Source organism: Panthera tigris, chromosome C2 (genome assembly GCF_018350195.1).
Source record: "Panthera tigris isolate Pti1 chromosome C2, P.tigris_Pti1_mat1.1, whole genome shotgun sequence".
Taxonomy (NCBI): Eukaryota; Metazoa; Chordata; class Mammalia; order Carnivora; family Felidae; genus Panthera; species Panthera tigris.
Genome location: NC_056668.1, coordinates 85081127 through 85153215, shown reverse-complemented (window position 1 = coordinate 85153215; position 72089 = coordinate 85081127).

Below are 72089 nucleotides of genomic sequence, written 5' to 3'. Positions count from 1 at the left end.
TTACCTGATCTTCATCTAACCACAGCTCCACCCCATTTTTTCCTCTACCTTTAAAGCAATACTGTCCAATAGAGTTAGAATGTATCCACATATGTAATTTTGTATTTTCTAGCAAAACATTAAAACACACAAATAAGGAGCGCCTGAGTGGCTCAGTCAGTTAAGCTTCTGACTTTGGCTTGGGTCATGATCTCGCAGTTGTGAGTTTGAGCCCCACATCAGGCTCTGTGCTGACAGCTCAGAGCTTAGAGCCTGCTTCAGATTCAGTGTCTCCCTCTCTCTTTGCCCTTCCCCTACCCATGTTTTGTCTCTCTTTCAAAAATAAATAAAGATTAAAAAAACACACAAAAAATTTAAAAAGAAATAATTAAAATTAATTTTAATAAAGTATTTTATTCAATCAAATATATCAATTAAAATGTTATTATGTTATTTTAACATGTAATCAATGTAAAATCTTAATGGGATATTTTATTTTATTGTTTGTTTTTCCAGTTTAATGTTTTTATTTAAATTCTAGTTAACATATAATGTAATAGTGATTCTTACATATAATACCCAATGTGCAAGACAACAAGTGCCCTCCTTAATACCCATCACCCATTTAGCTCGTCTCCCACCCACCTCCTCTCCAGCTCTTAGGTTGTTCTCTATAGTTTAGAGTCTCTTATGGTTTGCCTCCCTTTCTTTTTTTTTTCTTTTCCTTCCCCTATGTTCATCTGTTTTGTTTCTTAAACTTCACCTATGAGTGAAATCATATGGCATTTGTTTTTCTCTGAATGATTTTGTTTAGCATAATACATTCTAGTTCCATCCATGTCACTGCAAATGGCAAGATTTCATCATTTTTTATGGCCAAGTAATATTCCATTGTGCACGTGTGTGTGTGTGTGTGTGTGTGTGTGTGTGTGTGCGCGCGCACATGCACCACATCTTTATCCATTCATCAGTTGAAGGACATTTGGGCTCTGTCCATAATTTGGCTACTGTGGATAGTGCTGCTATAAACATCACGGTGCATGTACCCCTTCGAATCAGTATTTTTATATTCTTTGAGTAAATACCTAGTGGTGCAATTGCTGGGTCATAGGGTAGTTCTATTTTTAACTTTTTGAGGAACCTTCATACTGGTTTCCAGAGTGGCTTCACAGTTTGCATTCCCACTAACAGTGTAAGAGTGTTCCCCTTTCTCCACATCCTTGCCAACATCTGTTGTTTCATGTGTTGTTAATTTTATCCATTCTGACAGGTGTGAGGTGGTTATCTTATTATGGTTTTGACTTGTATTTCCTGGATGATCAGTACTGTTGAGCATCTTTCCGTGTGCCTATTGGCCATCTGGATGTTTTCTTTGGAAAAATATCTATTCCTTTCTTCTGCCCATTTCTTGACTGGATTATTTGTTTTTTTGGGTGTTGAGTTTGATAAGTTCTTTATCGATTTTGAATACTGACCCTTTATTTTATATTCATTTATTTTATATTGAAATATGGTACATATTTTATACTTATAAGACATTTCAATTTGGATTAGCCATATTTCAAGTGCTCAATAATCTTTCATGGTTAGTGACCTCTGTAGTGGACAGCACAGCTCTAAAGTGATCCTTCTACATTGTAAACTTGGTTATGTTACTTCCCTAGTCAAAATACCTTCATTACCTCTCTAACATTTGTTAGATAATGTCTGAACTCCATGGGAGGACATAAAATGAACTGATCGATCTCCTGGTTAGCACTATGGCCTCATCTCCCTGCTCTCAAATTCCAGCCACACTGAATACCTTGCCATTCCAGAGAACATTCCACCTAATGCCTCTAATGCCTTTAAGTCAGCTTCTCTCCCTGCTGGAATGGTCTTCCTTGATTGCCAACTGGCAAGAAACTACTAATCCTTCTGATGCCAACTCAGCACACTTCCTCTATGAAGTGTTTCCTGACTCCTCAGGTGGAAATAGAACTTTAACTCTGAACTTTGTACCTGCCTTAATGGTCATATTTTACTGAAATTGGTTCATGTCTGCCTTCACCAAACTAAAAGCTCCCCAAAAGCAGAGTTGTCTTTTCATGTTTGTATTATTAGTATCCACGCTGGGTGGCACCTAGAAGGTGTTAAATAAATGCTGATTGAATTAATGAATGAATACAAAAGTGAAAATCTCCAAGGTATTGGGTTTGGGTAGATAGAGGGGTTGTACCACCAAAAGAAAGAAGGATGTGACTATTAGGATGATAAGCTGATGAGAGAAGGAAACTTTGCTTTGGTAAAAAAATTGAGGAGTAGTAAATTGAGGAACAATATTAAGACCTCACCAAAATACTTTTAGCTTTAAAAATGTACTTGCCATTTTTAGTCTTGAATTAAGCACAGAACTATTTTTTTTATTTTTTTTCAAATTTTTATTTAAATTCTAGTTAGTGAACATATAGTGTAATATTAGTTTAAGGAGTAGAATTTAGTGATTCATCACTTATAAGAAGAGAAGTGTTTTAGAAGTTGAGGTATAACCTTATCCTCAGAGACTCTGTGATATATGAAAATTACACTAGGCTTCACAGTGCTCCATCTGACTGATGCTTCATCAACAATACAGAGAGGTATGCAGAATAAATAAGTTCATTTTAAAAATATACTTATGGCTGTTTTAGAAAGTGTAACAAACACAGGGAAGTGTAGGCAAAGAATAAAAGTCATGCTTAATCCCACTACCACTGTTAATAAATAATTTTTGCATTTACCTCTTGAAATATTTTTTGATTTAACTATTTTATTATAGTCAGTGTTGTAGCTTCATTTTTTCCTTTTTAAAATGATTTTGTAAGTATATTCTAATTTCTTTATGAATATTTTTTCTTTTTTAAAAATAATTTATTTATTTTTTAATTTACATCCAAGTTAGCATATAGTGCAACAATGATTTCAGGAGTAGATTCCTTAGTGCCCTTTCCCTATTTAGCCCATCCCCCTTCCCACAAACCCTCTGGCAACCCTCTGTTTGTTCTCTATATTTAAGAGTCTCTTATGTTTTGTCCCCCTCCCTGTTTTTATATTATTTTTGCTTCCCTTCCCTTATGCTCATCTGTTTTGTATCTTAAATTCCTCGTATGAGTGAAGTCATACGATATTTGTCTTTCTCTGACTGACTAATTTCACTTAGCATAATACTGTCTAGTTCCATCCACCTAGTTGCAAATGGCTAGATTTCATTCTTTTTTGATTGCTGAGTAATATTCCATTATATATATACACACACACACACACACACACACACACACACATACATAAACATATACATACACACAACATCTTCTTTATCCATTCATCTGTTGATGGACATTTGGGCTCTTTCCAACTTTGGCTATTGTCAATAGCATCGCTATAAACTTTGAGGTGCATGTGCCCCTTCAAAACAGCACACCTGTATCCCTTGAATAAATACCTAGTAGTGCAATTGCTGGGTCGTAGGGTAGTTCTGTTTTTAATTTTTTGAGGAACCTCCATACTGTTTCCAGAGTGGCTTCACCATTTTGCATTCCTACCAGCAGTGCAAAAGAGATCCTCTTTCTCAGCATCCTCGCCAACGTCTGATGTTGCCTGAGTTGTTAATATTAGCCATTCTGACAGGTGTGAGGTGGTATCTCATAGTGACTTTGATTTATATTTTCCTGATGATGAGTGATGTTGAGCATTTTTTCATGTATTGGTTGGCCATCTGTATGTGTTCTTTGGAGAAGTGTCTATTCATGACTTTTGCCCATTTCTTCACTGGATTATTTGTTTTTTGGGTGTTGAGTTTGGTAATCTTTATAGATTTTGGATACTAACCCTTTATCTGATATGTCATTTGCAGATATCTTCTCCCGTTCCATTGGTTGCCTCTTAGTTTTGCTGATTGTTTCCTTTGCTGTGCAGAAGGTTTTTATTTTGATGAGGTCCCAATAGTTCATTTTTGCTTTTGTTTTCCTTGCCTCCATAGATGTGTTGAGTAAGAAGTTGCCATGGCTGAGGTCAAAGAGGTTTTTGCCTGCTTTCTCCTCTAGGATTTTGATGGTTTCCTATCTTATGTTTAGATCTTTTATCCATTTTGAGTTTATTTTTGTGTATGGTGTAAGGAAGTGGTCCAGGTTCATTTTTCTGCATGTCGCTGTCCAGTTTTCCCAGCACCATTTGCTGAAGAGACTGTCTTTATTTCATTGGATATTCTTTCTGGCTTTGTTAAAGATTAGTTGGCCTTATGTTTGTGGGTCCATTTCTGGATTCTCTATTCTGTTCCATTGATCTGAGTGTCTGTTTTTGTCCCAGTACCATACTGTCTTGGTCATTACAGCTTTGTAATACAGCTTGAAGTCCAGGATTTTGATGCCTTCAGTTTTGGTTTTCTTTTTCAAGATTGCTTTGGCTAGTCAGAGTCTTTTCTGGTTCCATACAAATTTTAGGATTGTTTGTTCTAGCTCTGTGAAGAATGCTGATGTTATTTTGATACGGATTGCTCTATGAAGATTGTAATGACTGTACATTATTCAGTCCTATGGATGTACCATGACAAGTCATATTCCATATAAATTATACAACCTCATTAAAAAAATATAGACAAAAAGATCTAGGAGAGATTGTGAGAATACTTTCTGAAGAGAAAATTACATGTCAAGTTTATGTGCACAAATGCAGTGATGCTCCAGTTTCAAGTCAGATGGGATTACTAAATCCTGTTGTGTGGGTGTGACATATACAGCATCTGCTACATATACATCTTAATGCCACAGTGTGAAAGAGGTAAATGTTAGTGTGTTCAGGGGGCATCCAGAGATACCAGGAATAACTTTGAGGCCCAATCATTCCAGGTGGTTTTAGAAGAGGGCCATAGACTGAATATTTGAGCCTCCCCAGAATTTTTATGTTGAAACCTAATCCCCAATGTGATGGTATTTGGAGATGAGGCCTTTGGAAAGTGATTAGGTCATGATGGGGAGTCCTCACATATGGGATTAGAGCCCTTATGAAAGAGGCCTCTGCCCCAGAGAGTTCCTTAGCCCTTCCTCTATATGAGGATACATAGAAAAAAAACAACTGTTTATTAATCAGGGAGTAGGCTCTCAGCAGACACCAAATCTGGTGGCACCTTATCTTAGACTTTTAATCTCCAGTATTATGAGAAATAAATCTCTGTTGTTTATAAGCCACCCAACCTGTGGTATTTTGTTATAGGAGCCCAAAGGTGCTAACACAGGCAGTTTGTGTGGTTGGTGGGAGTAAAGTTATCTGGTCCATCAAGTAATTTATTAAAGAGCTCTTTCTTGATTAGATATGTGGTATCTCCCATGCACTTCCTTGAAGCAGTGTGGACAAAGGGAACTGCAGTCTGGCCTCAGGAAGGGTCTGTAGAGTTAGATACATGGCACTTAATTTTGATTGTTATTTCTTTACATACAAAACATTGGGGAAGTCCTGTTTGCCTCACTCCATTCATTTAAAATACACACACATATGCGTGCATGAGGACTATAATATGAGGGTCAATAATATGCCAAGGACTGTGAATTAAATGAAACGGTATTCTGGCTTTTGAGATTCTAAGAATTTGGGGAAAAAGATAAGTAAACATATAAATTGCAATGAAATATTGTGAGATATATATATATATATAAATAAAGTAACTCTGGGAAGGTAACTTTTGAACTGGATCTTATAGGTTGAGTGGGCACCTAGAAGATGAAGAAAGGGTAGGGATGTGCAGGTTATGCCCCAAATGCCTTCATTTGCCTCCCTAAATTTATTCACCACCTAGCTCTGCCTTGTTATGTACCCTAGGGGACTGTCCCTTAGCATCTATATGACCCAGAATCTGCTCTGGCTTCCTTTCGTATTCAACCAATTGGAGATAATAACAGGAGGTCAGAGGGTAAGAGCAGAAAGAGGTTGGAGGGTTTCTTCTTCTGTTCCCTCCTGGCTTTGCTGCATTGTTCTGCCAGTGGCTGGTCTCTGTACCTCTGTGTTTTGGGAAGATAGCAGGCAGCAGGTGGCAGTGCCAAGCACTGAGTGAACTGCAAAGAAACAGGATCAGGGAGACTAAAGAGTAGCAGCTATTGTGGTGGTTCCCACAAAAGATGAGGAAGGTCTTTGTTAAGGCAGTGGAGGTGGGCTGGAGACAAGAGGGTACATTTGAGAGACATTTCTGAGGTAGATACTATGAGATTTAGTGATCAGTTAACATAGGGAGTGAGAGAGGAGATGAATGTTACAAGGTTTACCATTTAGTGATACCAAAGTGGTTGATGATAGGAATATGAGGATGAGGTATAGAGGAGAAAGGGGAGAAGATAATAAGGAGATTGACCCAATTTAGGTCTTTGTTGCCAGAAGGACGTTGGGTTATGCCTACATAGTTCCTTGTATTTATTAAGGAATTTTATTTTATTTTATTTTATTTTATTTTATTTTATTTTATTTTATTTTATTTTATTTTATTTTATTTTATTTTTTTAATGTTTATTTTATTTTCTGAGAGAGAGAGAGAGAGAGAGAGAGACAGAGTGCGAGCAGGGAAGGGGCAGAGAGAGAGGGAGACACAGTACCTGAAGCAGACTCCAGGCCTTGAGCTGTCAGCACAGAGCCCAAAGTGGGGCCCAAATCCACGAACCATGAGATCATGACCAGAGCCCAAGTCAGATGCTTAACTGACTGAGCCAGCCAGGCACCCCTATTAAGGAATTTTCAATTGTTTTGATGAGTACTTGAAAAACTTTATGTGTCACACACTTATTACCATGGGGGTGATTATGAGATGGGAGCTTTTAGCCATGGAAGAGTTCACCTGTGACTCTCAAATAATTTGTTAATAATAGGATGAAGGAAACTTGGAGCTAGTGCTTTAAAAATGTTAAGTAAGTGAAAATATTTTTGGTTAATATGAAAGAGTGGAGAAGATTCCAGGCCTTGAGAATGAGTGTAAAAATAAGGAGGTTCTGTTGTCTTTTTCTTTTTAAATTTGGCATTATTCCTGCTAAAATTTATTTTCAAAGAGTAACTTTATCAACCATTATTGAAGTCAATTTCCTAGGCTACAGTGAGAAGGATGATTTTTCTGTCATTTATTACCCGGAGCCTGTCCTTCCAGTGCTGTGATTATTTCAAGGTGAAAGGTGAGAAGAAATGCTCCTTACCGTTTATTCAGCTGGGATGTCAGTATTGGTAATCTCACTCGCTATGGTATTTGAGCCTGTTGGCTCTGAAAGGATTTACTCTTTTGCACAAAGAGACAGAAGAACGGTGGTGTCAAAGATAAAAAGAAATGAGATTTAGAAAAAGTGGATTTCTGTGTCCACAAAATAGCTTTTTATTCAGGGAAGCTTTAATAGGAATTAGTGGTATTGTTTCACATAAAGGGTTCGATTAACGCAGTGTGATGAAAGGTAGATGTATTTATAGTTTAAAAATTTATACTTCTCTGTGACATCATTTGTTGAATTAAAAAATCAAGGATTAGTATGAGGCTATTTCTTGTACTATTATTAAAACACTTCCACTTTACATTTATAAACATACACATAGATCTCATTTAAATATTATATCTAGAAGGACGCTCTTATGTATATGAAGTAGCTGGGAAATCCAGCTACTGGGAATAGGTCAATCCAGACACTGGGAAACTAGAAGTAACTTCCTTTCTATAATTTCAGCCAAGGGCCAAATCTCCTTGTTCAACTACAACTTCTGAAAATAATGGCAGTAGACAAGCTTTGGGAGATCATTTCACATGTGCTGGAAAAGTTACAATGAATAAGAAGATACAATACCACCTGTCTAGGAGTTTACTGACTTAGAGTGAAGCAATGGCCTTAGAAATAGATTTTAATTTTAACTGCTTAGGATGTTAGAGATGAGATTTTAGAGATCCTTTCCAACCCATTTATTTTACAAATGAAAAAACTGAGGCCTGGAGATGTTAAATAACCTGTTAAAAGTCTCATAGTCCATGGCAAAGATGAGATAATTTACTTCAAGCCCAATGCATTTTCTGGTGACCCCATGTCTCACTTTAAGCACAACAGAGCAAAAGTGAGGAATATGGTGAGAAGAAGTATGCTAGCACTTTTTTTTTTGCCGCTAGAGCCTTTGGGCTTTTAATAGTTTATTATTATTATTATTATTATTATTATTATTATTATTATTATTTTAAAGAGAGAGAAAGATCATGAGCAAGGGAGAGGGGCAGAGGGAGAGAGAGAATCTTAAAGCAGGCTCCAAACCCAGCATGGAGCCTGATGTGGGGCTCAATCAACTGACTGACCCACCAAGGCGCCCCAAGCCTCTGAGCTTTTAAAAGTTAGTCCTCATATTTACTATTTTCTCATTGTGGAGTTTACTATTTCAGCATGGAAGTTACAGTCAGAATATCAGATGAGTGCGGTGATATGCTAGTCAGAAGCTTGGGTTTACTTTGTGGGATTTTGGGCAGTCACAGCTTCTCTGGGCTTACGTTCCTCAGCTAGCACCTGCTTTTTTATATCATTGGTATTATTCTGATAGACATGTATTGGCCACCCAACATCCATTTCTATCAAGTTAATTTTGAGATGGCAACCTGATTTCCTTTTTTGAATTTATTCTTCCCTCTTAGTGAGACTACTGTTCAAGGTGTCCTGCCTTTGTCTAGCCAAAAGGTAGACATATCTGTCATTCAAGCTATCTATCAGAGTCTCTCTCTGGGACTTTATTTCCTGAGAGGACCACAAAAAGGTGTAAGAACACATCTTATTTCTGGCTCATATTGATGGTGATTCCCTAAAGACACATCCATTAGTTCCTACTAGTTGGATGCCTGGGGTTGCCCTTGCTGTCATTTCTTCCCAGATGAACAGGATGTTTCTTCTCCAGCCTTCCTTTCATGTCACTGAATTACTCACAATCTTTCTATTTGTTTTCTTCCTAAGTTAGCTAGATTTAGTTTCTGTTGCTTACAACCTAGGTTGGTATACCCATAGACTTATATTGAGGCTAAAATAAAAAGTAAACCTTTAATAAGATAGATATTATTATTACATATGTATATTGATTCTATTAATCCTTTCATTCTTCAATGTTTTCTAAATTATATATTTAGAGGTCCTGACATGCAGTCTTTTTGGTGTTACATGTCTCAGTCGACTGGGTATATAGCACATGTGTTTGGAGCTTGGGAGTTTGGGGCCAAAAAGTAAGTACCCTTCTTCTTAATATTTAAGGTTCAGGAGCAGATATAATCTTAATTCTTCAGGAAGAAAAGAAATATAAAAACAAAATGTTCAAAAGGTCTCTCAGACTGCCACAAATAACTTGGGAAAACCTTGAAAGGTGAAGGCTAGATGTGCCTGTAAGTAAGGGCTCCTTTTTCTCATTTCAGACAATGTCAAGTCAGGGACCTGGAGCACAGATGGATTTGTTGCACTTCCCAGGTACTTCACATTTGTGCTGCTCATGTCCAAGGAAGATTGTCCCTTGTATTCCTCCCAGATTTCCACGTCATTACCTCTCTGAGAGAATGAAACATTAAATAAGAAATATTATTCAGCTGCAGGGCTGTTCAGAGTGATCCTTCCAAAATGATACTATGACTAGTTCAAGCTGATGAAGTTTGTGAGAAACACATTATATACACCATGATAATTTTGAAGGAGGAACTTTTGTGTAAATATACATAAGGTGGTGGTTTTCAAACTTTAGCATGCATCAGAACCTCCAAGGAGCTTATTAAAAATGCAGATTTGGGGGTCTCATTTCTGGAATTTTGGATTCATTTGGTCTAGGGTAAAGTCCAAGAATCTGTATTTCTAATAATGCTGCTAATGTGGGGACCATGCTTGAGAATGTTGATCTAGGGTAATAATTTAAAAAATTAATATGGTTATCACTTGCATTTTGGATTACATGACTTTCAAGGTAGGAAGGGGATTAAATTGGGTTGTAACTGCAGGAATGCAAAGTAAAAGAAAGAATTAATCATCAACTATTACCAAAACAGTTTTCGAGCATGCAAGATAGCAGACTCGAAAGTGAGACCTGGTTGACAAAAGGATTTTGTAAACTCCTTTAATATCCTCCTTCAATATAAGAGACAAGCCAATGAACCTGATGTATGAGTTGTTTTATTTTGCTTTTTTGATCCTAGTGTTTTAAATATGGAAGGTCTTGGTAAAGAGGAAAGAAAAAAATGGAAAAACTGGTCTTTTTCACTCTCCTGGACTAGGGGTTGAAAAGCTAACTATGATATATGTGTCTCTAGGCTGAAGTGTCATGGAGAGAGGTCATGGATGTAGGGACTCATGCCCTAGTTCCCATTGCAGTCTGGAAGGAGATAACCTCAGCATCCTGGGTGCAGCTATGTCAAAGTTACTGTGATGGCTCAATGTAGTTGGATGGAGACAGGATCTGAGTTTGGGTGTCTTGAGTCTCCCTTAGATCCCATGTAGTGTGGAGACAATCCAGAAGTTTAGTTGTGCCCTATGGAGGGATAGGGAAGGTAGCTGCAGGTGCTGATGGTGGACTTATCCAAAGAGTCTTTTCTTGTGATGGGGACAAAGTCCACAGCCAATGGCTCAAGTGTGGACACCTGGATGAGAAGCAAACTGGGAAAGACCATAGGGAAGACTATAGCCCTAGTGAGAGCTGGGGTGGTGCCCAGTTCAGCAAGGGGTGCCCAGTGTCCAGTGAGAATATTGCTCTGGCCAAGAGAACAGCTGTAGCCCTCAGCAGCAGCAGCAGATGCCCAGGTATGATATTGGTCCTTTTTAACCAGTCAGCAATCCATGGAGCAGCCAGATTAGGCACTCTGCTGTAGAGATTAACACTGGCTCAAAGAATAACTTGTGCATAAGAGAATTTCATTTCCTTTCCAATGCTCTCAGTCCACCTTTCTCTCTCACACACTTATATGCTTTCTTAAATAGGAACGGGAGTTCTCAGAACTTTGAAACACTGAGATTTACTTGAGTCCTTTAAGCAGAGACTGAGTTAAATTATTGGTTTTAACTGAGGTTATCAGATAGGACTAATGTTTTCTCCACCCTGCCTCCCCCATCTGCTACTACACAGTTACAGAGAAATAAAAGATGCTTTCTTTGTATAGCTGAAGGTGTAATTTTAGCCTGTGTAAAACTCAAGAGTATTAGGCATTGTTGCATATGGAGATTCAAAGAACATCTGCAGAATTTTCTTTCTCTTAGGTCTGTTTTATCCTATGTTGACTGTATTTTCAGGCAGGATTTGACAAGTGGTGGTAAAGAAGGTCACCAGCAGTTCATTCTTAGTGATATCCTAGAATTCTGGTCAACCCTCCCAAAAGGACTGTGGCCCTGCAGGGTCGTATGCTGTCTTTTATGGCAGGAGGGGTGGGACTAGGTAATCAACATCCTCATCTGGTGAGAGAGGAGCCTGTTCTGGAAGGAAAAAAATGCTGGACTAACACATGTAAGAAATGTTGTCTAGAACTTAATTGTGGCAGTAGGCCCTGTTGTGATCATGATTCCGCCTGATTCCTAGGAGGAAATAGGCTAATGACAAATTATGAAAGTGCCCCAGTGTCATTTGCATATATGCTCTTGAAATTTGAAATACATGAGAAGCTTATTAAAAGAGTTTGAGGAACCAGGATCTTCCCCACCTATGTGACATTACATAATTTTGAGTGCAAAGGAAAAATCACCTGTGTTAGGAAAATGGTTGGGATAGGATGCCATTAGCTCAGTTTGAGAGACTGTTAGGTCCTCTGCCCCTTTCTTCACTTGGTTAACTAATTTATCTTTTATGACTTACCTAAGGCAACACTTCCTCCAAGAAGTCCTCTCAGTGCTGGCGTAAGTGCCTTTCCATGGCTCCCGTAATATTCCTATGAGTGTCACCATATAATTTATTGTATAAACTGGGACACATTTGAGGTTGAAATTATTAATACTAATTTTAAAATTATGCTAAAATAATAGACGTAAACTTGAATTGTCTCAGGCAATAGGACAGGAATAAATTAGAAATGTCTCAGGCAATGGGATGTGTGGTCCTCCTATCAGTGGATGCCCTGTGATAGTAATTGCTTACTTGTCTGTCTTCTGAGCTAGCTGGTGAGCCATTTGATGATGGAGGTTATTTCTTATCCCAAATGCTCACACACAGTGCTTGATAAATGCCTTTTAACGTTGAACAAAGAAGCTCCCCAAATCCTTAAGAGCTGGCAGATTTACTTAGTCTCCCTAGATCTAGAGTGTTAGTACATTTGATCATTTTCTTTCCCTGTTTGTTCTTGAATGTTGGCACAGATCCTTATATTTTAAAGGTCTTCTTTTTGTATCTCTACAATGCAGATGAGGCCAATTTCATGATTCTACTTTGTGAGGTTTGAACCACCAGCAAAAGAGAATCAGACTGTTTCTACTAGTGTTTGGATCCAGTTACTAAACCCTTCCTTTAGCTTTATTTGAAAATTCTTGTTTCATACATATCACACCATAAACCAACAGCCTAAACATAGTAATAGCTTAATTTAGTTTGCTTTTTTATGGTAGGTTTGTATATAAATGCATTTCAAAATATAATCTTCTAAACTCGCAGATATTCATAATCATTTAGAAATGATAAAAAAAGTTGTCAAATACTTGTAATTATAGAAATTGTCACTCAAATTACAGGAAGCTTAGAAAAGCTTTATTGCTATTTAGTTTTGTTTGAATGCTCCTGAGTATGCTATTGAGAGCTTTGATAAATCAGGAGGACTGAAAATGGAAATGGTCATCGTGTTTAAGCTATGTTAAACTTAAATCCATTTAATTAACTATTTTCACAAACATGGTGTTCTTTTGTAAGAAACATTAAAAAAATCATTTTCTTCTGTGTTTTCCTTTATAAAACAAAGCAAAAAAATATCCCTGCATGCTTTTGTATTTCTTATTTTTTGGTTTTCTTCCAATGCATGTATATAATTATATGTTCGTGTTGTCATGGTGATACAGGGCTAGAATTGTTGGTTGTAATCACTTCCTAAGCCTGAAACCCGCTGTCCAGCCAGCTAAGTCAGCAGTGTAATGGTAGATGGTCAATGTGTTTTTTTTTGCTGTGAATTAATGTGTTGTTAGGATATTTTTTATGAGGTATAATTGCCATGTAACATCATATTAGTTTTAAGTGTAGAGCATAATGATTTGCTATTTATATACACTGTGATATGATCACCACAATACATCCCATTACCGTTCATCACCATATAGAGTTACAATTTTTTTTTCTTGTGATGAGAGCTTTTAAAATTTGCTATTATGGCAAGTTTCAAATAGGCCACACATTATTGACTGTGGTCACCAGCCTGTACATTAAATCCTCATGACTTATTTATTTTATAACTGGAAGTTTTGTACATCTTGACTTCCTTCACCCATTTTGTCCACCACCCCTCTGGCAACCAATAATCTCTTCTCTCCATGAGTTTTCTTTATATATATATATATATATATATATATATATATATATATATATTCCACATATTAGTGAAATCAAAGGGTATTTGTCTGTCTGACTTATTTCACTTAGCATAATACCATCAGGGTCCATTTATGTTGTCACAAATGGCAAGATTTCATTCTTTTTTATGGCTGAGTAGTATTCCATTGTGTGTACATGCACACACACACACACACGTGTATTTATATATACATACATATACCACATCTTTATCCATTCATCCATTGATGGACACTTAGGTTGTTTCCTTGGGTATTGTAAATAATATGGCAATGAACGTAGGGGTGCATATACATTTTTGAATTAGTGTTACCATTTTCTTTGGCTAGATACCCAGAGTTGTAATTGCTGGGTCATAGGATATTTCTATTTTTAATTTTTTGAGGAAACTCCATACTACTTTCCATAGTGGCTGCATCAATTTATATTACTACTAATAGTGCACATAGCTTCTCTTTTCTCCACATCACCACCATTTGTTATTTCTTGTTTTGTTTTTTTGTTTTTGTTTTTGTTTTTTTTGATCCCAGGCATTCTGACAGGTGAGAGGTGATATGTCACTGTGGTTTTGATTTGCATTTCCCTGATGATTAGTTGTGTTGACCATATTTTCATGTGCAAGTTGGTCATAGGTTTGTCTTCTTTGGGAAAATGTCTACCCAGACCTTCTGCCTATTTTTAAATTAGATTTTTTTTCTGCTCTTGAGCTGTAGGAGTTTAAAAAAATTTTTTTTAACATTTATTTATTTTTGAGACAGAGAGAGACAGAGCATGAACGGGGGAGGGTCAGAGAGAGGGAGACACAGAATCCGAAACAGGCTCCAGGCTCTGAGCTGTCAGCACAGAGCCCGACGCGGGGCTCGAATTCAAGGACTGTGAGATCATGACCTGAGCCGAAGTCGGACACTCAACCGACTGAGCCACCCAGACACCCTTGAGGTGTTGAGTTTTTAAGTTCTTTATATATTTTGGATAGTAGCCCTCTACCAAATATGTCATTTGCAAATATCTTCTTCCCTCCAGTAGGTTATCTTTCAGTTTTGTTGGTTGTTTTCTTTGCTGTGTAGAAGCTTTTTATTTTGACGCAGTCCCAATAGTTTATTTTTGCTTTTGTTTCCCTTGCCTCAGGAGACATATTTAGCAAAATGTTGCTATGGTTGATGGCAGAGAAATTATTGCTGGTGCTTTCTTCTAGGATTTGTATGGTTTCATGTTTGACATTTAGGCCTTTGATCCATTTTGAGTTTATTTTTGTGTATGGTGTAAGAAAGTGGTCCATTTTCATTCTTTGCATGTATCGGTCCAGTTTTCCCAACACCATTTGTTGAAGAGACTGCTTTCTATCATGCATATTCTTGCCTCCTTTGTTGATGATTAATTGATCATATAAAGTGTGGCTTTATTTCCGGGTTTTCTATTCTGTTCCATTGAGCTATGTGTCTGTTTTTGTGCCAGTACAACACAGTTTTGATTACCAGAGCTTTGTAATATAGCTTGAAATCTGGGATTGCGATACCTCCAGTTTTGTCCTTTTCCCCCCAATATTGCTTTAGCTATTTGGGGTCTTTTGTGGTTCCATACTAATTTTAGGATTGTTGGTTCTAGTTCTGTGACAAATGCTTTTGGTATTTTGATAGGCATTGCATTAAATCTGTAGATTGCTTTGGGTAACATAGACATTTTAACAATATTTATTTTTCCAATCCATGAGCATGGAATGTCTTTCCATTTGTCTGTGTCATCTTCAATTTCTTTCATCAGTGTTTTATAGTTTTCTGAGTACAGGTCTTTTACCTCTTTGGTTAAGTTTATTCCTAGATATTTTATTACTTTGGGTGCAATTGTAAATAGGATTATTTTCTTAATTTCTGTTTCTGCTGCTTCACTATTAGTGTATAGAAATGCAACATTTTTTTTTGTACATTGATTTTGTATCCTTTGACCTTACTGAATTCATTTATCAATTCTAATAGTGTTTTGGTGGGGTATTTGGGGTTTTTTACATATAGTATCATGTCATTGGCAAGTAATGAAAGTTTTACTTCATCCTTTCCAAAGATTTCCTTTTCTGTTCTGATTTCTGTGCTAGGACTTCCAGTACTAAGTTGAATAAAAAGTCATGAGAGTGAACATCCTTGTCTTTTTCTTGATCTTTGGGGAAAAGCTGTCAGTTTTTCCCCATTGAATATGATGTTCTCTATGAATTTTTCATGTAAGGTCTTTATTATGTTGAGGTATGTTCTCTCTAAACCCACGTTGTTGAAGGTTTTTATCATGAATGGATGTTGTACTTTGTCAAATGCTTTTCCTGCATCAATTAAAATGATCTAATGGTTTTTATCCTTTCTCTTAATGATGTGTTGTATCATGTTGATTGATTTGCAAATATTGAACCACTCTTGCATCCCAGGAATAAATCTCACTTGAACATAGAGAATGATTTTTTAAATGTATTGTTAGACTTGGTTTGCTAATATTTTGTTGAGGATTTTTGCATCTATGTTCATCAGAGACAGTGGCCTGTGGTTCTCTTTTTTTGTAGAGTCTTTATCAGGTTTTGGTGTCAAGGTCATGCTGTTCTCATAGAATGAATTTGGAAATTTCCCTTCCTCTTCTATTTTTGGAATAGTTCAAGAATAGGTGTCAACTCTTCTTTAAATGTTTGATAGAATTAGCCTGTGAAGCCATCTGGTCCTGGACCTTTGTTGGGAGTTTGTTTACTAATTCAGTTTCATTGCTGGTAATTGGTCTGTTCAAATTTGCTATTTCTTCCTGCTTCTGTTATATGTTTCTAGGAATTCATACATTTCTTGTATGTTGTCCAATTTGTTGGCATGTAATTTTTCATAATATTCTCTTACAATTCTTTGTATTTCTGTGATGTTGGTTGTTAATTTCTCCTCTTTAATTTCTGATTTTATTTGAATCCTTTCTCTCTTTATCTCTCCTCCTCCCTCCTTTTTTTTTTTTTTTTTTTTTTGATGAGTCTGGCTAGAAGTTTATCAATTTTGTTGATCTTTTCAAAGAAGTAGCTCCTGGTTTCATTGATCTGTTCTGGTTTTTTTTTTTTAATTTTAATGTTTTAATTTTTTTAGTTTCTATATCATTTATTTCTGTTCTAATCTTTATTATTTTCTTTATTCTGTTGCTTTGGAGTTTTGTCTGTTCTTCTTCTTCTGGCTTCTTTAGGTGTAAGGGTAGGTTTTAATTTGAGATTTTTCTTGCTTTTGAGGTAGACCTGTATTGCTATAAACTTCCCTCTTAGAACCACTTTTTCTGTATCCCAGAGTTTTTGGACCATGGTGTTTTTCATTCTCATTTGTTTCCATGTAATTTTTGATTCCTTGCTTGATTTCCTGGTTGAGCCGTTCATTATTTAGTAGCACTATTTAACCTCCAGTCTTTCCAGATTTTGTCTTGTGGTTGATTTCTAGTTTGATAGTGTTGTGGTTAGAAAAGATGCATGATATGATGTCGATCTTTTTAAATTTGTTGAGGCTTGTTTGTGGCCTAATATGTGATCTATTCTGGAGAATGTTTTGTGTGCACTTGTAAAGAATGTGTGTCCTGCTGTTTTAGGATGGAATGTTCTGAGTATATCTGTTAAATCTCTGTGATCCAATGTGTCATTCAAAGACACTGTTTCCTTCTTGATTTTTTGTTTGGATGGTTTGTCTACTGATATAAGTGTGCTGTTAAACTTCACTACTATTATTATATTAGTATAGATTACTTCCTTTATGTTTGTTATTGACGGTTTTATGTATTTAGGTGATCCCATGTTGAATGCACAAATATTTACAATTCTCATATCTTCCTGTTGGATTTTCCCCTTATTACTATATAGTATCCTTCCTTATCTCTTGTTACAGTCTGCTTTAAAGCCATATATATATATATATATATATATATATATATATATAAACTGTCGCTACCCTGGCTTTCTTTCCCATCCATTTGCATGATAAATATTTTTCCATCCTCTCACTTTCAATCTGCATGAGTCTCTAGGTCTGAAATGAGTCTTTTGTAGTCATTATATAGATTTTTTTATCCACTTTATCTCCCTGTGTCTTTTGAGTGGAGCATTTAGTGCATTTGCATTCAACAGAATTATTGATAGGTATGTATTTATTGTCATTTTGTTATTTGTTTTGTAGTTGTTTTTGTAGCTTTTCTCTGTTCCTTCTCTTGCTCTCTTCTCTCATGGTTTGCTGGCTTTTAGTGACATAGGTGAATTCCTTTCTCTTTATTTTTTGCATACCTATTACTAGTTTTTGATTTGTGGTTATCATTAGTTTTATAAATAACATCTTCTGCATATAGGAATCTATATTAAGTTGATGGTCACTTATGTTTGAGCCCATTCTTTACTCCTCTCCCCACCACATTTTAGGTAAATGGTGTCATATTTTATAGTCTTTTATTTGGTGAGTCCTTTGACTGATTTTTAGGGAGGTATTTTATTGGTTTTGTGCTTTCCACTTTTCTTACCTTTATAATGTTTCCTTTCCACTCAAAGAGTCCCCCTTAACATTTCTTGCAGGGCTGGTTTAATAGGCATGAATTTCTTTAACTTTTGTTTGTCTGGGAAACTCTGTCTCTCCTTCTATCCTGAATGATAGCCTTGCTGGATGGAATATTCTTGGCTGTGTTTTTTCTTTTTCTTTTTTCTTTCAGCACCTTGAATATATCATGCTACTCCCTTCGGTCCTGCAAAATTTCTGCTCAAAAACCCTCTGATAGCCTTATTGGGGTTTACTTTGTATGTAACTACCTTCTTTTCTCTTGCTGCTTTAAAGATTCTCCCTTTATCACTACTTTTTTCCCATTTGAATTACTGTATGTATTTGTATGGACTGCTTTGGGTTGATTTTGTTGGGGGATCTCTGTGCCTCTTGAATCTGGATATCTGTTTCCTTCTCCAGATTAGGGAAGTTGTTTTTTTTTAATTTTTAAAGTTTATTTATTTTGAGAGAGAGACAGAGAGAGTGAGTAGGGAAGGGGCAGAGAGAGGGAGAGAGAGAATCCCAAGCAGGCTCTGTGCTGTCAGTGCAGAGTCCAACACGGGGCTTGAACTCATGAATTATCATGACCTGAGCTGAAACCAAGTCAGACACTTAACCAATTGAGCCACCCAGGCGCCCCAGGAAAGTTTTAAGCTATGTTTCTTCAAGTAAATTTTCTGCCCCCTTTTCTCTTCTTCTGAGATCCCTGTAATGTGAATGTTATTACTCTTGATGGAGTCACTGAGTTTCCTAAGTCCATTCTCATTTTGCATAATTTTTTTTTCCTCTCACCTGCCCAACTTGTTTGCATTCCATTACTCCATCCTCCAGGTCACTAATTCATTCTTCTGCTTCTTCTAGCCTGCCTTTTAATTCATCTAGTATATTTTTAATTTCATATATTGTATGATTCATCTCTGATTAGTTCTTTTTAATCTCTTTGTTAATGGTCTCACTGAGGTCTTCCACTCTTTTCTTAAGTGCACTGAGTATCTTTATTATCATTACTTTAAATTGTCTACCAGGCATATTACATATCTCTGTTTTGCTTAGGTCTTTTGCTGTGATTTTGCCCTGTTCTTTCATTTGGGACATATTTTTCTGTTTCTTCATTTGGTCTGACTCTCTGTGTCTGTTTATGTGTGTCAGGAAAGTCAGCAACATCTCCTGCTTTTGGAAGTAATGGCTTTATGAAGACATCCTCCAGTGTCCTGCAATGTAGGGTTTTTTGTTCACCAGAACCTGGCGCTTCAGGGGTGTCTCCTATATGTATTGTGTATGTCCTGCTGTTGAGTCTTGGCTGCTTTTTCTTCCAATGTAGTCTTCTGCAGTGGCTCTTTTCCTGTTGTGGGAAGTGTTTAGTCCCTGTGGCATCAGTGGACCAGTCTAGTGTTGCCTTGCGGTTGAGTTTAGTCTGATCAGGTATTTGCCAGAGATGCAGTCTCACTAAACTGCAAGGTGCTTTTCCTGAGAAGCTTTTGTTGGTGGGTGAAGGCTGAATCAGACCAGTTGTTTGCCCCTAGCCCACTGTTGGGATCACTCTGGCTGATGTGTGTGGTTATCTTCCCCTCACCTGAGGGAGGACAAGTGACTTTGGAGTAGTGCTTCCCTGTTGGGGCTGCTTGCCTACTTCCAGGCTTGTGGTCCCAGTTTGAATGGGCTCTGGTCAACAACATATTGGAGGAGCTGGGGTGCACAGTGTTGACATGGTTTGCACACTAAGGTTGTGGTCTGGCACCCACTGCTACTGCTGCCAGTACAGGGGCCCAGCAAAGTGTGTGGTTCAGGAGTCACAGTATTGGCAAGGTTTGCTGATATTCTGAGGGAGAGGCAAGCATGACTAAAAGGGTGGATACCCCAGAGCCCAGGAGGTGGGTTTGGTATAAGCAAGTTAGGTAGTGAATGTCAGCCATGCCCCACCCCCCGCTGATTTCTGCATGGCTGTATGTTTATGCTGGGGTGGGGCAGGGGAGGGAAATGGCACCTGTCAGCTCCCTTGTTTCTGGAGGGGGTCTCCCAGGGATCCCTGCCCCTGAGGACATGTTCTGAGATTTGTAAATAAATCTCCCTCATGTATGCCACAAGCTTTTTTCAAAGAGCTGCTTCTATGATGTATCTGTGCAGGCTATTTGTTGTGCTATGTCTTTAAGGGTGGAGACTCACCTTCCTATTGCTCTCTAGGCTCTCCCAGAACCTAGCTTGATTTTTAAACCTAGACTTTAAGTCCTACTGGTTGTAAGAACTCACAAAGTTTGGCCCCTCTAGTTTTCAAAGCCAAATATTATGGGGAGTCGTCTTCCCTGTGTGAGTTCCCCAGTGTGATAATCTATTTTTCTTCCCTTCCCACACCTACAGCTCCCTTCCTCCTGCCACAATCCATGGGTCTATTTAGCTCCCTACAGTGTCTCCACCCTTTATACCCTCTTGATGTGGCCTCTTCTCTACCTTTAGTTGTGGAGTTTGTTCTGCCAGTCTTCAGGTTATTTTTCTGGTTATTTACACTGATGTGAGTGTTAGCTACTTCTATTCCTGGGACATGGTGAGCTTAGGGTTCTCTTACTGTGTCATCTTCCCTTTAGCTGTCTTTCCTCTCTGATCTTTATTTTTTCCATTCTTCTGCTAACTTTGGGCTTTGTTTATTCTCTTTCTACTTCGTTTAGGTGTAAAGTTAAATTGTTTATTTGAGATTTTTCTTATTTTTTGAGGTAGGTCTGATCACTGTGTACTTCCCTCTTAGAACTGCTTTTGCTACATCCCATTGCTTTTGGTGTGTTGTATTTCCATTTTCATTTCTCTCAAGATACTTTTGACTTTTCCTTGGATTTCTGTGTTGACTCATTTGTTGTTCATTAGTACAGTTGGTTGTTTAATCTTCATGTATTTGTGACTTTTCTAGTTTTTCTCCAGATTTTTGGTTTCATACATTGTGGTTAGAAAAGATGCTTGATACAGGGTGCCTCAGTGGCTCAGTCAGTTGAGTGTCCAACTTCAGCTCATGATCTCATGGCTTATGAGTTCAAGCCCCACGTCAGGCTCTGTGCTGACAGCTCAAAGCCTGGAGCCTGCTTCAGATTCTGTGTTTCCCTCTCTCTCTCTGCCCCTCCCCTGCTTGCACTCTTTCTCTTTCCCTCTCAAAAATAAATAAACATCAAAAATTTTTTTTAAAATGGGGTGCCTGAGTGGTTCAGTTGGTTAAGCATCTGACTTTAGCTCAGGTCATGGTCTCACAGTTCATGGGTTCAAGCCCCTCATCGGGCTCTGTGCTGACAGCTTAGAGCCTGGAGCCTGCTTTAGATTCTGTATCTCCCTCTCTCTTTGCCCCTCCCTGCTCATGTTCTGTCTCTTTCAAAAATAAATAAACATTAAACTTTTTAAAAATTAAAAAAAAAAGATACTTGGTATGATTTCAGTTTTCTTAAATTTATTAAGACTTGTTTTATGGCCTAACAAGTGATCTATCCTGGAGAATATTCTATGTGCACTTGAGAATATTGTGTATTCTGCTGCTTTTGGATGGAATGTACTGTATATATATCTATTAAGTCCATCTAGTCTAATAGGTCATTTAAGGCCAATGTTTCCTTATTGATTTTCCATCTGAATGATGTATCCATTGATATGAGTGCAGTATTAGTATTAATACTTGGTATTGTATTTCTGTCAGTTTCTCTCTTTACAACTGTTAATATTTGCTTTATGTAATTAGGTGTATATATGTTGGGTACATAAATATTTACAAATTTTCTGTCTTCTGATAATATCTTCCTTCATCATTATGTAATGCTTACCTTTGTATTTTATCATAGACTTTGTTTTAAAGTATATTTTGTCTGATGTAAGTATAGCTAACCCAGGTAAATTTTAGTTTCCATTTGCATGAAACATATTTTGCCATCCCTTTACTTTCAGTCTGTGTGTGTCCTTATATCTGAAATGAATTTCATGTAGGCAGCATATAGATGGGTCTTATTATTTTAATCTATTCAGCCATTTTATGTAGTTTGATTGGGTATAGACCATTTACATTGAAATTAATTGTTGATAGGTATGTGTTCATTGCCATTTTGTTAATTGTTTTCTGACAAGTAGTTTCTTTCTGTTTTCTTCTCTTACTCTATTCCCTTGTGGTTTGATGCCTTTTTTCATGTAATGCTTAGATTGCTTTCTCATTATTCTTAATGCATCTTGTGTAGGCTTTTGCTTTACTGTAACTACCAGGATAACATATAACAATTTAAAAACATAACCATCTGTTTTAAGATGATAGCAATTTAAGTTTGAATACATTCTAAAACTCTACCTTTTTACTCCCTCCTTCAAAATTTTTATGTTTCTGATATATTTCACATCTTTTTCTTTTGTATATCTCTTAGCTAATTATAGTAGCTATAGTTATTTTTACTACTTTTGTCTTTTAACCTATATACTAGCTTTATAAGTGATTAATCCATTGCCTTTCCTACATATTTACCTTTACCAGTGAGATTTTTACTTTCATATGTTTTCTCATTACTGATTAGTGCCCCTTCCTTTCAGCTTAAAAAATTCCCTTTAACATTTCCTCTAAGGCCAGTTTATTAGTAATGGATTTCTTTAGTTTTTGCTTGTCTGAAAAAATTCTTGTTTCTCCTTCAATTCTGAATGATAACCTTGCCAGATAGAGTATTCTTGGTTGGAAGTTTTTTCCTTTCAGAACTTTGGATATATCATGCCACCCTTTCTGGCTTGTCAAGTTTTTACTGAACATTCTGCTCATGGTCTTATGGGAGTTTCCTTGTATGTAATAAGTTGTTTTTCTCTTGCTTCTTTTCTTTTAAGATTCTCTTTAACATTTTAATTATAATGTACCTTGGTATGGATCTTTTCTGGTTCCTCTTATTTAGAACTCTCTGGCCTTCCTAGATCTGGATGTCTGTTTCTTTCCCCATATTAGGGAAGTTTTCAGCCAGTATTCTTCAAGTAAGTTTTCTGCCCTTTTCTCTCTCTTTTCTCCTTCTGAGACCCCAATAATGCAACTGTTATTCTGCTTAATGTAGTCCCATTGGTCCCTTAAGCTATCTTCACTTTTCAAAATATTTTCTTTTTGCTGCTCTGTTTGGGCGAGTTCCACTGCCCTGTTTTTCAGATCATTGATCCTTTCTTCTGCTTCATCTAGTCTGCTATTGAATCACTCTAGTGTATTTTTCAGTTCAGTTATTATGTTCTTTAACTCTGTGACTTCTATTTGGTACTTTCTTATATTCTCTATCTTTTTGTTGAAGTATGCCCTATGTTCATCTATTCTTCTTCTGCATTCAGTGAGCATCTTTTATAACCATTATTTGAACTCTTTATCAGGTAAATTACTTAGCTTCATTTCATTAAAGTTTTACTGAGTTTTTATCTTGTTCTTTCATTTGAAACATATTTCTGTTTCCTTATTTTGCTTGACCCTGTGTTTGTTTCTATGTATTAGGTGAAAGAGCTGCCCCTCCTAGTCTTAAAGTTCTGTCCTTGTATAAGAGATGGATCCAATCATTCAGCTTTGCCATAGTTCACCTTTGTGATTGTCCAAGCAGCCTGATTTTATTCTTTATAGGTCCCAGTAATCAAAGGTGTGTCAAGACCTTTCAGTGTCTCAGTCAGCACCTAGGTTCAGGCTGCTTGAAAGCCTGATTCTCAGGCAGTAGCTTTTAAAGTGTGCAAATGTATACTGCATTTGTCAACCTTGCTAGCCTCTTGTCCAGGCAATATGATGGTGTCCACATGTGACAGTTGTGAAAACTGGAGCTCCCTATGAGTGTATAAACCCATTTCTGGGAGGTACTGACAAACTGTAGTGGGCCGAGGAAGAGCATAAAAGTGGCTTCTCCCAGCCTATGTTTAATGAATGTACCTCTGTATCTTCTAGATGTGTGGCAAATCTGAAGCCTGCCCCTCAGACTGAAGTTCCGTGACTAGAAAATAGGTCTTTTTCACAGGAAGACTGGGAGTTTGTTTCAGTCTGCGGTCCTCAGTGACTTAGGCGTGGTAGCCTACCAAGAATGGTCTCTTCAATTGTTTTAATCTTGTGGTGCTTAGAAACACAAGCCCCCTGCTCCCTGGGCCATCAGAACTAGGTGATTAAGAGTTGTCTTCTGGGGCACCTGGGTGGCTTAGTTGGTTAAGTGCCAGACTTCAGCTCAGGTCATGATCTCACGGTTTGTGGGTTCGTGATCCCCATCAGGCTGTGCTGACAGCTAAGAGCCTGGAGCCTGCTTCAGATTCTGTGTCTCCCTCTCTCTCTGCCCCTCCCCTGCTTGCGCTCTGTCTCTCTCTCTCTCTCTCAAAAATAAATAAAATTTAAAAAATTAAAAAAAAAGTTGTCTTCTGTGTAGACTGTGTATGCCTACCAGCTATAGTGGGGTAGAAGGAGAGCACAAGGCTGGGGTACACCTGCTGGCTATAGCAGGACACTGGGAGAGCTGTAGCATGTGCTCTGGCTGTAGCTTTTGTGAGGCAGCATAAAAGTGCAGGGTTAGGGCATATCCACCAGCTTTATCAAGGTATTGTTAGGAATGATTTTATACATTCATGATTTGATAAATTTTATTATTTCCTCTTCGTAATTTTAAACTTTTAATTCCAGTACAATTAACATATAGTGTTATATTAGTTTCAGGTGTACAATATAGTGATTCAACAATGCTATACATTACTCATGTTCATCATGATAAATGTACTCTTCATCCCCTTTTCCTATTTTGTACATCCCCCCTCCCACCTCCTCTCTGGTAAACATGAGTTTACCAGACTCTATACTTAAGAGTCTGTTTTTTGGTTTGTCTCTTTTTTTCTTTGCTCATTCATTTTATTTCTTAAATTCCACATATGAGTGAAATCACATGGTATTTATCTTTCTCTGACTGGCTTATTTCACTTAGCATTATACCCTCTAGATCCATCCATGTTTTTGTAAATGACAAGATTTCATTCTTTTTTATAGCTTAATAATATTCCATTGTACAAATATACCACATCTTTATCCATTCATATACTAGTGGACACTTGGGCTGTTTCCATAATTTGGCTATCATAAATAATGCTGCAATAAATGTAGGGGTGTGTATATCTTTTCAAATTAGTATTTTCATATTCTTTGGGTAAATACCTCATAGTGGAATTACTGGATCATATGGTAATTCTATTTTTAATTTTTTGAGGAACTTCCTTACTGTTTTCCATGTGTCTGTGCCAGTTTGCATTCCCACCTTGTTAGGATATTCTTTTTTTCTTAAAATTTTCAAATGTTTATTTATTTTTGAGGGAGGGAGTGAGGGAGGGAGGGAGGGAGAGAGAGAGAGAGAGAGAGAGAGAGAGAGAGAGAGAGATAGTGTGAGCAGGGGAGGGACAGAGAGAGAGGGAGACACAGAATCTGAAGCAGGTTCCAGGCTCTGAGCTGTCAGCACAGAGCCCAACGTGGGGCTCAAACTCACGAGCTATGAGGTCATGGACTGGCTGAAGTCGGATGCTTAATCTACCCAGCCACCCAGGCACCCCTGTATAGTCTTAAAAATATTTCTTTAACTGCCAGAATTCAATCTAAAATACCAATTTGTATTATAGAATTTAAAAATTTAGTCCTTCAGGTTCTTATGTTTCAATTTCATGGTGATCATCATGGTTTTCAAAATCATATTGTCAGATTGTACCTTTCTTCCCAGCTCACCTGTTTTTTTCCCTCCTAAGCATATAGTTTCTGCCAAAAGGGAATATTTTTTAAACTTATAAAAATAAAACATGGGCATTTAAAATGTTTTAAATATATATAAATATGTTAAATATAAGCTTTCTACGTCTTAACCCTCCCAACTTAATACTTGATGATAGATACCTTTAATAGCTGTGAATTTCGTTCCAGCTTTTTTCTTTTTACCATAAACTGGGTTATACTTTATATAGTTTGTAACTTTTTTTCCACTCAATATTTTACTGACATCTTGTAATGTCAGTGCATATTGATCTACTTTACAATTTTTAACATCTGTATAGCATTTTAGTATATGTATAGTATATCTTTATAAGTACCTTAGTACCTGATTTTTATACAATTTCCTGGTTTTCCAATAAAGGATTATAATATCATAGATGAGAATTGGGTTAATGTCTTTTTGGACTTTCATGTGTGTTTTTGTGGGAAACATTCTTAATTATCTTTACCTCCCAGCTCTCTCATACCAATCCATCTCAATATACCTTAGTGGGCTGAAGAGACATGTTCACATAGAACCTCAGAATGTGACCTTTTTTTAATTTTAATTTTTAATGTTTATTTATTTTTGAGGTGGGGGGGAGGGACAGAGAGAGAGGGAGACACAGAATCTGAAGCAGGCTCCAGGCTCTGAGCTGTTACCACAGAGTCCAATGTGGGGCTTGAATTCATGAACTGTGAGATCATGACCTGAGCCAAGGTCAGATGCTCAACTGACTGAGCCATCCAGGCACTCCTTATTTTTTTTTAAATTAAGATGTTCTTTTTTAAAGATTATTTATTTTGAGAGAGAGAGAGTGTGTGTATGTGTGTGTATGCATGTGAATAGGCAAGAGGCAGAGAGAGAATCCCAAGGAGGTTCTGCACTGTCAGCAAGGAGTCTGGCAGGGCTTGAACTCCTGAATTGTGAGACCATGACCTGAGCCAAAATCAAGAGTGGGACGGACGCTTAACCAACTGAACCACCCAGGTGCCCTATGACCTTATTTTGAATAAGGGTATTTACAGACATAATTAAATAAGGATTTCAAGATGAGATCACCCTGGATTTAGGGTGGACCAATGACTGTTGTCCTTATAAAAGAATGGAAAAGGAGACTGATACAAGGAGAGACACAGAGGAGAGAAGGCCATGTAAAGACAGAGACAGAGATTAGAGTGATATGTTTACAATCCGAGAAACTCCAAGAATTGCTGGTAGTCACCAAAAGCTCGGAAAGAGACACAGAACAGATTTTCCCTCAGGGCTTTCAGAAGGAACCACCCCTGTTGATGTCAGGTTCCAGCACCATGAGAGAATATATTCGTATTGTTTAAACTACCAAGTTTATAGTAGTTTGTTACAGCAACCCTAGGAAACTACTACAGTGCACCCATCACTTTAAATTTTCCAGTAGTTCTCCTGGAAAAAGTCTGATCTTTCTCACTGAGTCCTAAGGCCAGTGTACCCCACCTCCCACACCAGCGTCTTTTGTGCCCTTAACCTACATGGTTTGTGTACTGCTGCCTCCTCAAGCTATTTCAGTAATCTTTCCCGAAAATGTGAAGATTATTTGTGTTTTTTCAATGTATTCTTTCTTGCAGACAACTCCCAGTCAGCTATAAGCCCTCCTTGACTCCCACCTGTAAAGTAATCTTTATATTGACTGAACTTTGCACCTTTTTTGAAGCCCTTATGCCTTTCTACTACCTAAGATAAATGTATGTATACTTAGCATTCTTACTAGATTATAACTCTTCCAGGACTCTATCTATGTCTTATCCATTTCCCTATCCTATGCAGGACCTGTTGTGGACTAAATGTTTGTATGTTGAAGCCCCAACCCCCAAGGTAATGCTATTTGGAGGTGAGGCTTTTAGCAGGTAATTAAGCTTAGATGAGATCATAAAGGTGGGGCCATGATAGGTTTAGTGCTCTGTTAAGAAAAGGAAGAACCATGAGAGTTCTCTTTCTCTCCATGTACACACACTGAAGAAAAGCCATTGGAACATATACACCAAGAAGGAGGCTGTTTACAAGCCAGGAGGAGAGCCTTAACCAACAAGTGAATCAGCCAGCAGCTTGATTTTGGACTTCCTTGCTTCCAGATTCTGAGAAATAAATGTCTATTGTTTAAGTCACCAGGTTAGAGTATTTTATTGTAACAGCTAGAGCATACTCAGACAGGGCCTGATTTAATGTCTGGAACATTGAAGATGGTTAATACATAATCGTTTTTGTTGAATATATACCTAACCAACTGCCTGACTAAATGAATCATTATGATACTTCCATGTAGTGTCAATATTTTCTGAAAATGTCTCTCAGTAATAGTTGTAGTATTTAAAAGTCTTTAACTTCTTTTTTAATATAAAAGATTCTAAATTGTAACTATAATACAGAAAAGCGCATAAAGATATGCAGTTCCATGAATGATTAAAAATCAAGCACCTATGTAAACTGCCACCCAGGCCAAGAAATAGAACATCTCAGCACTCTAGAAGTAAACCGAGTTGCTTGCTAATTATAGCTTTTTCCTCACCCTGGAAGTAACCACTATTCTGATTTTGTGAAAATTATTTATATGTTTTCATTAGAATTTTTTGATTATGTATGTCTTTTATTATGCATGTTATTGAACTTTGTATAAATGAAATAATTCTGTATTATTTTGTATCTGGCTTCTTTGTCCAACATTATGTTTGTGAGATTCACCAATGTGGTTGAATGTAGGTGCATTGTATTCTGTCATGACTATACCATTGTTTATTTTTCCATTCAACTATCAGTGGAAATTTGGGTTAGTTCTTTGTTTCTAGTTTCAGTTTACAATGAACAAATATGCTGTGAACATCCTTGTGCATATGTCCTGGTGTATGTATTTTCCTTCAGGGAACATTCCTCAAATAGAAACGTTGAATAAACATCTTCATCCTCAGCCAAAAAACCTAAACTATCTTCTAAATTATTTGAGTTTATACTCCCACTATAAGTATATGAGAATTACTTTTGCTCTATATTCTCACCAAGATTTGATATTATCAAACTTCTAAATTGTAGCCAATCTGGTGGATGTTACATAAGGTACGTTGTGGTTTAAATTTGTATTTTTCTGATCACTAATGAGATTGAGTATGTTTTCATATATTTATTGAATATTTGGAAACCTTCTTTTGTAAACAGGTATTTTTCTTCATTATCTATTTGTTGTATGTCTTACTGACTTATAGGATTCTGTGTGTGTGTGTGTGTGTGTGTGTGTGTGTATGTATGTGTATACAAATTTGTTTGTATATATATATATATACAAACAAATATATATGTATGTGTGAATATATATATATATATATATATATATATATATATATATATGGTCATATGTTGTCCTTTGACATATTTATTTTTTTAAAAAGGTTGAAACCCCTTTAAATCATACTTTTGATTTCCTAATTTTCAACATACAAGAGTCAAACAAAACTATATAAGTAAACTTAAGTTAAAAAAAACCCATAGTGCTATAAAAATGATGGAGTGAGGAGCTTAGCAAATTCCCTCTCCAAAAAAAAAAATCAATAAATCTTGATAAAAATGTCAAAAACAACCATATAAATAAACAGAAATTCACGAAAGGCATACACAAAAGTTGAGAAGTTTATTCCAGAACAACTACTGACCATTACATAAGAAAAGTAGGAGCTTTTGGCACTTTAAATGGGGCTGCTCTTGGCTCTACCTCTCTCCCCAGTTAAAGTGCCTGGTAGAGCATGGTAGCTCTACCAGGATGTGACATACTGTGAGAAACAGCAGCTTTGCTGATGGAAGAGGCTGACTTGATTTAGTACAGTATACACAGAAACCTCATGATACTAGGCATTATCAGAAATAGTCATCTCAGTGACAAATGAACAGGAAAGGCAAACATTACAGATTACCTGAGGTTGTGATCCTAGTTTGGGCAAGCAACAGATTAACAGACTATCCAGAAATTTATCAGTGACATTCAGAGAATGAGGCAGCCATGTTTGGCTTTAATACACCACCATATAGTCTTGGTATAATAGAAGCCTATGGGTAGGAGCAAGCCTGTGTACTCAACAAAAACTAGAAATGACCTTAGTTATCCATATATCTCTACCTGAATATGATGTCTTATGCATGTACAGAGGAGAAATAGGTGGCTCTGTGGAAAGTAAAAGCTAAGAAGACTTGTAAATTGTGAACTTGAATGCATCCCTAAGTTAAAGCACAGATGCACTGGCAAAAGGTAGAAGCCTTACTGGCTCAGAGTGTTTGAACATAACCTTTGACCAGTCATTGGCTAACTACTAAATTATGTTTATTCAGGGCACCTTTTAGGAAGTCAGGCTTAAATATGGAAACAAAACTTAAAAAAAACTGAGTAGAGACATAAGTGACCCTATACTATAGAGAAGACAAAAGTAGTCCAGGAGAGTCACAAAACAGAAACAAAACCCAGCAAGACCAACAACAACTCACGGGAGAAGGGATAAGAATCCAGAGTTGCTATAATGTATTGTCTAAAATATTTAGTTTTTCAAAGAAATATTATGATATGCAAAGAAACAGAAGAGTGTGATCTACTTTTTAAAGGAAAGTATAATAATACTCATGCTTTCAATATTCACACTTCTAATAACTCATCAAACAGAGAATCTCACTAAAAACACAGACATGACCAAAAAGAACTAGACAGGAATTATGTCATTGAAAAGTAAAGTAACTGAAATGAAAAATTTACTAAAGGGGAATGAACATAATGTCTGAGCTGGCAGAAAAAGGGAGGAAGAAAACTTGAAGATATATCAATGAAAAATTTCCAATATAAAGAACTGAAAGAAAGGAATCAAGAAAGATGAGCAGAATATCTGAGATTTGTGGGATTAAGCATATGTGTAATGGAAGTCCCAGAAAGAGGAGAGAGATAAAGGAGAAGAAAAATATTTGAAGAAATAATAGACAAATTCTTTCCAAATTTGAACAACAAAAAAAGAATTTACCTATCTTGGAAATTCAGTGAAACCCCCTAATAGGATAAACAGAATGATTGTCACACCTAGAAATCACAGCCAAGCTGTTGAAAGTCAAAGAGAAAGAAAAAAGTGTTGAAATCAATAAGAGAAAAATCATGTACAGGAAAACAACAATATGATTAACAGCTGACTTCTCAGAAACAATGGAGGCAAGACGACAGTGGGATGACAAATTTAAAATGCTGGGGGAAAAATTGTCAACTAAGAATTCTATATTCAGCCAAAAATCCTTTCAAAAATAAAGTGGAAATACAAACATTCCCAGAAAAACAGAGAATTCACTGCTGGAAGACCTGCCTTATTAGAAATACTAAAGGAAGTCCTTTGGGCTGAAAGAAGATGACATCAGATAGTAATTTTAAAAGCTATGACTAATATGCCTAGGGCTTCAATGGAAAAAGTAGACCATATGCAAGAAGAGATGGATAATATAAGCAGAGAGTTGGAAATTTTAAGAAGGAACCAAAAAGATACTATAGAGATCAAAAACACTGTAACAGAATTGAAGAATAACTTTAATAGGTTCATTAGTAGACTGGGCATGGCTGAGGAAAGAATCTGTGGGCTTCAGGATATGGCAATAGATTCTTCCACAACTGAAAAGCAAAGAGAAAAGGGACTAAAAAAAACCCAAGAAAATATTCAAGAACTGTGCATAACTACGAAATGTGTAATATATATGTAATGGGAATACCAGAAGGAAGAAAAAGAGAGAAAAGAACAGAAGCAGTATTTGAAGTGATAATGACTGAGAATTTTCCCAAATTAATGTATGACACCAGGAAGCTCAGAGAACACTCGGCAGGATGAATACCAAAAGAAAATTATACCTAGAAATATATTCAAACTACAGGAAATCAAAGACTCCTGAAAGAAGCCAGAGAGGGGAATAAAATCTTACCTACATTAGAATTACATCTGATTTCTACTCAGAAACCATGGAAGCAAGAAGAAAGTGGAGTGAATATTTAAAGTGTTGAGAGAGAAAAATTACACAGCCAGAATTTTGTACCCTGCAAAATTATCCTTAAAAGTGAAGGAGAAATAGATTTTTTCAGACAAACAAAAATTGAGGGAATTTGTGCCCCCTAGTACTGACTTGAAAGAAATTTAAAAGAAGTTCTTCAGAGAGAAAGAAAATGATGTAGATAAGAAACTTGGCTCTACATAAAACAGAGCTTCAGAGAATGAAAAGCAAGATAAAATAAAAATAAAATTTTTTCTTGTTCTAAATTGATCTAACTGGTAATGGTTTGTCCAAAATAATAATAGCAACATTTCTATAGTGAGGTGGTTATTGTGTTCACCTGACAAAGTAATAGCAACAATATATTTGATTATGTATGCTTAAATAGATATGTTTATATGTGTGTGTGTGTGTTTATGAATGCTTATGTATAAGTGAGTGACAGCAATCATACAAGGCACAGGAAGGAAGAATTAGGAATATTTTGTTACTATAAAGTACTTACACTACTTGTGAAGTGGCATAGTGTTATTTGACATTGGATTTAGGTTAGTTGTAAATTTACACAGCAAGCTCTAAGGCAACCAACCACGAAAACAGTAAAACAAGAAGTCTAATTGATATATCAAGAAAGTAGAGAAATAGAATATAAATATAAATATAAATATTCAGTTAAAATCACAAAAGGCAGAAAAGTGTGGAAGACAAAAATAGGAACAAAGAACAAGGGCAACAAAAAAACTAACAAATATGGTAGTAGTAATCCAAGTACATTGATATCTACTTTAAACATCAAAGATCTAGATACACCATTTAAAAAACACAAATTGTCAGAATTGATTTAAAAATAAGAGCCAACAATAATGCCCCTTTAAATATAAAGACACATATAAAAGTGAAGGGATGGAGAATGATATACCATGCTAACAGTAATCAAAAGAGTAGGAGTAGGTATATTAATTTCAGACTGAGCAGAATTCAAAGCAAGAGAAGTTATCAAGGAAAAAGAATGGCACTACATAATGATAAGGATCAATACTCCAAGAAGACTTAACAGTCCTTAGTGCCTATGTACCCAAACACAGAATGTCTAAATATGTGAGGGAAAACTTGATAAACCTCAAGGAGAAAGAGATGAATCTGCTATCACTGTTGGAGATTTTATCTGTATCAGAAGTGGACAGATTCAGTAGGCAGAAAAGCAGTAAGGAAGTGGTTGAACTCAACAACACCATCATTCAATTGGATATAATGGACATCTATAGATTATCTCATCTAAGAACTGCAGAATACACATACTTCTCAAGCTTACATGGAACTTTCACCAAGATAGACCACATTCTGAGCTATAAAATACAGCCGAACAAATATAAAAGTATAGAAATCACACAGTGTTTGCTCTCAGATCACAATAGAATTAAACAAGAAATCCATAACAGAAAGATAGCTGGAAAATACCAAAATACTTGGAGGTTAAAGAACACACTTTTAAATAACACATGGGTCAAAGAAGAAATCTCAAGAGAAATTAAAAAGAAAAATTTGAACACACAACTTATCAGAATTTGTGGGATGCAGCAAAAACAGTGCTTAGAGAGAAATTTATAGCATTGGATACATATATTAGAAACGAAGAAAGATCTAAAATTAATCATCTAAACTTTCCTCTTAGGAAACTGGAAAAATAGAAAATTAAATACAAAATAAGCAGAAGAAAAGAAATAATAAGGTATTAAGGAAGAGATCAGTGAAATTGAAAACAGGAAATTAATAGAGAAAATCAAAGAAACTAAAAGCTGGGTCTTTGAAAAGGTCAGTAAAATTGATAGGCCTCTAGCGAGGCTGGCTAAGAAAGAAAGAAAAGACACAAATTACTAATATCAGAAATGAAAGAGGGGTCATCACTACAGATCCCACAGACACTAAAAAGATAATAAAAGAATTCTCTGAACAACTCTATACTCACAAATTTGATAAATTAATGGGTCAATTCCTTGAAAAACACAATTTGCCAAGACTCACACACAAGGATAAAGAGACAATATGACTAGGCCTATAGATATTAAAGAAATTGAATCAATAATTAATAACCTTCCAAAACAGAAAGCACCAGGCCCAGGTGGGTTGACTGGTGAATTCTACCAAACATTTAAGCATAAATCATGCCAGTTCTCTCCATTCTCTTTCAGAAGATAGAAGCATAGAGAGAATACTTGCCAACTTATTCTATAAGGTCAGCATTGTCCCAATACCAAAATCAGATAGTGATGTTGAAAGAAACAAAAAATTACAGGGTAATATCTTTGATGAATATGGATGCACAAAATGCTCAACAAAATATCAGCAAATCTAATTTAACAATGTATAAATAGAATTATATGCCACAACCAAGTGGGATTTTTTCCAGGTATGCAAGGCTGCTTCAATACTGGAAAAATCAGTGAATTTACTCCCTCACATCAATAGGCTGATGGTGAAAAAATTCACATGATCATATCAATGAATGTAGAAAAAGCATTTGACAAAATCCAACACCCATTAATGACAGAAACTCTCAGCAAACTAGGAGTAAAAGGAGACTTTTCAACTTGATAAAGGACATTTACAAAATATCTACAGTTAACATCATACTTAATAAGGGGAAACTTGAAACTTTTCACTTAGGGGAAAAGGCAAGGATGTCCCCTCTCACCATTGCTTTTGAACATCATACTCTTACTAGCTAAAATGACAAGGAAAGTAAACAAAACATATTCTGACTTAGAAGGAAGAACTAGCACTGTCATTATTTATAGATGACATTATCATCTAGGTAGAAAATCTGAAAGGGTCAACAAAAAAAAATTCCTGGAACTAGTAAGAATGAAGTAAGCTTGTAGGATACAAGGTTAATATAAAAAGTCGATGGCAAGATTTTATTCTTTTCTATGGCTGAGTAATATTCCATTGTATATCTATACCACACCTTCCTTATCCATTCATCAGTCAGTGGACACTTAGGCTGTTTCTGTAATTTGTGTATTATAGATAATGCTGCTATAAACATTGGGGTGCATGTATTCCTTTGAATTAGTATTTTTGTATCCTTTGGGTAAATACCTAGTGATGCAATTACTGGATCATAGAGTAGTTCTGTTTTTTACTTTTTGAGGGATCTCCATACTGTTTTCCAGAGTAGCTGCACCAGATACATTCCCACCAATGGTGCAAGAGGGTTTCCCTTTCTCCAAATTCTTGCCAGCACCAGTTGTTTCTTGTGTTGTTGATTTTAGCCATTCTGACAGGTGTGAAGTGATATCTCATTACAGTTTTGATTTGTATTTCCCTGATGATGAGTGATGTCAAGCATATTTTCATGTGTCTGTTGGCCATCTATATGTCTTCTTTGGAATAATGACTATTCATATCTTCTGTCCATTTTTAACTGGTTTGTTCATTTTTGGGGTGTTGGGTTTAGCTCCATGGTTGGGGCTAAAGAGTATTATACTAAGTCAAATAAGTCAGAGAAAGACAAATACCATATGATTTCACTCATATGAAAATTTAAAAACAAAATAAATGAGCTAAAGGAGAAAAAAGAAAGAGAAAGGCAAACCAAGAAACAGACTCTTAACTATAGAGAACAAACTGATGGTTATCAGACAGGAGGCAAGTAGGGGGATGGGTTAAATAGGTGCTGCGGAGTAATGAGGGCACTTGTGATGAATACCAGGTGTTGTATGGAGGTATTGAATCACTATATTGTACACCTGAAACTAATATTACACTGTATGTTATCTAACTGGAATTGAATAAAACTTTTTTTTTTTTAAATCAATTGCTTTCCTATATACCAGCAACAACCAAGTGAAATTTGAAATTAAAACCAAATTACCATCTGGGCACCTGACTGGCTCAGTTGGTTAAGCATCCAACTCTTGATTTCGGCTCAGGTCATAATCCTAGGGTTGTGGGATCAAGCCCCATGTTGGGCTCCATCCTGAGCATGGAACCTGCTTGGGATTCTCTCTCTCCCTCTGCTCCTCTCCTCCACTTGCATGCTCTTTTTCTCTTAAATTTTTTTTTACATTAGGATTCAAAGAAATAAAAGATGTAAATCTAATAAAATATGTACAAGATCTATCTGAGGAAAAGAATAAAAATTCTGATGCAAGAAATCAAGGAGATAAATAAATGGAGAGATATTCCATGTTCATGAATAGGGACACTCAATATTTTCAAGATTGGTTTTTTCCACTTTGTCTATAAATTCAGTGCAATCCCAATCAAATTCCCAGCAACTTATTTTGTGGATATCAAAAAACTTATTCCCAAGTTTATATGGAGAAGCAAAAGTCTCAGAATAGCCTACTTACTATTGAAGTAGAATAACAGAGTCAGAAAACTGGCACCACTTGACTTCAAGACTTACAATAAAATTACAGTAATTAAGACAGTATCCGTAGTTTTGGTGAAAGACAGATGAGTGGAACAGAAGAGAGAGTCCTCAAATAGTCCCACATAAATCTAGTCAATTGATATTTGACAGAGCAAAGGGAATACAATGGATTAGGGGTAGTCTTTTCGACAAATGGTGCTGGAAGAACTGACACAAATATACACACACACAACAAAAAAATTAATCTTGACACAGATCTTAGACTTTTTGCAAAAATCAATTCAAAATGGATCATAGACCTAAACTCCTAAACTATAAAACTCTTAGAAAATAATATAGGATAAAACCTTTATGACCTTGGGTATGCAATGATTTTTTAGTATAATACCAAAGGCAAGATCCATGAAATAAACAATTGATAACCGAGACTGCATTAAAATTAAAAACTCCTGCTCTGGAAAACACAATGTCAAGAGGATGAGAAGTCAAGCCACAGACGTGAAGAAAATATTTGCAAAAACATCTAATAAAGAACTTTTATTGGGGCACCTAGGTGGCTCGGTTGTGTCTGACTCTTGATCTCAGCTCAGATCATGATCTCACAATTTGTGAATTCGAGCTCTTCATTGGGCTCTGCACTGACAGTGTGGAGCCTGCTCGGATTCTCTCTCCCTTTCTGCCCCTCCACCACTTGCTCTCTCTCCCAAAATAAAATAAACTTTTATAAAAAGAACTTGTATCTAAAATATACACATAACACTTAAAACTCTACAATGGAAAAATGAACAACTCCATTAAAAATAGACAAAACACATAAATAGACACTTCACCAAAGAAGATATACAGATGGCAAGTAAGCATTTGAATAGATTTTCAGCATCATATATCATTAGGGAATTGCAAATTAAAGCAACAGTGAGCTACCACTATACACCTGTAAGAATGGACAAAATAAAAAAAAAAAAAAAAACATTGACAACACCAAATGCTGTTGAGTATGTTGAGCAACAGGAACTCTCACTTATTTCTAGTGGGAATTCAAAATGTTACAACTACTTTGAAAGATAGTTTTTTAGTTTCTTATAAAACTAAATATACTCTCACTATCTAGTTCAACAATCATGCTCCTTGGTATTTACCCAAATGAACTGGAAACTCATGTTCACATTAAAATCTACACAGACATATTTATAGCAGCTTTAATTCATATTTGCCAGCACTTGGAAGGAACTAAGATGTCCTTCAGTGGGTGAGTGGATAAATAAACTGCAGTACATCCAGATAATGGAATATTCTTCAACACTAGAAAGAAATGAGCTATGAAGACATGAAAAGACATGGGGAAATCTTCAATGCACATTACTAAATAGTCCAATCTGATAAGGTTACATATTGTATGATTCCAACTATATGGTATTCTGGAAAAGACAACACTATGGAAATAGTAATAAGCTTACTGGTTACCAGGGGTTGGAAGGAGGGTAGGGTACTTAGGCAGAATACAGAGGAGTTTTAGGGCAGTGAAACTATTTTGTATGATACTACAATGATGGATACATTTCATCACATGTTTGTCAGCATCATACAATATACAACACTAAAAGTGAACCCTAATGTTAGCTATGGACTTTGGGTGATAATGATGTGTCAAGGAAGATTCATTAACAGCAACAAATATCCCACTCCAGTGTGTGATGTTGATGGTGGGGAAGTTGTGCATGCGTGGGGGCAGGGAGTATATGGGAACTCTTTGTACTTTCTGCTTTGTACTTTTTGCTGTGAATTTAAAGCTGCTCTAAAAAATAAAGTTTATAAATTTCTAAAAAAAGCAACAGAGACAGTCAAGTGACACACCAGTAAAGATCTTTTTAACATAAGACAGCAAAAAAGAAGCAGAGAAACAAAATATACATGAAATATATAGGAAACACATAGCAAAACATCAGATATAAATCCAACCATATCAGTGATTACACTAAATATGGGCAGATTAAGTACTCCAACAAAAAAACAGAATATTAGACTGGATTAAAAAAAAAGAAACAAGATCCAACTATATACTATTTATAAGAGACATACTTTAGATTCAAAGTTACAAGTTCTTTGAAGTTAAATGCATGAAAGAAATATATATGCAAGCAGTAATCATAAGGGTGTTGGAGTGGCTATATAACTACCACACAAAATGGGCTTTAGAATAAAAATGACCAGAAGGCCATTTCATATAATAAAGGGTCAAGTTGTTAAAAAGGTATAACTATAAATATATATATACACCTAAAATAGAACCCTAAAACAAATGAAGCAAAAACTGACAGAATTGACAATAATAGCTGGAGCTTCAATGTCTTGCTCTGAACAACTGACAGAACAAATAGACTGAAAATCAAGAAGGAAATAGAAGATTCTAACAATAAGTTTATTAACCAACTTGACCAGATTGACATCTATAGAGCACTCTACCCAAAAAAAGCAGAATATACATTCTTTGAGAGCTATAGGGAACATTCTTCAAGATAGACCTTATACCAGTCTATGAAGTCTTGATATACTTTAAAATGATTAAAATTATACAAGATGTGTTCTTAACCATAAGGGAATTAAATTAAAAAACAAAAATTTAAGGAAATTTGGAAGATCCCCCAAGTTTTGAAATTTAAAATGTTGTAAAATAAATTATAAAATGTTTCTAAACAATCCATGGGTCAAATGAAAAAATCACAAGAGAAATCAGAAACTATTTTGAACTGAATGAAAAAAAACCCAACAATATATCAAAATTTATGGGATACAGCTAAAGTGGTGCTTAAAGGGCAATTTATGTCAGTGAAAGGCTTTATTAGCAAAGAAGAAAACATTTTAAATAGTAACATTAGATTTTACCTTAAGAAACTAGAAAAAAAGGATAACTAAAAACTAAGGAGAGGAGAAAGAAAGAAGTAAAAATGATTATAGCAGAAATCAATAATATTGAAGATGAAAACAATGGAGAAAATTCATTGTAAGCAAAAGTTGCTTTTTTGAAAAGAGCAATAAAATTGATAAACCTTTAGCTAGCATAACCCTCTCTTCCCTTTGCAAAAAGTTGAAAAGACCTAAATTACCAAAATCAGAAATGTAAGAGGAGACACCACTATTGACCTTGCAGATATTAAAAAACAATTTTATGCCAACAAATTAGACAATATAAATTAAATGGAAAAATTCCTTGAAAGAAGCAAATTACTAAAACTTACTATAAAAGAAAAGAAAATGTAAATGGACCTATAACAAATATAGAAATTAAATTTAAAATCTATCCACAGAGGAAAGCCCAGGTCTAAATAGCTTCATTGGTATATTCTATTCAATATTTAAGGAAGAAATTATATAAATCTTTCAGAAACTCTTCCAGAAAATAGAAACAGGAAACATTTCCCACCTCATTCTACAAGGCCAATAATACTCTGATTTCAAATCCAAAGATATCACAAGAAAACTATAGACTGATATCCTTAACAAATATAGGTTAATAAATCCCCAACAGTATACTAGCAAGCCACCTCCAGAAAACTATCAAAAAGATATATCCCATGACCAAGTGGAATTTATCCTAAGACTGCAAAATTTGCTTAACATGTGAAAATGAATAAATGTAACACACCATCTTAAGAGAATAAAGGAAAACAATCACATGGTCATTTCGACAGATGCAAAACAGGGCATTTGACAAATCAAAGACTCTTTATAATTAAAGCTCTTAACAAACTAGGAATAGAAGGGAAGATCGTCAACCTGAAAAACTGCATCTACATAAAGAAACCTCATACTGAAATCATACTTAATGGTAAAAGATAGAGTGCTTTCCTCCATATATTTAGGAATAAGGCAAGGATGTTTACTTTTTTTTCCCAAAAATTAAAAAAATATATATATTTATTTTGAGAGAGAGAAAGAACACAAGCAGGGGAGGAGCAGAGAAAGAGAGAACAAGAGGAATCCCAAGCAGACTCCACGCTCAGCACAGAGCCTGAGGTGGGGCTTGATCTCATGACTGTAAGATCATGACCTGAGCTGAAATCAAGAGTTGGACACTTAACCGACTGAGCCACCCAGATGCCCAGGATATTTACTTTTACCACTTCTAGTCAACATTGTACTGGAGGTTTTAGCCAGAGTAATAAAAAAAAAAAAAAAAAGAGAGAGAGAGAGAAGAAAGAGAGAGGGGGAGGGGAAGGAAAGGAGAGAGGAGGGAAGAATGGAGGGGAAGAATGGAGGAGGGAGGCAGGGAGATAGGAAAAGAAGTAATGAAAGAAGGGAAGGAAAGGAAGAAGGAAAAAAAGTGGAGAGAGATGGAGGGAGGGAGAGATGGGGGAGAGAGGAGAAAGGGAAGAAAGGAATAATAAAAGACAACCAAATTAAAAGGAAGAAACAAGAAATAAATTTTCTATATTTGAAAAGATATGAAATCTTAAGTAATTCATGCACAAAACAACACTAGAATAATAAATATGCAGTATTTGAAATCTTGTTTTCAAAATTTGCTATAATGCTACAGTAATCAAGACAGTGTGGCATTGGCATAAGTATAGACATATAGATCAAAGGGACAGAAGTGAGAGTCAAAAACCAAACCCTTATATTTATGGTCAGTTGATTTTGGACAAAGATACCAAGGCAATTCAATGGGGGAGAGTACTTTTTAACAAATGTTGATAGAACAATTGGATATCTGTATATAAAAAGGATTTGGTTCTAAATGTAAAAGCCAAAATTATAAAGCTTCTAGGAGAAAATATTTGTGAACTTCGGTGAAGAAAGTAGCTTAAACACAATACCAAAATGATGGCCAATAAAACAATAAACTGACAGACTTTACGCACATGAAAAACTTTTGCACTTCAGGAGACAGTAAGAAAATGAAAAGATGAACTACAAAATGGAGAAATATTTTCAAATCATGTATCTTATAAAGGATTTGTATCAGAATATACAAAGAAATCTTAAAGCTCATCATAAAACACAGCAACTCAATTAAAACAAAATGTTTGAATAAATTACTAAAGAAGATACACAACTATCTCATAAACATGAAAAAGATACTTGACATCATTAGCCATTAGGAAAATGCAAACTGTAACCAAAGTGAGATATCTCTTTACACTGGCTAGAATGGCTATTAAAAAAACCCCGCAGTAACAAGTGTCAACAAGGATGTGGAGAAATTGATAGAAATGTGAACTTGCACAGCCACTTTGTAATACAGTCTGGTACTTTCTTAAAAAGTTAAACAGAAGCTTACTGTATAACTCAAGCAATTTCACTTCATGGAATTTAACCAAGAGATGTGAAACATATGTCCACATAAAGATGTATACACGAAATTTTTGTAGTGGCATTACTTACGAGAGTCAAACATTGGAGCAATCCATCAACTGATGAATGGATAAATATAATGTGGTATATCTACACAATGGAATATTATTTTGGCATAACAGGCAATGAAGTACTGCTATATGCTGCAACAGGAGTGGACCTAAAGAAAATCGTGTTAAGTGAAAGAAGCTGGGCACAAAAGACCATGTGGTGTATAATTTTATTTATATGAACATTTTAAGAGGGGTTAAAGTATAGAAACAAAGAAAATCAGTGGTTGTGTGGAAGTGAGTGGGAGAGAGGGCATAAGGGAAACCTTTGGGATGATGGAAATATTTGTAGTGATGGTTGCATAATTCTGTAAATTTATTAAAAATCATTGAACTGACACTTAAAATTTTATGATATGTAAAGCATGCCTAATAGTGCTTTTAAACATTGCTAAGGACTTGAAACATATAGGAGCAGCTTCTTCAAGTTCCTAGAATTTCTTAGGTCTAAAAATAACACTGAAATTCCATGTTTGTGGTTTGAGGGCAGGTATCAATATTAAGAAGTGCATTGTATATGTGATCTGCAAACTGGGTGTAGATGTGTTACAGAGTAAAGAAGGAGTTATAATTTTGCTCTGTGAAAATAAAAACAAGTCAGAGTAAATGGGCAGAAACTGAAAAAAAGTGCACATTTATCATTATTATTAAATTGGCTGTTTAGTTTCAGTCTATCCCTGGGCAAGAACATATTCATAGTCTTGTCATTCATAGTCTTGTTTTGTTTCTTAAATTCCATGTATGATTGAAATCATATGATATTTGTCTTTCTCTGAGTGATTTGACTGAGTATAATACACTCTAGCTCCTTCCATGTCATTGAAAATGGCAAGATTTCATTCTTTTTGAAGGCTGGGTAGTGTTCCATTGTATATATACACCACATATTCTTTAAAAAAATGTTTTTAACATTTATTAATTTTTGAGAGAGAGCGAGGAAGACAGAGTGCAAGGGGCAGAGAGAGAGGGAGACACAGAATCTGAAGCAGAGTCCAGGCTCTGGGCTGTCAGCACAGAGCCCGACTCAGGGCTTGAACTCACGAACTGATACACCACATATTCTTTATCCATTCATCAGTCTATGGACATTGGGCTCTTTCCATAATTTGGCTATTGTTGGTAGTGCTGCTATAAACATTGGGTGCATGTGCCCCTTTGAATCAGAATTTTTGTATCCTTTGGGCAAATACCTAGTGCAATTGCTGCATCATAGGGTAGTTCTATCTTTTACTTTTTGAGGAACCTCCATACTGTTTTCTAGAGAGGCTGCACTGGTTTGCATTTGCACCAACAGTATAAGAGGGTTTACCTTTCTCCACATGCTTGCCAACATTTGTTGTTTCTTGTGTTATTAATTTTAGCCATTCTGAAAGGTGTGAGGTAATACCTCACCTCAGTTTTGTAGTTTTGATTTGTATTTCCCTGATGGAGTGATGCTGAGCATCTTTTCATGTGTCTATTGGCCATTTGTACATATTCTTTGGAAAAATGTCTGTTAATGTCTTCTGCCTATTTCTTCACTGGATTATTTGTTTTTGGGTATTGAGTTGGATAAGTTCTTTATAGATTTTGGATACTAACCCTTTATCATATCATATATTTGCAAATATCTTCTCCCGTTCCATTGGTTGCCTTTTAATTTTATTGATTGTTTCCTTTGTGGTACAGAAGCTTTTTATCTTGATGAAGTCCTAATAGTTCATGTTTCCTTTTGTTTCCCTTACCTCCAGAGAGACGTCTAGTAAGAAGTTGCTGTGGCCAAGGTCCATGTGTTTGCTGCATGTCTTCTCCTGTAGGGTTTTGATGGTTTCCTGTATCACATCAGATCTTTCATCTATTTTAAATTTTAAATTTATTTTTGTGTATGGTGTAAGAAAGTGGTCCAGATTTGTTCTTCTGCATGTTGCTTTTCATTTTCCCCACACCATTTGTTGAAGAGACTGTCTTTTTTTTCCTTTGGATATTCTTTCCTGCTTTGTTGAAGATTAGTTGACCATATAGCTGTGGTTCAATTTCTGGGTTTTCTATTCTGTTCCATTGATCTTTGTGTCTGTTTTTGTGCCAGTACGATACCATCTTGATGATTACATCTTTATAATATAGCTTGAAGTCCATAATCGTGATGTCTCTAGCTTTTTTTTCCTTTTCAAGATTGCTTGGACTACTAGGTATTTATCCAAAGGATATAAGAATGCTGATTCAAAGGAGCACATGCACTCCAATGTTTATAGCAGCACTATCAATAATAGCCAAATTATGGAAAAAGCCTAAATGTCCATCAACTGATGAATGGATAAAGAAGTTGTGGTTTATATATATATATACACACAGTGGAATATTACTTGACCAAAAAGAATGAAATCTTGCCATTTGAAACAATGTGACTGGACCTAGAATGTATTATGGTAAGTGAAATAAGTCAATCAGAGAAAGATAAATATCATATGATTTCACTCATATGTGGAATTTAAGAAACAAAACAGATGAACATGAAGGAAGGGAAGGAAAAATAAGATAAAAACAGAGGGAGGCAAAACATTAGAGACTCTTGAATACAGAGAACAAACTGAAGGTTGATGGAGGGGTGTTTGATGGGGGCATGGGCTAAATGGGTGGTGGGCATCAAAGAGGGCACTTGTTAGGATGAGCAGTGGATGTTCTATGCAAGTGATGAATCACCGAATTCTAGACCTAAAACCATTATTGCACTATATATTAACTAAATTGGATTTACATAAAATTTTTTAAGAAAAGATTGCTTTTACTATTTGGGGTCTTTTGAGGTTCCATACAAATTTTAGGATTGTTTGTTCTAGTTCTGTGAAACATACTGGTGATATCTTGATAGGGATTTCATTAAATGTGTAGATTGCTTTGGGTGGTATAGACATTTTAATAATATTTGTTCTTGTAACCCATGAACATGGATGTCTTTCCATTTCTTTATGTCATTTAAAAAAATAACTTCTTTATTTTTTAATTTATATCCAAGTTAGTGTATACTGCAACAATGATTTCAGGAGTAGATTCCTTAATGCCCTTTACCCATTTAGCCCATCTCCCCTCCCACAACCAGTCCACCAACCCTCTGTTTGTTCTCCATATTTAAGAGTCTCTTCTGTTTCGTCCCCCTCCCTGTTTTATATTATTTTTGCTTCCCTTCCCTATGTTCATCTGTTCTGTGTCTCAAAGTCCTCATATAAGTGAAGTCATATGATATTTGCCTTTCTCTAATTTCACTTAGCATAATACCCTCTAGTTCCATCACATAGTTGCGAATGACAAGGTTTCATTCTTTTTGATTGCCGAATAATACTCCATTGTATATATATGCCACATCTTCTTTATCCATTCATCCATCAATGGACATTTGGGCTCTTTCCATACTTTGGCTATTGTTGATAACGCTGCTATAAACATTGGGGTGCATGTGTACCTTCGAAACAGCACACCTTTATCCTGTGGATAAATGCCTAGTAGTGCAATTGCTGGGTCATAGGGTAGTTCTATTTTTAGTTTTTTTGAGGAACCTCCAAACTGTTTTCCAGAGTGGCTGCACCAGTTTGCATTCCCACCAGCGGTGCAAAAGAGATCTTCTTTCTTCACATCCTCGCCAACATCTTTTGTTGCCTGAGTTGTTATGTTAGCCATTTTGACAGGTATAAGCTGGTATCTCATTGTGGTTTTGATTTGTATTTCCCTGATTATGAGTAATATTGAGCATTTTTCCATGTGTTGCTTGGCCATCTAGATGTCTTTTTTGAAGAAGTGTTTATTCATGTCTTTTGCCATTTCTTCACTGGATTATTTGTTTTTTTTAGATGTTGAGTTTGATAAGTTCCTTATACATTTTGGATACTAACCCTTGATCTGATATGTCATTTGCAAATATCTTCTCCCATTCTGTCAGTTGCCTTTTAGTTCTGCTGATTGTTTCCTTTGTTGTGCAGAAGGTTTTTATTTTGATGAGGTCCCAATAGTTCATATTTGCTTTTGTTTCCCTTGCCGCCGGAGACGTGTTGAGTAAGAAGTTGCTGCGGCTAAGGTCAAAGACGTTTTTACCTGTTTTCTCCTCTAGGATTTTGATGGCTTCCTGTCTTACATTTAGGTCTTTCATCCATTTTGAGTTTATTTTTGTGTATGGTGTAAGGAAGTGGTCCAGGTTCATTTTTCTGCATGTCACTGTCCAGTTTTTCCAGCACCATTTGCTGAAGAGACTGTCTTTATTCCATTGAATATTCTTTCCTGCTTTGTCACAGATTAGTTGGCCATACTTTTGTGGGTCCATTTCTGGGTTCTGTATTCTGTTCCATTGAACTGAGTGTCTGTTTTTGTGTCCGTAACATACTGTCTTGATGATTACAGCTTTGTAATACAGCTTGAAGTCTGGGATTGTGATACCTCCAAGTTTAGTTTTCTTTTTCAAGATTGCTTTGGCTATTCAGAGTCTTTTCTGGTTCCATACAAATTTTAGGATTGTTGTTCTAGCTCGGTGAAGAATACTGGTGTTATTTTGGTAGGGATTGCATTGAATATGTAGAATGCTTTGGGTAGTATTGACATTTTAACAATATTTGTTCATCCTATCCAGGAGCATGGAATGTTTTTGCATTTTTTTGTGTCCTTTTCAATTTCTTTCATAAGCTTTCTACAGTTTTCAGTGTATAGATTTTTCACCTCTTTGGTTAGATTTATTCTGGCATTTTATTGGTTTTGGTGCAATTTTAAATGGGATTGATTCCTTTATTTCTCTTTCTGTTGCTTCATTATTGGTGTATAGGAATGCAACCGATTTCTGTGCATTGATTTTATATCCTGCGACTTTGCTAAATTCATGGATCACTTTTATCAGTTTTTTGATGGAATCTTTTAGGTTTTCCATATAGAGTATCATGTTATTTGCGAAGAGCAAAAGTTTGACCTCCTTCTGGATGATTTGGATGCCTTTTATTTCTTTATGTTGTCTGATTGCTGAGGCTAAAACTTCCAATACTGTATTGATAACAATGGCGAGAGTGGATGTCCCTATCATGTTCCTGACCTTAGGGGGAAAGTTCTCAGTTTTTCCCCATTAAGGATGATATTAGCGTTGGGTCTTTCATATATGGCTTTTATTATCTTGAGGTATGATCCTTCTATCCCTACTTTCTTAGGGGTTTTTATCAAGAAAGGATGCTGTATTTTGTCAAATGCTTTCTCTGCATCTATTAAGAGGATCATGTGGTTCTTGTCCTTTCTTTTATTGATGTCATGATTCACACTGATTGTTTTGCATATATTGGACCAGCCCTGCATCCCAGACATAAATCCCACTTGGCCGTGGTGAATAATTTTTTTAATGTATTGTTAGATCTGGTTGGCTAATATCTTGTTAAGGATTTTTGTATCCATGTTCAGCAGGGAAATTGGCCTATCATTCTCCTTTTTAGTGGGGTCTTTGTCTGGTTTTGGAATCAAGGTAATACTGGCTTCATAGAAAGAATTTGGAACTTTTCCTTCCATTTCTGTTTTTTTGGAACAGCTTCAAAAGAATAGGTGTTAACTCTTCCTTAAATGTTTGGTAGAATTCCCCTGGCCCTGGACTTTTTTGGGGGGAGATTTTGATTACTGATTTGCTGGTTATGGGTCTGTTCAAATTTTCTGTCTCTTCCTGTTCCAGTTTTGGTAGTTTATATGTTTCTAGGAATTTGTCCATTTCTTCCAGATTGTCCAATTTGTTGATGTATAATTGCTCATGATATTCTCTTATTATTGTTTTTATTTCTGCTGTGTTGGTTGTGATCTCTCTCTTTCAGTCTTGATTTTATTTATTTGGGTACATTCCTTTTTCTTTTTGATCAAACTGGCTAAGAGGTTATCAATTTTGTTAATTCTTTCAAAGAACCAGATCCTGGTTTCATTGATCTGTTCTACTGGGTTTTTTTGGTTTTGATAGTATTGATTTCTGCTCTAATCTTTATTATGTCCTGTCTTCTACTGTTTTTGGGTTTTATTTGCTGTTCTTTTTCCAGATCTCTAAGGTGTAAGGTTAGATTGTGTATCTGAGACCTTTCTTCCTGCTTTAGGAAGGCCTGGCTTGCTATATACTTCCCTCTTACGACCGCCTTTGCTGCATCCCAGAGGTTTGGGGCTGTGGTGTTCTCATTTTCATTGACTTCCATATACTTTTTAATTTCCTCTTTAACCTCTTTGTTATCCCCGTTCATTCTTTAGTAGGATGTTCTTTAGTCTCCAAATATGTGTTATCTTTCCAAATTTTTTCTTGTGGTTGATTTCGAGTTTCATAGTGTTGTGTTCTGAAAATATACACGATATGATCTTGATCTTTTTGTACTTGTTGAGGACTGATTTGTGTCCCAGTATGTGATCTATTCTGGAGAACATTCCATGTGCACTGGAGAAGAATGTACAGGATGAAATGTTCTGCTGCTTTAGGATGAAATGTTCTGAATATACCTGTTAAGCCCATCTGGTCCAGTGTGTCATTCAAAGCCATTGTTTCCTTGTTGATTATCTGTTTAGATGATCTGTCCATTGTTGTAAGTGGGGTATTGAAGTCCTCTACTATTATGGCATTTTTATTAATGAGTTTCTTTATGTTTGTGATTGATTTATATATTTGGGTTCTTCACATTTGGAGTATAAATGTTTACAGTTGTTAGGTCTTCTTGGTGGATAGACCCCTTAATTATGATACGGTGCCCTTCTTCATCTCTTGTTATAGTCTTTATTTTAAAGTCTAGACTGTCTGATAGAAGTATGGCTATTTCAGCTTTCTTTTGTCAAGCATTAGCATGATAGATGGTTCTTCATCCCCTTACTTTCAATCTGAAGGTGTCTTTAGGTCTAAAATGGGTCTCTTATAAACAGCATATAGATGGATCTTGTTTTCTTATCCATTCTGTTACCCGATGTCTTTTCACTGGAGCATTTAGTCTAATGATGTTTAGAATGAGTACTGAGTGATATGAATTTACTACCATTATGTTGCCTGTAGAGTTTGAGTTTCTGGTAATGTCCTCTGGTCCTTTCTAGTCTTTGTTGCTTTTGGTCTTTTTTTTTTTCCATCTTTTCTCCCCCTCAGAGAGTCCCCCTTAAAATTTCTTGCAGGGCTGGTGTAGTGGTCATGAACTCCTTTAGTTTTTTTTGTCTGGGAAACTGTCTCTCCTTCTATTTTGAATGACAGCCTTGCTGGATAGAGAATTCTTGGCTGCATATTTTTCCAATTCAGCACATTGAATATATCCTGCCACTCAACTTTCTGTTCTGCCAGGTATCTGTGGATAGGTCTGCTGCAAACCTGATCTGTCTTCCCTTGTAGGTTAAGGACTTTTTCCCCTTGCTGCTTTCATGATTCTTTCCTTGCCTGAGTGTTTTGTGAATTTGACTATGATATGCCTTATTGATTGTTGGTTTTTGTTGAATCTAGTGGGAGTCCTCTGTCCTTCCTGGATTTGATGTCTATGTCTTTCCCCAGGCTAGGAAATTTTCTGCTATGATTTGCTCACATAACTCTTCTACTCCTTTTTCTCTCTCTTCCTCTTCTGGGACCCCTATTATTCTGATGTTGTTTCTTTCTAATGAGTCACTGATTTCTCTAATTCTTAAATTGTGCTCTTTTGCCTTAGTCTCCCTCTTTTTTTCTGCTTTATTATTCTCCATAAGTTTGTCCTCTATATTGCTGATTCACTGCTCTGCCTCATCCATCCTTGCCGCTGTGGCATCCATTCTAGATGGCAGCTCTGTTACAGAATTTTTTATTTCATCCTGACTAGCTTTTACTTCTTTTATATCCACACAAAGGAATTCCAATCTATTTTCAGCCCCACCTTGTATTCTTTGTATCGTGATTCTAAATTATGGTTCAGACATCTTGCTTGTATCTGTGTTGATTAAGTCCCTGGCTGTCGTTTCCCCTGTTCTTACTTTTGGGATGAATTCCTTTGTTTTGTCATTTTGAAGGAAGAAAAAGATTTAATAAGTTAAAAAATAAATATTAAAAAATTGGAAGCAACACACACACACACACAAAAGAAATAAATGATGCTGATCCTAGGTGTGTTTTGGTCTGGTTGTTGAAAGGAGCTTGATAGAGTGGAGAAAAAAAGGAAAGATAAGAAAAGAATAAAAAGGAAAAAAAGGAAAAGAAAGAAAAATGAAAACTTGAAAAACTGAATACAGTGAAATAGAATAAAATGAATTGATGGAAGTAAAATAGAATTTGGAAAATATTACAAAATTAAAAAATATAATAGAAAAAATGAAAGAAATATTTTTAATAAAAGTTGAAAATCACAATAATTTTTTTATCTTTCTGTATTTAAGAATAAGAAAAGAAAAAGAAAAAAATTGAATAGATGGACCAATGAAGAGAATGAAATGTGGTGATTGAAATTGCATCACTTTCCCCTAGAAGTCCAACTATGAAGCACTTTATAGTTTGTAAACTAAGCAGGCAGAGAGACTTGTGGTGTTCCTGAAGAGCCCAGTTGGGTGGGGCTTAGTGTAATGCCTCCATTCTCCACTAGATGTCACTGCTTAGCTTACTGGGTGGAGTACTATGGTGCTTGTAGGTGTGTATGTGCATGAGCATGAGGGGTGAAAATGATGTCACCCAGCTACCCAGTCTCTAGTCTCAGGACTCTGTTCTCCCCAGCTGGCAATCATGGACCCCTCTTTTGTCTCCAGTCTCCATCTACTCCCTGCTTTTACACTGCCTGTGACCAAGCCATCAGGTTGCCAGGCAGCACCTCCCTCCTGTGTTTTATCTCAGATGCGGCTGTGTTTCCTAGTCCCTCACTTCTGAGGGACTGCGGCTTTGACCCACTCAAACCATCTGGTGGAGGATCTCACTAAGCAATGACCGGGTGCCTATCTGCCCCCAGGATCATTCATGGGACCATATTGCTGCCAATGCCCAGAGACTGGGTACCAGCCCGTCCCAGAAAAAATTCATGTGATTGTTAGCAGCAGCAGCAGCAGCAGCAGCAGCAGCAGCAGCAGGGATTAGGTAAATCACAACACACATCTGGCACTAGGCTTCCCCCTTAATGTCTTTGTTCCAACACCAGTGAATGTGGTCTTTTGGGACCTTTGCCTGTGGGTGACCATGCAGCCTGTACCAAATGTCCTCCCAGCAGGGGAACCGCCACTCCTTTGTGGCCTGAGGACCTCTTGGACCTCAATCTCTGGTTTTGGGGATTCTCCCTTCCCACCAGAGCACCACCAGCTATTGAGCTGTGGAGTTTCAGACTCTGCACTCCCTCTGTTTATAGAGTCTTAATGGAATTTAAACCCTCTCCTTTCTCCTTTCTCCCTTTTCTTGCTCAGTCTCTTGTGTACTATTTCTTTTCTCTCCAGCTGCTTTCAGGCAAGGGGGATGCTTTTCCTTACTCTCTACGCGACAATCCCCCGCCCCCGCCCCGGCTGTCTCCATCCTCTCTCCGCAAGCAAAAGCAGCTCCCTGTTCTCCGCAGCTTCTCTCTCCCCCATTTCACTTCTCCACACTACATACCTGCTGAGTTCTGTGGTTCAGGTTGTACAGATTGTTGTGTTAATCTTCAAATCAGTTTTCTAGGTGTGCAGGATGGTTTAATGTTGATATGGCTGTATTTCAGGGATGAGAGATACAAAAAAAACTTCCATGCTCTTCCACCATCTTGGCCCCTCCTCTCTATGTCCTTTTCAATTGCTTTCATAAATGTTCTATAGTTTTCAGGTACAGATCTTTTATCTCTTTGGTTAGTTAGGTTTATTCCTAAATATCTTCTGGTTTTTGGTGCAATTGTAAATGGGATTGATTTCTTGATTTCTCTTTTTGCTGCTTCATTATTGGTGTATAGAAATGCAATAGATTTCTGTATATTGATTATGTATCCTGGATTTTACTGAATTCTTGTATCACTTCTAGCAGTTTTTTTCAAAGAAGAATTAATGCATATTCTTCTCAAACTGTTCCAAAAAATAGAAACAGAAGGAAGACTTCCAAATTCATTTTACAAGGCCAGCATTACATTGACTCCAAAACCAGACAAAGACCCCACTAAAATGGAGAATTACAGACAAATATCCCTGATGAACATGGATACAAAAATTCTCAACAAGATACTAGCAAATTGAATCCGACAGTACATGAAAAGAATTATTCACCATGATCAAGTGGGATTTATTCCTGGTCCATAGGGATGGTTCAATATTCACAAATCAAAGTGATATACCCCAGTAATAAGAGAAAGGATAAGAACCATATGAGCCTCTCAACAGATGCAGAAAAAGCATTTGACAAAGTCCAGCATCCATTCTTTATAAAAACCTTCAACAAGTTAGGGGTAGAGGGAACATACTTCATTATCATGAAGGTGATATATGAACAACCCACAGCTTATATCATCTTTAATGTAAAAAAACTGACAGATTTTCCTCTAAGGTCAGGATCAAAACAGGGATGTCCACTCTCACTATTGTTATTTAACATATTATTGGAAGTCCTCATCTCGGCAATCAGACAACAACAAAAAAAGAATAAAAGGCATCAAAATCAGCAAGAAAGAAGTGCAAACTTTCACTATTTGCAGACATGATTCTCTATGTAGAAAACCTAAAAAAATTCTACCTCAAGTAATTTTTAAAAATAGACTGTTTTTGGAGCATTTTTAGATTCACAGTGAAATTGAAGAAAAAGGACAAGGAGTTCCTATATTCATTTGGGTGGGATACCAAAGAGCCAATTTTTGGGTTGTGTAAACAATATTTTAAAATTTTTATTTCCAGTGTAGTTAACTAATTATATTAGTGTCAAGTATATAATACAGTGATTGAACAATTCTATACATTACTCAGTGCTCATCTCGATAAATGTACTATTAATCCCCTTCATCTATTTTACCCATCCCCCATCCACCTCCCTTCTGATAACCATCAGTTTGTTCTCTATAGTGAAGAGTCTGTTTTTGGTTTGTCTTTTTTTTTTTTTCCTTGTTCATTTGTTTTGTTTCTTAAATTCCACATAGGAATTTAAGAGTGAAATCACATGATATTTGTCTTTCTCTGACTGGCTTATTTCACTAGGTATTATATCCTGTAGATCCATTCATGTTGTTGAAAATGGCAAAATTTCATTTTTTTTTAATTTTTTTTAACATTTATTTATTTTTGAGGCAGAGAGAGAGCATGAACAGGGGAGGGTCAGAGAAAGAGGGAGACACAGAATCTGAAACAGGCTCCAGGCTCTGAGCTGTCAGCACAGAGCCCGACGCGGGGCTCAAACCCACGGGCCACGAGATCATGACCTGAGCCGAAGTCAGACGCTTAACCAACTGAGCCACCCAGGCGCCCCAATTTCATTCTTTTTTATAACTGAGTAATATTCTATGGTATAAATATATCACATCTTTATCCACTCATCTGTTGATGGATACTTGGGCTGTTTCCATAATTTGGCTATTGTAAATAGTGCTGCTATAAACATAGGGGGCATGTATCTTTTCAAATTAATATTTTCACATTCTTTGGGTAAATACCTAGCAGTGGATTCTCTGAATCATGAAGTAATTCTATTTTTAATTTTTTGAAGAACTTCCCTACTGTGTCCCACAGTGGCTGCACCAGTTTGCATTCCCACCAACAGTGCATGAGTATTCCTTTTTCTCCGTATGCACGCCAACACTTGTTTATTGTGTTTTTATTTTATTTTACTTTTTAAAAATGTTTATTTATTTTGAGACACAAAGATAGAGACAGAGAGAGAGAGAGAGAGTGAGAGAGAGAGGAGGGGAGGGGAAGGGATAGAGGGAGAGAGAGAGAATCCCAAGCAGTCTTTGCACTGCCAGTGCAGAGCCCAATGTGGGGCTCAAACCCACAAACCATGAGATCATGACCTGAACCAAAATCAAGAGTCAGACACTGAACCCACAGCCACACTGGCACTCCTGTGGTTTTGATTTTAGCCGTTCCAACAGGTGTGAGGTGATATCTCATTGTGATTTTGATTTACATTTCAATGATAATGAGTGATTTTGAGCATCTTTTCATGTGTCTGTTTGCCATCTGGATGTCTTCTTGGGAGCAATGTCTGTTCATGTCTTCTGTCCATTTTTTAATTACATTTTTTTTTGGTGTTGAGTTTTATAAATTCTTTATATTTTGGATACGAACCCTTGATTGGATATGCCATTTGCAAATATCTTCTCCCATTCAGTAGTTGTCTGTCTTTTAGTTTTGTTGACTGTTTATTGTGCAGAAGTTTTTATTTTGATGTAGTCCCAATAGTTTTTTGTTTTGTTTTGTTTTTGTTTCCCTTGCCTCTGGAGACATATCTAGCAAAATGTTACCATGGTCAATGTCAGAGAAATTACTGCCTGTGCTCTCTTCTAGAGTTTTTATGGTTTCAGGTTTGACATTTAAATCTTTGATCCATTTTGAGTTTATTTTTGTGTATGGTGTGAGAAAGTGGTCTGGTTTCATTCTTGTGCATATAGCTGCCCAGTTTCTCCAACACTATTTGTTTTTCCCATTGCATATTCTTGTCTCCTTTGTCAAAGATTAATTGACCATAAGTGTTTATTTATGGGCTTTCTATTCTGTCCCATTGATCACTGTTTTTTGTGCCAGTACCATACTGTTTTGATTACTAGAGCTTTGTAGTATATCTTGAAATCTGTGACTTGATACCTCTAGTTTTGTCCCTTCTTTTTGAGACTGCTTTGGCTATTTGGGATCTTTTGTGGTTCCATAATAAGTTAAGATTATTTGTTCTAGTTCTGTGAAAAATGTGTTGGTATTTTGATAAGGATTGCATTAAGTCTGGAGATTACTTTGGGTAGTATAGACATTTTAACAATATTTGTTTTTCCAGTTCATGAGCATGAAATACCTTTCCATTTATTTGTGTCATCTTCAATTTCTTTCATCAGTGTTTTATAGTTTTCAGAGCACTGGTGTTTCATCTCCTAGGTTAAGTTTATTCCTAAGTATTTTATTATTTTTGGTTTGATTGTAAATGGGATTGTTTTCATGCTTTCCCTTTATGCTGTTTCACTGTTATTGTATAGAAATACAACTGTACATTGATTTTGTATCCTATGTCCTTCCTGAATTCATTTATCATTTCTAGTCGTGTTTTGGTAGAGTCTTTAGGGTTTTCTATATATAGTATCATGTCATCTTCAAATAGTGAAAATTTTACTTCTTACTTACCATTTCTTTCTTTTTTTTGTTCTGATTACTATGGCTAGGACTTCCAGAACTATTTTCAATAAAAGTGGTGACAAGGAACATCCTTGTCTTGTTCCTGATCTTAGGAGAAATGCTCTCAGTGTTTTGCCATTGAGCATGATGTTCACTGTGGGTTTTTTATATATGGCCTTTATAATGTTGAGGTATGTTCCTTTTAAACCTACATTGTTGAGGGTTTTTTAAATCATGAATGGATATTGTACTTTGTCAAATGTTTTTTCTGCATCTACTGAAATAATCTTGTTTTTTTAAAAAATCCTTTCTCTTATTGGTGTATCATGTTGAACATTTCTTTAACAATTTTTTTAATATTTATTTTTGAGAGGGAGAAAGGCAGACTGCAAGTGGGGGAGGGGCAGAGAGAGAGAGAGACACAGAATCCAAAACAGGCTCCAGGCTCTGAGCTGTCAGCACAGAGCCCGATGCGGGGCTCAAACCCACAACCTGTGAGATCATGACCTGAGCAGAAGTTGGACGCATAATTGACTGAGCCACCCAGGCACCCCAAACAATTGTCTTTTAAATGAAAGACAGTATGTTGCTATTATTGCGTAAAAAGATAATAAGGGTTTAGGAGGAAAGGTGCTCAGTAAACTTTGAAGATTTAGTTTTAACATACATACATGAAAGAAACAAGCTTAATTCTTACAAAGGGCTATAATAGTATGCACGATTAAATAGATTTTGATTGTTTTTCTCAATCCTAACCATCAGAATCTTTTAGATTAAAATTTTATAAACATTTTTTCATTAAAATAGTATTACATGTTTACTTAGAAAAGTAAAAAAAGTCTTTGCCAACTCTCTAACTTGCCAGTAATTATTAGCAGTTTGTATATCCTTTCTGCCATTTTAATGCAGAAACAAAGGTATTTATAATGTATATGTGTATTTACTATAATCAGGGTTTTTACCATACAGTATATACTGTTCTGCCTCCTCTTTTTACTTGATTTATTTTGCACAACCTTCACATCACTGTAAAGAGCTTCACCTCAATTTAAATGTTCAACAATAGCCAGGTAAGTGAAAAAAGAGATAAAGGCTTCATTCTGAGTTTGAAAAGCTAAGTCAGAAATTAAGAGGGTCTTATTTATTTGTTTGTTTAATTGTCTAATTTTTCTATTTCCCCTGCTAGAATTTGAGTTCCCTGAGTTCTATGGAGTTGCTGTTTTGTTTAATGTTGTATCTGTATCATCTAAAATGATAACAACCACAGCACCTAACACTTATTGAATGCTTACTTTTTGTGTTTCATACATTTTCTCTGATTAAATGCTTAAAACAACTCTATGAAGTAGATACTACCAGTATTCCCATTTTATAAATGAGTAGACTAAGACACAGAGAAGTTGGGTTACTTGTCCCAAATCACACACTGTTAAGAGGTGGAGCCATGATTTCAGCTGAGGCAGTCTGATGCTTTTAACCACTGGGCTAGACACTGAGCTAAAGAGTACAAGGTCAAGAGGAGACGTGCCTGGATCTAAAGAAGGAAAGCCTATATTACCTTCAGATTTTGAACTTCTGGCTAGATGCAGAAAGAAGACGCAGCTTTGGATTGTTGCGCTTGTGGGAGGAGTGAGTACTTTTCTGTTGTGAGTATGTGTATATGTGGGATGGGTGTATTATAATAGGTGTGTGTGGTCTGGCATAGAGTGCACTGGACTTCTGTGGTTTTTATCTGCCCAGCACACCTTCCTTTCTTCTTTTGGTAGTAGATTGAAGATTCTTCTTCCCTGCTCCAATCAGAAAAAGCTGTCTTTCTTGCTTATTTTGGCCTATGAGAGCATTTTTCCTGGGATTCTAATAAAGTAGAAAAGAGAAGCCCTCTCTTTCTTCTCCTACATAAGTGTATTTGAATTGGCACTTCAGCCTAGAATTCAATAAAGACAGGAAAGATTCTTTTTTCAAGATTGATTGAACACAGGTTATGGAATAAAATTAGATACAATTAATAGAATTAATTTAAAAAAACTTTTTATGAATTAAACTACAGTAATTATGCTGGCTTTAATTTCCAGAATAATTTAAAGTATTATGAAAAACAATCCTTATAGAAGGGAGGCAGAAGAAGTTTTATATACACAGAGCAAGGTTCACAATGCTGGCCTTAGATGATCAGAGTGATGTGACCACAAGTCGAGAAGTGCTGGCAGCCACAAGAAACTAGAAGAAGGAAGGAGTGGATTCTCCACTGGAATCTCTGGAGGGAATGCAGTTACGCCAACAATTTGTTTTAGGTCCAGTGATACTGATTTCAGATTTCTGGCCTCCAGAACTGCAGCGAATAAACTTCTATTGTTTTGAGCCACCAAATTTGTGGTCATTTGTGACAGTAGGCACAGAAAACTAATAGAATACTATTTTCTGGTACTTCCTATTTATCTCAAATTCCCCTGAATTTAAAATCTTTAATTTTTTTTAATGTTTATTTACTTTTGAGAGAAAGACAGACAGAGACAGAGGCATGAGCAGGGCAGGGGCAGAGATGGAGACACAGAATCTGAACCAGGCTCCAGGCTCTGAGCTGCCAGCACAGAGACTGACGCGGGGCTCAAACTCACAACTGAGATCATGACCTGAGGTGAAGTCAGATGCTTAACTAACTAAGCCACCCAGGCACCCCTGAATTCAAAATCTCTATAAGTAGTATTACCAAGGTGCCTTTAATTTTCTCTAAAGATGTTTTGCAAAATGTTGGCTGCCTGCTCTATTTGTTGACTCACATGACAGTGCATGTCTTTTCCTTCTTTCTCACCTTCTTTCTCTCCTTCCCCTCTCTCTTATCTAAGTAGTTTTTGTTCTGGCCATCTGATATTTTATTTTGGTCTATTTCTGTGTTGTCTGTCCTTCTGGGATACTCAGGAAAGTGTTACTCTTATCCATTTGGTAAAAAAATAACCTTGTTATTGGAGCTAAACCAGTGTGGATTTCCCCAATAAGAAATGTGAGCATCCCCCATGGCTGCAAAGTCCTGGCAGGTCCTGTTTCATCATTTTATGCTTATTACCATATAAGGTACACTTTCTTCTTGGTATGTCTTAAAATATTTTTACATACTTAGAAATGTCAAAAGAAAATTCAGAGAGCTTTGCTTGATATGAATATTTTATTGAGCGAGAAGCTGACTGCTACCAGTGATTGGAGCTGGGCTTTCGGTAGTTACTGCAGTGAGTACAGTAAGTATATTGTTTTCTCTTGTGATTGGTTACTAAAAACTCACTCCTTTTCATTGCATAATGAACTTGTTTATAGCTGATTGTCTAGGAAGCTGTAAGGTCATGGCATAAAGACATGAAGAAAGCTTAAGTTTGTTTCAGGTCAGAGCATTTCAGGTAAGTCAGGACAGTGTAAGTTTTTTTGCGTGACTATGAGTGTTTGGTCTAGTGGTATATTCAAACAGAATATTTTGGTTTTTCTTTAATAGAGATAAATGTGGGCATATAGGATCAAAGTACCTAGGATTAAATCTCAGCTCTTACTCTTCTTAACTGTGTGACATTTTGTAAATTCAAGTGCTTGCTCTAATTGACGAAGCCTTGGAAGTTCTCATATGTGAAGTGGGGATAGCTGTAAGGTTGTTGTAAGAACTAAAGGATCTAGTATATGCCAAGCACTTAGAACACTATCTGGCGCATAGCAAATGCTTGACAAATGTTGCTCCTATCATTGTTGTCATCATCGTCGTTATCATCACCATCATCAAGATCAATGTCAGCATTTAGTGTGAGGACTGCACTGTCGCATCTGTGTCTCTGTCAGAGTAGGGCCATCTCCTGGCCTTGCCACCTCTTTAACCTGGCTCCCCTTGTTGTAAGTGGCAAACCCTAGGTGGGACATACGTTTCTATTTATACTTGACCAGGAAGAATTAATAAAATGCTTTCAGTTTGAGGTGTGTCTCACTTTTTATGAGTGATATTGTCTGCCAGAAGCAATAATTTAGTTGAATTAATTTAAATACTATTTTACTTTCTCAGCATCATTTTGTAGTATAGAGGTTCAGGTAAGATTTCTGTGTGTGTGTGTGTGTGTGTGTGTGTGGTCAAAGGTGGTCCACCACCTTTGAAATTGAGGAATGACTATAGTTTTGTTATATTCATTCATTTCTTCATTCATTCAGTGTAGATATACTGAATTTCTACTGAGTATTCAACTCTGTATTGAGTTTTAGGGACATAGGAATGAATGAGACACACATGGTTCCTTCCCCATGGAGTTTACAATAGAGTGAATACAGAATAAAAAAAATAAGCTATAGTAAATAGTAATTTGAGACAGGCACCATAAAGGCCACAAACAAGATTCTGAGAGGGTTGGGGCTTCTGGGTGGCTCAGTCGATTAAGCATCCAACTTTCGCTCAGGTCATGATTTCACGGCTTGTGGGTTTGAGTCCCGTGTTGGGCTCTGTGCTGACAGATCGGAGGCTGGAGCCTATTTTGGATTCTGTGCTTCCCTCTCTCTCTACCCCTCCCCTGCTCGCCCTCTGTCTCCCTCTCTCAAAAATAAATAAACATTAAAAAAAAATTCTGAGAGGGAGATGGAGAGCAGCAAGTTTACATAGGGCAGGATGGGTGCTGGAATATCAAGGAAATGTTTTCTGAGGTGTGGACATCAAAAGAGAAATTGGTAGGATAAGAATGAGTTTGACATGAGAAGAGCTGCAGAAAGAACATTCTAGGCAGAGGCTCTAGCATAAATTTATGTATTATAAGAAGAAAAATATTACCAGGGTGTCAAGAGGCAAGTGGGCAAGGGAAAGAGCTTTGGGAGATGGTATTGTAGGGATGGGCAGATGCTAGATCATGCCCGTACTGACAACTCGTGATTCTTGTTAATAAATACTATTTATCTAAGATGTATGCAGGTAGCATTAGTATATACAGCTATCATAACATATAGCTATCTGTGTTTCCAAATCAATTTGATTTTGCTCTGATACCAAAGTTGTTTCATTGTTTAAATAACTCTGCCTTGATTGGTATCACTATTAGCCATTAACGTAAATAGAAGTGTTTTGAATTTTGATTGGGACAGTTTGTTAAATCAGACTGATTGCAAAATTAACTTAAATAGTTTGAGTTATGTAACATTTTCAAGGAAATAAGTTTTATTACTTTGAAATTCACAAAGCATCCCAAACTAGACTAAGAAAATGCTACCAAGTAGAGATCCTTTAAGACCTACTTTAATGGTTGATAAGGTGATTTTAATGAGCATAGCAAGTATTTATAATTTTATATTTATATTTATAATTTATAATGTTTCTTCAATTGTTGAAATTTTTATTCCCTGGTAGATTGAGCACATCCATTTCAATTTTATTTATATTATTTTCTTGACAAGATCCTTTTTAGATGATAGAAATATTGAAATTACTTCAATTTGTTATTAACGGAGTACCAGTAATGGAGCTTTATATTTTTCTAACATCTTAATATTTAAATGTGTTCAAGGCATACAACATTAAGTAAATTTGCTTAAGAACTGAAGTTGAGCAGAACTGCAGAGCATCTATAAGCTTGCTTATTATTCTGTTATTACCATTAGTAGGCATTTATCTTTTTTATCTAAACATTTTTTAATTGAAGTATAGTTGACATACAATGTTATGATGGTTTCAGGTGTACAGCATAGTGATTTGACAGTTTTACACATTATACTATGTTCACCACGGTAAGTGTAGTTAACCATGTCACCATACAATGTTATTACAATCTTATTGACTATATTCCTTATGCTCTATTTTTTATCCCATGATTTTTTTTAAGTTTTATTTATTTATTTTGAGAGAGGAGAAGGGGCAGAGAGAGAAGGAGAGAGAGAATTGCAAGCAGGCTCTGTGCTGTCAGCACAGAGCCCAACACAAGGCCTGAACTTATGAATCCAAGAAATCATGACCTGAGCCAAAACCGAGTCAGATGCTTAACTGACTGAGCCACCCAGGTGCCTCATTATCTCCATGATTTTTTTAATTTTATTTTTTTAATTTATATCCAAATTAGTTAGCATATAGTGAAACAATGATTTCAGGAGTAGATTCCTTAGTGCCCCTTACCCATTTAGCCCATCCCCCCTCTCACACCCCCTCCAGTAACCCTCTGTTTGTTCTCCATATTTAAGAGTCTCCTATGTTTTGTCCCCCTCCCTGTTTTTATATTACTTTTGCTTCCCTTTCCTTATGTTCATTTGTTCTGTGTCTTAAAGTCCTCATATGAATGAAGGCATATGATATTTGTCTTTCTCTGACTAATTTTGCTTAGCATAATACCCTCTAGTTCCATCCACGTAGTTGCAAATGGCAAGATTTCATTCTTTTTGACTGCCGAGTAATACTCCATTGTATGTATGTGTATATATATATATATACCACATCTTCTTTATCCATTCATCCTTCGATGGACATTTGGGCTCTTTCCATACTTTGGCTATTGTTGATAACACTTCTATAAACATGGGGGTGCATGTGTCTCTTCAAAACAGCACACCTGTATCTCTTGGATAAATACCTAGTAGTGCAATTGCTGGGTCATAGGGTAGTTCTATTTTTTGAGGAACCTCCATACTGTTTTCCAGAGTGGCTGCACCAGCTTGCGTCCCCACCAACAATGCAAAAGAGATTCTCTTTTTCCGTATCCTCACGAACATCTTTTGTTGCCTGGGTTGTTAATGTTAGCCATTCTGACAGGTGTAAGGTGGTGTCTCATTGTGGTTTTGATTTGTATTTCCCTGATGATGAGTGATGTGGAGCATTTTTTCAGGTGTTGGTTGGCCATCTGGATGTGTTCTTTGGAGAAATGCCTATTCATGTCTTTTGTCCATTTCTTCACTGGATTATTTGTTTTTTGGGTGTTGAGTTTGGTAAGTTCTTTAGAGATTTTGGATACTAACCCTTTATCTGATATGTGGTTTGCAAATATCTTCTCCCATTCCATTGGTTGCCTTTTAGTTTTGCTGATTGTTTCCTTTGCTGTGCAGAAGCTTTTTATTTTGATGAGGTCCCAGTAGTTCATTTGTGTATCCTCATGATTAAAAAAAAATGTTTGTTTATTTATTTATTTTGAGAGAGAGAGAGAGAGAGAGAGAGAGAGAGGGAGTGCACGTGAACATGAGTGGGGGAGGGGCAGAGAGAGAGGGAGAGAGAAAATCCCAAGCAGGCTCCATGCTATCAGTGCAGAGCCTGACACAGGGCTCAAACTGATGAAACATGAGATCATGACCTGAGCCAAAACCAAGAATTGATTGCTTAATCAACTGATCTACCCAGGCACCCCCATCCCTGTGACTTTTATTTTTATTCATTCATCTATTTTTACTTTAGAGAGAGACAGAGAGAGAGTGAGCATGTGTGATTAGGGGAGAGTGGCAGAGGGAGAGAGATAATCTTAAGCAGAATCTTAAGCTCCACACACTGTGTGGAGCCTGTCGCAGGGCTCCATCCACAACCCTGGGATCATGACCTGAGCCGAAATCATGTGACTTTTATTTTATAACTGGATGTTTGTACCTCTTAATCCCCTTCACCTATTTCACTCACCCTCCCATCTCTTCCCTTCAGGCAACCACCAGTTTATTCTCTGTATTTAATGAGTCTTGCTTCTCTTTTAGTTCGTTGGTTTGTTTGTTCATTTGTTTTGCTTTTTTAGATTACACATATAGGTGAAATCATACGGTATTTTTCTTTCTCTGTCTGACTTATTTTGCTTAGCATAATACCCTCTAAGTCCATCCATGTTGTTGCAGATGGTGATGGGGTGAGTAATATTCCATTCCACATCTCTAGCTATTAATCTATCAATTGGACACAAGTTGCTTTTGTATATTGGCAATTGTAAATAATGCTGTAATAAACATAAGGGTGCATATATATTTTCAAATCAGTGTTTTTGTTTTCTTTGGATTAATACTCAGTAGTGGAATTTACTGGATCATATGGATTTCTATTTTTAATTTTTTAAGGAATCTTCATCTTAGTAGACTTTTTTTGTTTTTCTTTGTTTTTATTTAAATTCCAGTTAACATACAGTGTAATACAAGTTTCAGGTGTACAATATAGTGATTCGGCACTTCATACAGCCAGAGATCTAAGCGAAATAGATGTAAGTAACATGCCTGATGGGGAATTTAAAGCCGCAATCATAAGGATACTCATTGGACTTGAGAAAAGAATAGAAGACATCAGTGAGATCCTTACCACAGAGATAAAAGAACGAAAAAGGGCATTTCTTATTTAACAACCATTCATGAAACTGTGGCAGACTAACTTTTTTTGCAGGTACCCCCTTTGTATTTCTTGACACACATCTAGGTAAATGAAACAATACTTGTGTTCTCTTTATAACCTTCAACCCAAACAGCAGTTTAGTTTCTGTCTGAACACTATAAGTGTTAGGGATCAACCCCTAAATGACTTTGTTCCTTGTCTGGACCATGTTAATATTAGAAACTTTTTAAAATGTTGATACGAAATTTTTCTCTGTAGCTTTTGTTCATTAATTTCAGTTTGACTTAAGGAGCTATATAGACCAAATCTATTGCCCTTCTCCATGAGAGAAGATGCATCTACATCTGTACCCGCATCTACATCCACAGCTACCTCCGCATCTATCTCCACACTTGTATCACAGTCGATGTCCATGTCTGTGTATCTGCATCTCTGTTTGTAGAGTCCTCTAGGGGTTCCTCCAGTGCAGGTTATATATCTCTACTTCTTTCACTGGTTCCTACTCTAAACAATTTGTGTCTTCATAGCCTATATTCTGGCTGAGGAGACAGATGCTAAATAATAAACATAATACACAAGTAACGATTATATAATAGCTAAAAGTTATATGTGCTATAGAGAAAGTAAATAAAGTAAGATACTCTCTTATTGGGGATGGGAGTTCCCTTTTTTCTCCCTAGTTAAAATAAGAAGTTATTTTATTTATTCTTTACATAAATATTTATATAAATTTATACAAACATTTATAATTATTATGTAAAATGAGATTATTTTATTAATTATTTTCAATAGGTTATTCTGCCATATTAAAAACCCCAGTAAATTGCCCAGCTACAGTCATTACTATTCATGAATTCCTACAATGTAACAGATGTATGGTAGATATTATCATATTTAATTCCGATCCAATACAGAATTACAGAGTACTCACTATGTTCTAGAGAATGTGGTTAGCACTTCATGTAACATTATCTCACCTGGAAAATTGAATATATAATATAACCATTTTTCAGAGGAGAAAGTTGAGACTCTGTGAGGGTAGGTAAGTTGTTCAAGGTTTCACAGTCATAAGGGACAAAATAGGGACTCAAAACTGGAGTCAGTTTAGCTGAAGCTCACAGCCTTTTCTTGGACCCTGGACCACCTCCCAAAGGTGTGACTCTTGTCTCTCTGTTACTCCCTGCCTCAACATAAGAAACTATTGATCTTTTTTTGAACAATAGTGGACTTATTTCATTAATACTGTTATTCATTCATTCACTCATTCATTCATCCAAAAAACATTGATTGTACTAGTATTTGGGTTTTCAAAGATAGAAAAGTCGTAGCTCACCCTGAAGGAACCAATGGTATGATGGGGAAACAGACATACAAAAATATACTTTTATAAAATCCAATCAGTTTTATAAAGAGGTATGCACACATGGCAAAACTCTGAGGCCCTTCTGACAAAACCTCTGAACTTAGAGAAGGAATTTTTGCTTTTTATCTGCAGTAAGAAATGTACTGTAGATCATGACCACTATGCATCTACACACATAAAATTGAAAAAAATTCTTTTCATAAAAATACTTTATGTTTAGTATAGACACTGTATTCTAACATTGCCTATTCTTTTTTATTCTCTTGAAATAAAACTTCTGGTCTTGATAGATTGTAAGATGTGACACTTTGGCCAAGTCTTAAGAGATGAATCAGATATTGCCAGGTGAAGTAGGGAAGGGTGTTCTTGGCAAAGGATGGCTTGTACAAAGGCCCCAAGGCAGGAAAGGTGGTGTGGAGGGGAAGGTGGTGTGGAGGGGAAGGGGCTGAAGTTGAAATTGGGCAGATATATGGGCACCAGTTTGTGAAGTTTTTGAAGGCCCTATGGGTGAAGCTATAATAGTACCTTATTCTTTAGACCAGTGTTTCTCAAAGGTGAATGGACATCTGAATCACCTGGAGATCTTGTTAAGATGTAGATCTGATTCAGTAGACCCGGAGAAGGATCTCAATTTCTGCATTTCTTTCTTTCTTTTTTTGTTTTCCCATTTTCTTCATTTCTAACAAGGTTCCGGGTGATGCATTTTGGTTAGCAAGGCTCTGTAGCATGGAGTACCTTTAAAGGTTTAATTAGAGCAGTGACATGGGTAGATGTTTCCTTTAAGAACATTATTGTAATGACCAGGTGGAGGATGAGGGAGGGGCCTAGTCTCAAGGTTACTATAGTTGCATAAGTCAGAGCTGCTTCAGATCCTAATTAGAGTAATAGGAATGTGTTTGAGAAGAAAGGAAGAAACTGTAGAGAAATTTGTAAGATGTAATTCAAAGGTTTTGGTAATTAATTAGAGGCTGAGACAGAAGAACCAACAAGGATGAGCATTTGTTGCTGGAGAAACTGAGTGTTGCATTTTGCCACTATAGAAAGGGAAGAATTCATGTTTGGACTTACACACCCACTCTCTCTCTCCTCTCTCTCTTTCCCTATCCCTCTTTCTCTTTCCCCTTCTCACCCACTCTCACTCTCTCACTTGCTCCCTCATTCCCTACAGAGTTGTGGAAGACAACTTGAAATTGAGCTAGCTTTAGGACTAGTGCTGGAGAGTGGATCTGGGAGTCATTAGCATACACATCATAGGTGATCCTGAAGCAGGAGAAGTGGCCAGGGATGTGTGGTATGAAGAGGATTAAGTCAAAGAGTTTTTTAGAGATGAGGGAGAGTCCCTCATTGAAGGTGGTGGAGTCAGGAACACAGAATGGAAGGGATTGGAGAATCAAGGAAGTAAGTGGTTGGAGTCCAAGAAGCCATAGAGGAAGAATTTCAAGAAAGATAAATGAGCAAGTTGATAGACAGTGAGAGTTAATCAAGGGAATCACTGCTTTTCCTGAATGAGGCCATAGGGAGAGAAGACAAGAGTATCAAATAAAGAGCCCTGAGAAACGATTACATTTTCAGAACTATATACGACCTTAGGAAAGACCTGGGAGGTCTGGATATAACATATCAAGGAGAAAATGGATCCATGTGATTGACTGTAAGGTGCAAAAGAAAAGAAGGATTCAAATATATTGCCAATGTTGTGTGTCTGGGCACTTTGGGTCACACATGAACAGAATCAGAGAAGTTAGGAAAGGGAGCTATTTTTGATGCGATGGGGCAAAGAGATATTTTGGATATGCTTAAAAATGTCCTGTAGCTTTACCTGAAGTATGGCATTAGTTTGGGTGGAAAGTCAGGGTTTGGAATGTAAATTTTAAATACCATCCTTAGAGAATTGGTTGTAAGAACAGTGTTCCCTACAGTTCTGAAAAGTGAAGAGCACGTGTTTTAGACCTGGAGTTAATTTATGTTGTCTCATTTAGAGAAGCCAAATTATATATTACATATTATTTTACTCATGTCATATCATATGCTTTGGTGTATGATGTAATGCTGGTTTTATTGACGGCAAGGAAGGGCATGTGAAGAGGACAGTGATGAAAGTCCCAGGCAGAAGGTTATCCCAGGGAATTGGTGGCCAATTCATTTATAAAGAGCACTGGGGCGCCTGGGTGGCGCAGTCGGTTAAGCGTCCGACTTCAGCCAGGTCACGATCTCGCGGTCCGTGAGTTCGAGCCCCGCGTCAGGCTCTGGGCTGATGGCTCGGAGCCTGGAGCCTGTTTCCGATTCTGTGTCTCCCTCTCTCTCTGCCCCTCCCCCGTTCATGCTCTGTCTCTCTCTGTCCCAAAAATAAATAAAAAACGTTGAAAAAAAAATTAAAAAAAAAAAAAAAGAGTACGTCACCGGGGCTCAGTTGGTTAAGCATCCGACTCTTGATTTTGGCTGAGGTCATGATCTTATGGTTCATGAGTTTGAGCCCCGAGTCAGGCTCCATCAGGCTCTGCACTGACAGTGTGGAGCCTGCTTGGGATTCTCTTTCTCTCCCTCTCTCTCTGCATACCCCCGCCCACCCCCACTCGCATGCTCTTTCTCAAAAATAAATAAAAAATAACACTTAAAAAAAGAGCACATAACGAACTCTGCCACTCAATCTAAATGATTATTCTTAATCTGTCCACATACCAGTCTGGCTCCCTTCCAAGGCTTCAGCACATACAATGTCATGCTTCAGATTAATAAAAGATGTTCTTTCTGGGTGTGTAAGTTACAAAATTGTGCCCTTTCTCCCAACTGTTGAACTCTAGTCCCTGGATATACCACTTGGTCACCATTAACTTCCGGCTGGATTTTACCTTCTTTTTCCCCTCATGGCTTCTGGATGAAGTATACAGATTGCACAACTGCATATAGCAGGCCTTCCCTTTCCCCTCTCTCCCTGTCTCTCTGTTTCTCTCTCTTTCACTGTATCTCCCTCCCTCGTCCCCTCCCTTTCCTTTTCTCTCTCCTCTCCTTGCCATTGGATGATAGTAAGATAAAAGAGTTGAGTTCAGGAAGCAACATTTTAATATTCTTATTTATTTACCCATAGTATTCTTTTAATTGTGGTAAAATATACATAACATGAATTTACCATTTTAATGTGTACAGTTCAGTGGTTTTAAGTACATTCACTTTGTTGTGCAATTATCACCACTGTCCATATTCAGAACTCATTTTATCTTGCAAAACTGACAGTCTGTACCCATTAAACAATAACTCCAAATTCTTCCTCTACCCCAGCTTCTGGCAACCACCATTCTACTCTTTGTCTCTGTGAGTCTGACTACTCTAAGTACTTTGTATAAGTGGAATCATACAATATTTGTCCTTTTGTGTCTGGCTTATTTCACTAAGCATATCTTCAAGATTCATCCATGTTGCAGCATGTATGAGAATTTCCTTTTTAAGACTGGATAATATTCCATTGAATATACCACAATTTGTCCATTCATCTGTCTATGGACACTTGAGTTGCTTCTACTTTTTGGCCACTGTGAATAATGTTGGTCTAAATGTGAATGGACAAGTATTTGTCTGAGTCCCTGCTTTCAGTTCTTTTTGGATATATGTCCAGAAGTGGAATTGTTGGATCATATGGCATTTTTATATTTTTGAACATTGCTTCTTATTAATTGAAATTTCTTGAAAAGCCTAGCCCTTAGCTTTGACACTTTTTTTTTTTTTTTTTTTGCAACAAAGGCATAATACACGTGTAAGTCATGTACTGAGTAATCTGAATTTGGTTTTGTTTTCTTCACCTTCAACTATGCTCTGTCACATTCCTGCCTCTTAATAATATCTTGGGAGATTCTGGTAATTTTCCAGTCACTTTTTGTTACTAAAGACTAGCACAGCTCAAATAAATACTAGGCTTCCCCATTTCCCTATCCTTTCCCCATCCCCTAATTCAGGCTTGACTAAAGGCTCAGCAAGGAGCAGAGATTCTACTCTTCCATACACCTCCCTTTCTGTCTTCAGGTTCTAGCTCCCTATGGCTAGGAGGAGGGAAACCAACAAATGCTTTACTCCCTTTTCTACACATTCCCATAGTGAGTCCTTAACTTGGCTGCACCCTACAGTCTCTATGTTTAGCAGCCGCTGCAATTGATTAGGCCACTCCTCTGGCCCTGTTGTTGAAACTTTTTATGTTTATGATTCCTTGACCTTGTCCTTTGCCCCCAACTGAATCAAAGCTGTTTGTGTTACACACATCCTGTATACGTTGGCATGTGTGTATCTTCCCAAGTTTATCCCTGAGTCATTTTGCTGCATTCCCTGTCATCAAATGCCCTTGGTAACCCACATACTGACAGCTTCTTTGGGTGGGAATTTCGTGGATCTATTATACTTAGATTTTACTTTTTTTGCATTTTAGAGTGTAAGCTTACTTCCCGGTTGTTGAAGCACATCTCATTTCTAGATCTTAGGGTTGAGCACGAAGATGAACTTTAGTATAGATTCTGACTTTCCCCATAGCCTAGCCTACCTGTATTAAATAAATGCTGCATGCTCTTTGGGGCTCCTCCTAGTTCTACATTATTTGAGGATAAATACTATTGCCACTTTTAACGCACATAAATATTGTATGGGTATATTTGATATCACATAGAGATTTTTGAATACTGAATTTTTTTACTCAGTATGAGTGTTTTTGCATGTTATTAAGAAACATGATCTTGAATGGGCATATTGCATTCTATTGTATTTATCACAATTTAGTTAACAATTTTACAGATTTGTTACCTTAATTATTTGTCTCCAGATAATACCTAATACTTATTCAGTACTTAGTATGTGTTAGTCACTTTTTAAATGCTCTGTATATATTAACTCATTTAATTCTCATAACACACTTTTGAGATCCACATTTCACAGGTGAGAAAACTGAGACAGGGAGGTTAATTACAACGTTACAAGGTTGTAACTGGAAGTTGGTCAGGCTGTAATTGGAACTCAGCTACTCGCTCTAGAACTTGTAGTCCTAGTCACTATCCTATTACTGTCTGACTCACTGTATAAGTGTCTTCATGGAAAAAAAAATCTTTATCTGCATTTTTGATAGTTTCTACTGGGAAGATTCCTAGAGGTGGAATAACTAGGTCAAGAGTTATGAAGGCTTTCAATTTCTTTTTTAAGAGAGAGAGAGAGAGACCACAAGCTGGGGAGAGGGGTAGAAGGGGAGAGGGAGAGAGAATCTTAAGCAGAGCATGGAGCCCAACACGGGGCTCGATCCCATGACCCTGGGATCATGACCTGAGCTGAAATCAAGAGTCGGATGCTCAACCTACTGAGCCACCCAGGTGCTCCGCTTTCAAACTTTTTAAGAATGCTGTCCAGTTACCCTCTGGAAAATTGATACCCATCCACATTTACACCAATAGTGGGAAGAGATTTCTTTACACTGGCTTCCACCAATGTTGTTAAATTTCTCTTCAATAACTTTGAATTTGGGGTCTCTCTGAATAGTTAAAAGAGTTGAGGGAAGCAGGGTTCTTCTAAAAAACAAGGTAAGTACAATTTTATGAAATGTAGAGTCATTTGTATATATACCTCAGATTATATTATATCCTGTTTTATTGAACTACATGTAAATGACCAGATTCCTTATGTCATCACTACTAAATATGTGAGTGTGTACTAATACTGCTTGTGCCCAAGACCTAGGGATCATTACTCCTGTCAAGAGTGCCTTTCAGAGATAGCCTTATTTTGACAACTGCTGTCATGGGTGATGTTTATGGTATTTTCTCAAGCTTTTAGGCAGTTGAAAGTCCTTTTACATTAATAATCTTACACTACTCTTTGGCTTTAAAAAATGCAGCACAGTAAAACTGTGTCCTGCTCACGTTTTTTTTTTACTTTGCATTAGCTTTATGTAGTATGCAGAAAGTCTTACACTGTATCCATATCTCCAGGTAATAGCAACCTTTGGTAGCCTGGGTTTTATCTCTGGAACATAAATTCTCTATTACCATCCTGAATTCAAGGAACAATAAGGCTAGAGGGCAGAAATCCCAATTATTTTTTTTTAAAGGAAGGTTGAAGAAAATTCCATGGAAATGTAACAGAGAAGAAAATTTTAGCAGTTTCTACAGTGATTTGGCCAACTTCAATTTGGAATCTAAATTATTCCTTGCGATTGGATGAAAATTAATCACCTGTCCTGCACAGATGGTCCTTTGGATTAGTATTTTATCATCACTCTCTTCTGAAAGAATCTTCATTGAATCGCATGTTTCATTATGCTTCGTTAAGATTCGGTGTCTTTTAGTTTCAGGTATAGCTTAGTCTTTGAAATGCTTTAGGTTCCAAGAAAGTGCAGGAGAGGCAGGCGAGAGGCTGGTAACCTGAAGCAAATAACGAACGCACATTCTACTGTGTAATATCTTGAAGCCTGTGTTGCTTGTGATTCTTTTTAGTTTTTATTTTCAAGTGTGACTCTTGGTGGAAGCTTTGTCTTGAACACAATGCCGTTGTTAATAGCGAGTGAAATGACTGGAGCTGTGCTGAGGGAAAAAAAAATGGGCTGAAGGATTTAAAGCCGACCACTGCAAACCAAACACTGCAATTATCTGCAGCTGAAAACAAGTAGCTTTTAATGTGTCCATTTGGCCAAGAAGAGAGAGGAGAATTATAGACCATTGCTCTTTCCTTTCCCGCTCTCATACTCTGTCTTCTTCTTCTTTATATAGTTTATCATCCATAATTTCAGGATGTATTTTGCTTCTTTAAGCTGTTTTATCTGTAGGCTTATGAGGTCACTCATGTGTGAATTCCTTTGTTAGTCATCTCACCTTTTGCCTTGATGATAGAAAATTGATCAGGCCTAAAGTACAAGTTCAATAGACAACCCCCTTGGTCCTTTGTCTAGGAGAATAGCTACCATTGAAGGCCATGAGCAGGTTGCTATTAATATGACAGCCTGCTCTATCTCCCACTGTAATTTATAATGAAATACCTAATCTCCATTATTTTGATCCAAGCAGGCGATCCCATGAAAAAGTCTTTTCATCCAGTTCCCAATGGCTGTTACATGAGAAATGGCAAACCAATAATTTTTGTCAAGTTTTTTAAGCCAACAGAAATGCTTTTCCACTGCTACAGTTTCAAAAGGCACAGATAAAGCTCATTCACTGAGATGAATGAAAAAGCCATCTGGGGTTTTTCTTTTTGACTTCCTTTCCTTTTCTCCATCCTTGTAATCAAATTTGAGCAAAATCAAATGGGGCTTTCTATGAAAGTACCTTTTGTTGATCTGAACGAGCTGGTAATTTACAAAATACCCTTCCTTTGTGAGGAAGGCTAAAGAAAAAAAGAATCAGTAGCTTTTAAAGCTGGGCCTTAGTGGGACTCTAAATGCAATGAAAGCAGTCTGTGTTGAGAGATTGAAATGCATTTCAAAGCCAGGCCTGACTGGGGTACAAGGAAGAACAGACCTATGTGCATTTTGTAGGAAGAAAAATGTGAATGGAAAAGGGAGAAAGGGAGAGAAACAGGGGGAAAATCTGGATAATACATTAAAGTAGCCATAATTTTGGAGATGCATTCGTCTTACTGAAATTGTGTACGTAACCAGTGATACCGAAGTCGGATGTTTGCTCAATCAGGATGCTCAACAATTTGAGCCTTTACTTTAAAGTTTGGAGCTGCGTGGGTTTGTGGAGAAAGTCGGCTTGGGATGTGTGTGATGTTTTTCTCCAACTTTTCCTTTTTCTTCTTTGCTTTGGGATCTT